We start from the raw sequence: 55,910 nt of genomic DNA on the forward strand, positions 1-55,910 counted from the left end.
ATGTTAGATTTACTCTTGTTAATACACCTTGAAGCCACAGGTTTCATTGTCTGATTTGTAGTACGAAAATTTATTATTAACTTTATAAATCAGATCTCCTTGACAGACATAAATATTTTAACTGACAGAAAATCACACATCATGTGTAGTACAAACACTACATAAGGTGACTCCAACTCCCCAAAGGGAATGCAGTGGACCTAGTATGGAAGTAAGGAACCATAGCTGCCCATGAATAGCTAATATTTGTGAAGTCTCTCTCTAAAACACTTCGAACTGCCTATAACTAATGTGTGGCTGTTTTGTGTCTTCACAACAAATTGCACCTTCATAAAGTTTGACTTGACTTTGGGGTACAGCCAATCAGCCCCAAGGAAAAGGAATGCCACTCCACAATGGCTGCCACTGGGTAGCTTTGGAAATGCCAGCCAATAGCATATCAAGTACCAATGCACCTAGGTATTTCAGCTTTCCAGACTGCATTTTCTTTCAAATGTTTGAGATATACTGCAAGGAAAATAACCAGAGTCCACCATGAGTTGGAGTTTTCTTTTAGTTCTTGCCCAGCTCCATTCTGTGTTTACAAGGCTATTGGGGGAGGGGAGCAAAAAATGTGCAAACTGAATTAAGTTTATTTACATAACATCGATTCACAGCAAACATATCTCGACATGTGTAGCGGAGCTCTGCTATGACTTGGACAAAAATCATTGGCCAATGCCATAGTTCACTTCAGATGGTTGTTATTGTGCTCATGTTCCGGTGATAAAAAGTTGATCAGAAGCTGTGCAGTATATTTAGAATGGACATCCAAGCAAGTTTAAAAAAAAAAAAAACAAACATCACTAGTACCTTCATAGCTGCTTAAAAGTCTATCGCCTTCATTCAGTGAAACTTGTTTAGGTCCTAAACTCAGTGACTGAGTTAAGGAGTCCTCTTTTATAACCATATGCTCCGCCCACAACAAGACCCCCCCCCCCCAAAAAAAAAAAATAAATAAAAATAAATAAATAAATAAATAAATAAATAAACTAATTAGTTACTTCTAACTCAAGTACACCCATATCAAAAAATACAACGTGAACACAATTATTATAACACAGAAGAAGAAAAAATTATAACCAAAATATAATACAGTATTCAATTCAATAGAAAACAATCAATCAGTGCAACGCCGTGATGACATCACTATTACGTGATCACATGACTCCTTCCTGGCGCGCTTTAATCCGGAAATAGCTTTGTTTGACTATCTTAACCGGGAAAATGTTTGACACTGAACATTTCAAGCTAGGATGGATTTGACAATTGAGGCAGAAACACCGCGTGTTTACCCACGACGAACCGGACCAGTTTGTGCTGAAACCAAAAAGTAAGATTTGTATGTCTGTGTGCTTTGGGCACAAACTTCCCTATAGGGCAGGGGTGGACAATCCTGGTCCTCCAGTGCTCTTACATCCAACACACTTCAATGAAATAGCTTAATCACCTTCTAAGTGCAGTCAAGTTCTCCAGAATCCTGCTAATGACGTCATTATTTGACTCAGGTGTGTTGAAGTAGAGACACATCTAAAAGTTGAAGGAGCTCCTGATGTTGCCCACCCCTGCTGTGGGACGACGTCCTAGCATATTGTCCTTGTATCCCAAACGGAAGAGAAGAATGTACAGTAAAACAAACAGAAAACAAAAAAAACAACAACAATTATCTTATTTAACTTTATGTTGCTGGATTTCTACGCACTTAGAAACAAGTTTACGTTTTTGTAAAGAAGTTGAGATTGCTTCAGGAATCAATGGAACAATCTGTTACAATCAACATTGTTGAGAACTTTTATTTTGAAATAGACCAAACTAACAGTATTAAGAGATGTTAAGTGTCAACTTTATAATAGCTATGTCACTTTTATTGCACTGTTTAAGGTAGTCAAAAAAAATTGTTTGTGAACTACATTTTGTTTGAACATCTCTTCATGAATGCATGAAAGTCTGTCTCCCAAGCAAAAGTACATTTCCTACCGTTGATTTTCCTGCAAATAATTTTCCAATCTTCTCTTTTAATTTGAAAGAGGAATTTGAAAATCCCCCTTATCTTACCGTGGCTCTTTTCGGACAGCTTAACTTCAGCCCGCTCAGTTGAGACTTGCAGCGGGCTGATGGGTGTTTCCCGCCTCATTCACCATCCACCCCTCCAGCTACTCATTCCTTTTCCTCTGCTTAATGCAAGGTGCGGCTGCAGAAAAATGCGTTTGAGTGGCAGGCGGGTTGAGCGGCTGCAGGTATAATATGTATTTCTGTGACCCTCCTGACTTTGCATGCTGTAAGACTCTTCAGGGGCTCCAGTTGATACACCTTTCTCTTCGTGGGCAGGTGCTTGTTGTAAATCATACTTCCTCTATAGGATGGAGACTTTTTGACAATTGATTGTTTTTTATGTTTGCCTCAAGCTTATGAGGAATACAGAAGGGTCATGACAGAAAGAGTATTAAAATTACTAAATCAAAATGAAATGTTAAACTTTATGATCCTTTTCCCATATTGCAATAAGCAGAATTAGGACACAATGGGTAACAAAATCAATCAATAAATGAATAATAATAAAAACATCTCACGTTGTCAATTAACCCAATTCTTAGTTTGTCTATTGTTTAAATTCTAGTCAAATTTTGCAAAGTAAATTTTAACAGAATGTCTCCCCTGCAGAAAAAGTTTTTAGTTCTTTTAAAGGTACAGATCCCATTTTATGACTAATTTCTGTCAGTTCAGTCAAAAACATTAACTTTTATCTGACTTGGTTATTATTTCAGGTCACCTGACATAATGGCATGATTCATTGGATCCATCAAGCTTTATGGATGAAAATAGCTAAATGTTAACAACATTCAATAAATTTGAATACTAATAAAAAATAATTTATTTCTGTAACTCAATTTACTAAGTGATACATATAAAAGAGATTAATAGCAAAATCTCAAATAATATAGCACATATTTAACACAGATTAATGAAAAGTATGTTTTTAAAGGTCCTTTTAATCTAAAGACCAAGACCCACGTATACCAGAGTTGAGTCTATATCATCATTGCACTCAATTCCAGTGTGACTTCCTTCCTAGATCTAAGTTATGAATTTAAAGACAAATTTAACTCGGCAGAAATGTGCTCTTCATGTAACTGATGTTGGAAGAAGTCTAGATTACATGCCAAGCTTGGGACAGGTGTTTTAGCAAACTAAATTATTACCACAACTTTTGCCTTGTGATTTGGCATCTGTTGTTTTCTCCCTGTATTATCATTATTATTTTATTAGCAGCTGCTTAATGATAGTGTTTTGAGTTCAATTTTTTGACATAAAGAAGTACATCATCATCTTCAAAGACAGATGATTCCATCTGTATTACATGAGCTAATTTCCTTTAGATATTTTACTGCAACAGAGCAGAGACCACACAGAGCTTCAGCTCTGGATGTGCAGGTGTTCTTATCTCTAAGATACTGCAGAGCCTTGAAAGCATAAAGGGCCTCTGTCTGCTTAGGGTGAGGGTTAAGCCTATCTTTGACTCGGTTATTATGGGTTTGTTTGCTGTGCATGTAGTCTTTAACAAGAGAAATCAAGGTCTCCAAAGTCTACTGCATTATCATATTCATAAATATTTAACAGGAAAATTCAGTGTTCCCTTCAAACACTGAGTTGCACAACTCCCAAAATGCATCTTAGATGCACACCATGTTTCCCTTTGTTTTCTTCAGCCATACCTAATGTCCAAACTGGGTACATTTAGTGTGTAATGCTGACTAAAGTTGATTCAGTATCTAAAGCTATACTGTATGAACGTTAACTGTCAAATACCTCAGTTACAGAAGCAATAAAAAAACTTTCAATTTCTACTTTTGAGTTTAGTTTGTTGGATGAAGAATGCAACAATTAGAATTATAATGATATGGTTACTGTAAAAAAAAAACCCAAGAAGGTAAATTACAAAAGAACTAGAGTAAGCATTAAGAATGTTGCAACTAGCATGGAATCAATTGATAAGCTAATAGGGGTAAAGATATAACTCATCTCAGATTTTTAGCATCTTAATGTGGTTCATCTTCAAAAGGAGAAAATAAGTTTAGAAAAATATTGATCAAATTATCATATTAACATTTCATCCTGATCCATTGATGTTTGTTCGTTTTCAGTCTTTGGGCATTCATGAAATTACGTCTTAAATTATTTTTCATTTTTTTATTCCTCTCAGTGAAAGCATGTACTAATTTGTTTCTTAGTGTTTGTCAACTTTAGATTTTAATCAACATATTTAAACAATTTTCAAATTTCAGGCAGTATTATCCATGCTGTTGGAGTTGCTAAAGTATCTTTTATCCTTTCTTCTCCTCCAGCAGAGCTTCACACACTTGGAAGAGTCGATGCCAAGTTGCATTAAGTTGTTCTTGTCCTATTCGGTGTCCAGTCATGCTGATTCTATATTTGAATTATCCAGGGATTATTTGAATGTCTGTCTTAGAGCATGTTTTATTCAGCAGGGGGCAGTACAGAACTGTCCTGTAGGTAACATCTGTCAAAGGAGTCTTCCTTCCTTTTTTTGGGGCCTGCCATGCAAAGCAATGGCAGGAACCTATTGCTATTCTCCCAAGAAAAGTTTCTTTATTATTATTATTGGGGCCTGCCATGCAAAGCAATGGCAGGAACCTATTACTATTGTCGGAGAGAAGCGTCTCTTTAATATTATTATTATAGAACTTTATTTTTCTTCCGTAACCGTTAATGCGGCTCATACCGCTGGGTGCACACCTACAAATGAGGTATCAAGACGTGCAGAAAATTCACGCCATTGGAGCTATTATTTTTGGTGGGATTTGGGGTTAACGTGGCGACATAATTCGCAAAAAACTACGAAAAAAACCCCATTATAACTCAATGGGAAAAATCCTAGAAATACCCTATTTTTGAGGATTTGCTGTGTCGTCACAAATTCACCTAGAAATGCCATTCAAATTTCATTTTGTAGATACGTCTGTGATCTCTTCGAAAGTGAAGACGGCTCGTCGATACCAGTTACGGTTTGTCCACAATTTGCCTCTAAGCGACCCAAACTTTCTCATTTTTGCTCATATTAGAGTGACAGCCGACCTCGGTTCATATCTGGGCACAACATTTCTTTCTCTCATCACTGTAAATGCTCTGAGTGAGGTACAGATATGAATCTCGGGACTATCGCAGAAGACACATTGAACTGTCATACGCTCGAAACGCTTTTCGAATATGTATTACGGTTCCCGAACAAGAAGGATTTGTTTCCAATGCTTTTTTTCAGTAAAGTGTGTTTGCTCAAACACACTTGTGTGTTTGAGAGCTCACAGCTCAGAGCTCACACCTGCTGAGACCATTATTTGCCATAGCAACGGAACTCAAGAGGCTATTGGCTGCTGATTTGGACTACGAATACGCATCGCTGTAGTTCTATCTATCCTCAGTTGAAACAGATCAGGACTGAGAACTGGCCTTTAGAACTACTGCTGCTATGGGCTGTATATAACTGATTTAACTCAGTAACTGTTACACATGGGATTAGTTTGGAACTTTAAAATGGAGCATAATAATAATTTCAAAATAAAAGCCTTGAATATTTTTACATCAGGTAATTGCTGTTTTTGGCTTTATTTGACTTTTTCATCCAAAGCACTGTTACACATGGGATTACTTTGGCCCTTTAAAATGAAGCTTAACAAAAATTTCAAAATAAAAGCCTTGAATATTTTTACATCAGCTACATGTGTTTTGAGCATTATATAACTATTTTAACCGAAGGACTATTACGCTTGGGATTAGTTTGGCCCTTTGAAATGAAGCATCCTGCAAATTTCAAAATAAAAGCCTTGAATATTTTTACATGACGTAATTGCTCTTTTTGGCTTTATTTGACTTTTTCATCCAAAGCACTGTTACACATGGTATTAGTTTGGCCCTTTGAAATGAATATTAACAAAAATTTCTAAATAAAAGCCTTGAATATTTTTACATCATGTAATTGCTCTTTTTGGCTTTATTTGACTTTTTCATCCAAAGCACTGTTACACGTGGTATTAGTTTGGCCCTTTGAAATGAAGCTTAACAAAAGTTTCAAAATAAAAGCCTTGAATATTTTTACATCATGTAATTGCGGTTTTTGGCTTTATGTGACTTTTTTATCCAAAGCACTGTTACACAATGGAATAGTTTGGCCCTCTGAAATGAAGCATACTGAAAATTTCAAAATAAAAGCCTTGAATATTTTTACATCATGTAATTGCTCTTTTTGGCCGTATATGACTTTTTCATCCAAAGCACTGTTACACATGGGATTAGTTCGGAACTTTGAAATGGAGCATAATAATAATTTCAAAATAAAAGCCTTGAATATTTTTACATCAGGTAATTGCTCTTTTTGGCTTTATTTGACTTTTTCATCCAAAGCACTGTTACACGTGGTATTAGTTTGGCCCTTTTGAAATGAAGCATACTGAAAATTCCAAAATAAAAGCCTTGAATATTTTTACATCAGCTACTTGTGTTTTGAGCCTTATATAACTATTTTAACCCAAGGACTATTACGCATGGGATTAGTTTGGCCCTTTGAAATGAAGCATACTGAAACTTCCAAAATAAAAGCCTCGACAACATTTTAAATTGTACCGAACGGTGCACGTCCGCCTCGCTTAACGTTCTTGCGGTTCTCCGCGTGCCACTGATTACGTCGCGGCGTTCTTTGGCGTCGACGCCGATTTGTGGCGTGACGACGCCGGGCCCGAACCCCACGGCCGCGCCTTGGCAGGCCCCGGCTAAATTTCTTCCGAAATTTTCTAGTTATTCTTTATTTTTCATCCGTAACCGTTAATGCGGCTCATACCGCTGCGTGCACACCTACAAAAGAGGTATCAAAACGTGCAGAAAATTCACGCCATTCCAGCTATTACTTTTGGTGGGATTCGGGATTAACATGGCGACATAATTCGCAAAAAACTACGAAAAAAACCCCATTATAACTCAATGGGAAAAATCCTAGAAATACCCTATTTTTGAGGATTTGCTGTGTCGTCACAAATTCACCTAGAAATGCCATTCAAATTTCATTTTGTAGATACGTCTGTGATCTCTTCGAAAGTGAAGACGGCTCGTCGATACCAGTTATGGTTTGTCCACAATTTGCCTCTAAGCGACCCAAAGTTTCTCATTTTTGCTCATATTAGAGTGACAGCCGACCTCGGTTCATATCTGGGCACAACATTTCTTTCTCTCATCACTGTAAATGCTCTGAGTGAGGTACAGATATGAATCTCGGGACTATCGCAGAAGACACATTGAACTGTCATACGCTTAAAACGCTTTTCGAATATGTATTACGGTTCCCGAACAAGAAGGATTTGTTTCCAATGCTTTTTTTCAGTAAAGTGTGTTTGCTCAAACACACTTGTGTGTTTGAGAGCTCACAGCTCAGAGCTCACACCTGCTGAGACCATTATTTGCCATAGCAACGGAACTCAAGAGGCTATTGGCTGCTGGTTAGGACTACGAATACGCATCGTTGTAGTTCTATCTATCCTCAGTTGAAACAGATCAGGACTGAGAACTGGCCTTTACAACTACTTGCTGCTTTGGGCTGTATATAACTGATTTAACTCAGTAACTGTTACACATGGGATTAGTTTTACACTTTAAAATTAAGCATATTGAAAATTTCACAATAAAAGCCCTGAATATTTTTACATGACGTAATTGCTCTTTTTTGGCTTTATTTGACTTTTTCATCCAAAGCACTGTTACACATGGTATTAGTTTGGCCCTTTAAAATGAAGCTTAACAAAAATTTCAAAATAAAAGCCTTGAATATTTTTACATCAGCTACTTGTGTTTTGAGCATTATATAACTATTTTAACCGAAGGACTATTATGCATGGGATTAGTTTGGCCCTTTGAAATGAAGCATCCTGCAAATTTCAAAATAAAAGCCTTGAATATTTTTACATGACGTAATTGCTCTTTTTGGCTTTATTTGACTTTTTCATCCAAAGCACTGTTACACATGGTATTAGTTTGGCCCTTTGAAATGAATATTAACAAAAATTTCAAAATTAAAGCCTTGAATATTTTTACATCATGTAATTGCTCTTTTTGGCTTTATTTGACTTTTTCATCCAAAGCACTGTTACACGTGGTATTAGTTTGGCCCTTTGAAATGAAGCTTAACAAAAGTTTCAAAATAAAAGCCTTGAATATTTTTACATGACGTAATTGCTCTTTTTGGCTTTATTTGACTTTTTCATCCAAAGCACTCTTACACGTGGTATTAGTTCAGAACTTTAAAATGAAGCATACTGAAAATTTCAAAATAAAAGCCTTGAATATTTTACATGAAGTAATTGCTCTTTTTGGCCGTATATGACTTTTTCATCCAAAGCAATGTTACACATGGGATTAGTTCGGAACTTTAAAATGGAGCATAATAATAATTTCAAAATAAAAGCCTTGAATATTTTTACATCAGGTAATTGCTGTTTTTGGCTTTATTTGACGTTTTCATCCAAAGCACTGTTACACATGGGATTACTTTGGAACTTTGAAATGAAGCATACTGAAAATTTCAAAATAAAAGCCTTGAATATTTTTACATCAGGTAATTGCTGTTTTTGGCTTTATATGACTTTTTCATCCAAAGCACTGTTACACATGGGATTAGTTTGGAACTTTAAAATGGAGCATAATAATAATTTCAAAATAAAAGCCTTGAATATTTTTACATCAGGTAATTGCTCTTTTTGGCTTTATTTGACTTTTTCATCCAAAGCACTGTTACACGTGGTATTAGTTTGGCCCTTTGAAATGAAGCATTCTGAAAATTTCAAAATAAAAGCCTTGAATAATTTTACATGACGTAATTGCTCTTTTTGGCTTTATTTGACTTTTTCATCCAAAGCACTGTTACACGTGGTATTAGTTTGGCCCTTTGAAATGAAGCATACTGAAAATTTCAAAATAAAAGCCTTGAATATTTTTACATCAGCTACTTGTGTTTTGAGCATTATATAACTATTTTAACCCAAGGACTATTACGCATGGGATTAGTTTGGCCCTTTGAAATGAAGGTTAACAAAACTTCCAAAATAAAAGCCTTGACAACATTTTAAATCGTACCGAACGGTGCACGTCCGCCTCGCTTAACGTTCTTGCGGTTCTCCGCGTGCCACTGATCACGTCGCGGCGTCCTTTGGCGTCGACGCCGATTTGTGGCGCGACGACGCCGGGCCCATGCCCGACGGGCGCGCCTTGGCAGGCCCCGGCTAAATTTCTTCCGAAATTTTCTAGTTTAATTTATTTATTTATTTTTTTACGAAAAGTGTGAACAACACACACATACACATAAGTAGTATCTTAGACAATGGCCTACTTTGTGTTTTTGTGTGAAATGTCATATTTGATGGGGTTTTCTAAGAAAAAGAATCTGAAATGGTACTGGTGCACCAGTCCCAGTGCATGCCCAGTTCAAGTCCGCATCACGTCACATCACATCACACTCACCCTCTCATGAATAATGCTGGGCGCTTCTCTCCTTGATCTCTCCTTGATTGATTTTAAATGAGCTTTTTTAGAGTCACTGAAGGATTTGAGGACCTCTTGTAGCAAACAATGAACAAGGTGAGAATGTTAAGACCTTCATCTGCTTTTATAGTTTCATCGAAGCTCAACAAGACATTTTACTATTTATTCCTACCAAGATTAAAGTGAGCTGCAATGCGACTTTAAAGTTTCAATGGAAAAATGAGAACATAATTTTATATGCATACATTAATTGTTCGATTATTTTAAATGGTAAAACATGAAGATAACAGAAAATTGAACATGAAGATCTAACATAAAACCAGAGTCAAAGTATATGTCATAGAAGGTAGGAGGATCAAGAGTTTTAATTAACAGAAGTGCAGTTTATCTGGAGCAGAATTTTAGTTTTTCTTCTTCTAAGCTAGAGAAATGTAATAGCCATCATCTATTTAGATTATCCATAAAAAATGCGATTTACACACATTATGAAATTTAAAAGATATATGTACCTTATTATAGCTTGTAGAACAGTGGTTGGCAATGTCTCAAAATGAGCTACAGAGGGAGAATGTAAACTAGTAGACACAATGACCTTAAATCAGAACCCTGAGGCTTACCATAATTTTAAGCTGACATAGAACAGTATAATTTGATATATATGAAGAAAAGCAATTTAAAGCAAATCCTGATACATTGATCTGATACCTCCCTATCCAGAAAGAGGTGATGATCAACAGAATCAAAAGATGAGGTCAGATTCTGCATAGTGTGTCAGCAAATCAAATCAAAGTCTGCATATGGTCACAACATAGCAGAGATCTAATATTTTAGTAAGTCTACCATACAATGAATTGCAATATATAAATGTTAGAACTCAACAAAATTAGTTCTCTCTTTTTTTGGAATTCATATGCTTCAAAATATCAATAAAATCATGTGGGATTATTGCCCCCACTGGTAGAAACAGTGAAGACTGAAGACTGCATTTTTCATAAACAAGCTTTCTTACGTCGTCAGCCAAACTGGAAGTTTTCCCCTCTGCACTTTTTCGTGTTTGGGATTTCTTCCTCTAATGCATCACTTTTTCTAATGATGTCTTTTAAATGCTGCAGCTGCAGCAGGGACTTGTTTACATTTCATTTATCCAGCTGTCCACAGTAATCACTGCATCTCAAGGTGATGTTGGTGTTGATGCTTCAGTGACCAAAATCACTCTTGAGACATTTTTATGAAGCTGGAGCCACAGTGCTAGGTGTGATTTTGTCTCTGTTGTGATGACCTGTCAACACTTCTGTCAGGACAGAGTACTGAGCCTTGAAAAATTGTTTTCTGTCATTTTTAATCTTTTCATTTTTAGTGACATTTACTCTTTGTTTAGCAATTTTCATAATGCCATATTGGGTACTTATATTAAGAATCTATGCAAATGCAGTGGTAGTATTCTTAGTAGAATTCATTACAGTTTTTGCAGATACTCCCCTAATTTGCATGATGATGTCTCAGCTGTGTCAAGTCTTGAAAAGAATCTACCATTGACCTTCCTCTGTCCTTTCATTTGCATTTCCTTTTCATTACAAAAGTGAATTTATTAAGTGAAAATCAATAATAGATCAAAGCTCTACCTTTCTAGAAAGAAGCTGGGGAAAATGATTTACATTAAATTAAAAACCCTTGTAAATAATGTATGCGGATAACATATTGTGCTAATCATTAATTTATGACATATTGTGCTAATCATAAATACGTTTATGATATATCTTCAATATCCATTGTTCACAATTTGCTTCTGTGTTACTATTACGGTTATGTGTATAATCTGCAAATGATTTTTAATTGTTTTCATTCACATCAGCAATTTTTTTAATAACCCTGGTTTGAGCTGTTTATTTTTATTGTTTTCTGTAAGTTATTGCAGAGATATTTACTAAATATGCCTCATCTTTTTAACTCTTCTGCTCTGTTTCTTATTTAGTTCCAAATAATCCAAATATACACAAAATTATGCTCATAGGTTTCCATGAAGAGTATTTATTCCAGGAATATTAAAATATTTTTTTAATGATTACATTTTTGTCTTAAAGAGTTATTTCAGTTAGGATTGATTATTTCAATTTGCTAAATGCCAGAAGAACAAGAGAGAAGGTATTTATTTTAAACATCTATTAAATCAAATAGTTTACATGCATTTCCTCAGTATTTAGTGAAAATGTCTTATAAAATAAGTAATGGCTTGATCTTCTATGGTACTTTATTATATCCAGGGCCCCAAAGCGCTTCACATTGCATTTGGTTATTCACTGTATTTTAATAAAGACTGGCAATGCTACCCCTTTCTTTTCAGGGGAAGCTTTGTCATGCTGACTATTTATCATATTAAAGCAACTTTCAGAAAAAAATAACATTTGCAGCATATTGTAGCTTGACCAGAACACGAAGAACTTTATACATTGATTGTTTGCCTCACTGATTGTTAACCTACTATTTTTTATTACCTGTTGTGACTAGCTATTTTGCATGTAAACAGAAGCATTCCATAAAACTTGAGTTTGGAAGAAGTTGGAAATTTGAATGAGTGTATGGGGGGAAGAGCAGATGGGGGATAAATATAAGCAGCAACTTTGGTAGCAAGGAAAACATTTCTGTGAGGGTGGATTTGAAAATCAGATAGGGACTATACTGGCACAAATAAAAGGACATCTGAAGCCCTGAAAACACTCCACCTCAAGAATAAACCACCATTTCTAAACAAGCTAGCAAGGTTCAGAGGGAAGAATTGGATTAAAAATCAACACACTGTGATGACAGAAAAGAATGCACAAGAAGATGACATGGAAAGATCTGCAACAAACTGCAAGAGGGAAAATAAATGTAATGAAATGACATTACTTACTGATTTGACAACATGAGGTCGGGGTGGTATAATTATTTAATTACTTTCAAGGGAGATTGGATATGGTTTAATGTATAGGTTTCTGTATTATTGTCTTGTTACACATGGACTGACCATACAATCATTATTTTCTTTTCTGGCAGAATGTTGGCCTGAAATCTGCTGCAAATCCTTAGGCTAACATTTGGCCACCTTCCTCCTGTTATGGAATGTATGAGTTAGAAGTCAGAGCCACTCACCTGGGATCACCAAAAAAAACAAACTCCTCACCTTCCATGCTTATCACAAAGACATGATGTGATTCTGACACAGCAGAAAGTGTGGAATTGTGATTTTGACACAAAAGAAAGTGTATCTTCAGGGCAGATGTGTTATTACAGTGAAAAAGAGTCCAAAGGTATTTCAGAATTTTTATTGATTAAACATTTGTGTTTTTATTCTTTTGACCCACTAAAAAAGTATGGTCTTCATTTTTCAACAATTTACATTCTCTTTATTCATGAAAGTTTTTTACCTCTTTTTCATCAGTTGGTAGATACTCATCAATCACTGAGAGGTTACCCTGCAGACAGGAGAGAATGTAAGTAATGACAGTAATTTTACTCTTTTTCTGTCATTCTTCCAAGCACCAAAAGCTTCTGGACAGAGTTCAACAGTTCAGGAACAAAGCTAACATTTACACTAACTTCCCTAAATGCTACTGGTGTCACACCCTGAGTTAAAAAATGGGGCATCCAGAAACGTCAGAGATAAAGCTTTTGGTGCTCCTTGTTACCTTTTGTTGACCTTTTTGTTTTAAGGAAATCAGTTGTCACGCTTTTCACAGGACACAAAAGGTTATAATGAATGCATACATTTAGTTTTTTAAAAGAACTGCCAGGCATGAAATAAATCAATAAAAAACAAACAAAAAAACTGTACAATATCAATATTATAAACATGACTCAATAACAGTTACCTACAAGGTCTTTATTAATGGAAACTGTAAGATCAATAAAAAAACCTAAAACATTTCCCTCTGAGGGATGATTTCAGAATGTAATTTGGTTGAAAAATGTAATTGAATTGGATTACATTAAATCAAATATAGAAACGTGTGTTGGAATTTGGTTGCTAGCAGGGTTTACTCCCTGTTTCTTTGTATTAGTATTATTATTATGGTTTATGCTACTGTTTACAAGCTTACCTGAGGGACATTTGTTAGCCAAAGACAAGAATGATGGGACTCGTCATGCACAATTTAGTCCATACTGCCACCTTCTGGTAGTACAGCATAGCCAATTTTATTTGTTACAAATTAAATACTAAAAGGTTATTTAATTGAACAAGATTACATGAATGTATGTTAATCTTTAGCATTTAAGTATATTGTCATCATGTTTGAGGACAATGTCTGTGACAATGAAGAGCATTTCATTGTTTTTCACATTTTCAACACAACATGTGAAAGAAAAAGAATTTAAAGACACAATGTTTTTAAATAAAAACTAATAATTTAAACAATTGGGTTTAAAAGGGATTTCTATTTACTTTAAAATGTGCAAATACGTTTAGGGAAAAAAGAAAAGATATTCATGTAGAATAACAATATTGATGAAGAAAATGTATTATCTTACACTTTTCAAAACTAATTCTTTGCATTGTCTCTATGATAAAAGACAAAAGTGGAATAAAGACATTCACTGAGTCTGTGGAATCAAATCCTTGTAAAGCATCCATATTAATGCAGAAAAAGTGTCACAAAACAAAAAACTACATAATAAAAACAGATATAAAGGTATACAATGTAAATGGAATAGTAGACTGTACAAAAATACTTTAAAACTAATCGTGAATCACAATCTTTATTTTTGTTAAGTTGTTTATGTGCCTCACACTTCAACTACACACTTCCTATTTCCTTTCTGGGAATCAGAATGTTGTGGATGGAAAGACAAACACAATCAGGGGAGGCCGTAGAGGGGTGTTTTTTTTGTGGCCAGACATGTTTTTGTGTGAGCAGATCAGTGGAAATGTTCCTTCTGTTGATACTGGGTTTGTGAACAGACAGGCAGTAAAGTGGCAGAGTTTAAAGTCCAAGTAACCTCAGAAAAGGAAAGAGAACAGCACGATTAATTCCAGAATATGTTTTCAATATATCCTCCCATGGACACTGAGGTTAGCATTTAATAGGTAGAAATTATGATGAACCAAATTAAATCAGGTTTAAAAACTATTTAGGTCAAATGACACATCAGATAGATCCTGACTTAAACTCGAAGATACTCAAATGATAACTGCAACCATAAATGCTGTGCTGTGTGTTGGCTCAGATGGGTTGTCTAACAGTTGCAAGGAGGTGAAATAGGCTCATAAGGCACATATGCTGGTATGTTGAAAAGGGAAACACAAGATAGGTGGAATTATTTCTGAATTTTTCCTAACAACCCAATGTGACTTTGTAGGACACGTTTTAAGGCACTTTACAAGCTTTTAAATAACCAATTTTCAATTGGAGCAGTTCTAGTTTTAAAACAATACATTTTTGCTGAGGCATGCATACTGTTTTCACCTATTGCTCACATTTTTGTCAGACACAGATGTCTTTTTTGTCAAAATTGAGGTGCTTATTATGTTTTTATGTTTTCATGATATAAAGCACTTTGATCTGCCTCGTAGCTGAAATGTGTTATACAAATAAACTTGATTGATTTTTTAAAAAACATTTTCAACCCATTTAAAGACATATGAGCTATTTATTGTTTCAGATATTCCAATAACCTTTTAGCTGCCAGTGAAATACAATGCATTTCATTCTTCTGCAGAACCCGTTCCAACAATTTTAAGGCTTGAATTTAAACATTGTACCAATTCTTAATGCCATAAATGACAATAATTGAACTCTTGGACTAAATCATCAGGTTGTTGGTGAATTGGCCGATGTGTTCATCTAAGACTGAATTTTCTAATTTTCATAACACAAGATCCCATGCGTCTTTGTTAAAATACTGCGCTACAAAGTTGATTCAAACCTGTAATCTAAAAAGAACCTATCCTGCCTCTCAACACATGGTAACTATTCTCTAGTTTGATTCTTGAGTAAATTGCATTTCTTCTTCTCCCCAGTGGTCTCTTTCCTCCATCACCTCCATCACTACAGTTCTGGGTCCAGTGAGGATCAGGTGGCTGACTGTCCTGTAGTCCAGATCGAGAACATTGAGACCATTCACAGAGACCACAAACTGTCGTACCTGTAAATATGGAAGGTATTCAAACTTTATTTAGCTGCAAAAAAGAAGAAACTGGTTGATTTATGGTTTATTTAAGATAAAATTTCTTTTGAATAATTGTTTTTGTCTACCTTCATCCCAGCAGCAGCAGCTGGACCAAATGGCTCCACAGCCTGAATGTAGCATGGCTGCTTTCCTCTAACCACAAACCCCCATCCCACTGCATCACCCACAATCTGTAGAGAACCACAGAAATCGCAATTTATAGAACTGAAATCTGTGCATATGTAAAGGTGAAAAATGTACATCAGCCTGCAACACTCTTTTCACTTATTAAAAAACACACTTTGGTCAATGGTGTCAAATTTTATAAAAAAAAAAGAAGAAAAATATATTTCTTGTAATAGCCAAAGAAAGGTTAAAAATAATATATCTTCTCTATTCATGTTAATGGAAAAGGCTTTTAATTTAGGCAAATGTAAAACATACTGTGAATGTTTTCTTAATGTAGGGGCCGCCTGGTGTTTGCAGTTCCTCTGTGCTCACTGGTCTTCTCAGGACTAAATACGAGGGAGAGATAGAAATAGAGGAAAAAGAGGGAGAAAAGGACAAAAAAAAGAAAAACTGTTGTTTTTTAGTTTTCAACAAGATAATTCTAAAGGAGAAAAAAAATGATGAGGCTATTTTGGATGTTGTGGACTTACTCTACTTTAAACCTAGATAATCTGAATTCAATGATAGATCATCAATGTCACATTACCCTGTTGCTTCATTTGTTGTCATTTGTTTTTGCAAATGACAACAAAGGAATGTTGTTAGGCTAGTGGCATGTACATTAGCCCTAACAAAATATGGCAGTTGCCTTAAAGATACTTCAAATAATACCTGATTTAGGGTTGGAGAGTGTGAGGGAAGAGAAAGAACTGCGGTCACCAACTGTTCTTCTGGTGTAAATGCTTCCATCGCTGCTGCTTCTTAGCCTGGGTCTTGCTGGACCAACACAGCTCCCACTCTTAGTGGCTTTTTCATTCTTAGAAGTACTGTCTAAAAGGAGACAGATATGCACATCATGGAGAACTTGCTGATACACATAAACGTATAGATTTTTTTTTTCGATCATTGACTCAGTCATTTGTTGGCCTAAATGTGGTTTTTCTCCTGACTCAATTCAAGTAGTTTTGATTTCAAGACTTTGTTGATTTGGTTAGTTTTTCAGTTAGTTTTACTTTAAACCAAAATGATGTAGTAACAAAATCTTACTAAGATGTAATGGTATTTGGACTTCCTGGAGCTTGCTGGAATTTGGCTTTGCCATAATGGACCAAGTATTCATGCTTGAAATTTTGAGATCTCTTTCCAGAACTTACCAGTTACTTTTGGAAATTTACAATTATCTTTCTTGAAAATTTGAAGGAATTTGCAGGTTACTTTTCCCGATCATATGAGGTACTTAGAACTCCTTTTCTGAACCTGGTAGATACTCTCAGGAACTAAGAGATACATTTCTCCAACTTTCATGGAGCTTACTGGTGAATTTTACAGTACTTTCCATGTACTTCCCAAGAACCTTGGAGGTTACTTTTCTAGAATGACCAAGTACTTTACCTGAACTTGCAAGTAATTTTCCCAGAACTATGCTTGTTTTTACAACTACCCAGTTACTTTCTTGTAACCTTCATTGCACTTATTAGTCATAAGTCACAAATGCTTTCACTTTCACTTTAGCACATATAAATTTTGTGGATCAGCAATAAGTTTGACTCCTATACAGAAAGGGAAGGTTCTAGAAAGTACACATTAAGTTTTAGAAAGTGATCTATAATTCTAGTAAAAGCACCAAGTAAGTTTATTTTAGTGAGTTTCTGAAAACAACCAATAATTTCCACAAAGGTTCTAGGTAAAGTACACAGTGTCTTCTGGGAAGCACCTAGAAAGTATCAGAAAGTAACAACTTCCCAAAGGTTCAACCTAGTTGTAAACCAAGGTGCAATCAGTTGGATTAAAGTGTGTTTGCGTTGACCCAGTTCTGTGTAAATCTACTTATTCTAGCGTCTATAATTCTGTTTCATTCCACCTTGACAAGGAGGGAGTTCTTTTGAATCATAGAGATATGAAAGACAAATATTGGCCATGATGTTGACGTCTGCAGGGATGAAGAAACATGTTCAATTATTCTGTTGGTTGCTTTGATACGAGGGACAGGTTGTGCTCTTATAGTTTCCAAAAGATAGCATATTCCCGTTTTCCTCCTTAATTTGCTGCTATAGATTCATAAGCCTTGGCTTTAAACACGAAACTAACATTAATAACTCAGTGCTAAAAACCATTTGTGCCACAACTTTTAGTTTGGCTAATACGTCCTATGACTTTCTTTTTTGACATACTATATTTAATGCACTCGATATACGTTGGTGTTTCATCAAAGTAACATTTACATATTTGAAATTTGTAGAATGAGCTTTTGTGCCTGGTTAATGTAAAAGTATATTTTTATATGCATGTGTATAATTTTACTGTATTCGCTGGTTTGCAACACATTAATTAGAATCAGAAATTTTTTGTACAAAAATGACATCAAGCACATCAATGATTAACCGAGTGATGGTGATAAAAGCATATTCACCTTCTTCCCTCTCTCTTCCTTCCTTTATTGAAAAGTGACACCATGATGTGTCAGGCAGATATATGACTATATAATAATGTAGTTTGTTTAATGCTTGCTAAATAACTAGGTGGTGTCAAGCCTATTACTCCAGCCACATTTTCTGTGAGTGATACAGTAATATGCAGGTTGCTGTCTCATAAGCATGTTTGAGTTGCAGGGGGAATGTTTGCTTTCTTTTTGTATGCGAGTTCTCACATAGCTGTTTTAGTTTGTTTTTTGCTATTTATTGATTTATTTATTTCTGGCTTTTTTTTAACACGAACAGAAGTAAGTCTTAAAATTTGTAGAATTACTTTACATTACAATGCTTTTGTCATTTGGTTTGTCTGTTGATATCCTCATTATGTTTTAGTTGTCAATATTTTAATAAAGTCAGCTTATTTTACTTAAATAATATGATTTCAACATTAATATTTCTCCATGTTTTTCTAACTGTTTTATTCTATTACACATATTTTGAAATAATTCACACATGTTGAACTATTTTTGCTTTTAGCATCTAGGAGAAATAGAAGTTTGCATTTGCAAATTATAAACGGTTCTTACCTGCTGTACGAGGACCCATTTCTTTTCAGATGTTCATCAAACTGATAAATAAAAGGGTAACTATTGATACATGTGGAGAACCAGGCACTCTAACAATTCTTCTACACATACAAAAACTCTAATGGAACAATTAATTGTTTTTATAATGAAATCCTCTTCAAGCGCTCACCAACAACGTATCCCTAACCAAGCCTGTACTTTAAATGCTCTTTGTGTTTTCAGTTCTAAAAACACAGCTGGTGAAGCGGTAGGAAAATGCTTCAGAGTGAGCTAAATATTAAACCCCAGAGCAAACAAGTCAGCCGTCAGCAGGGGGTGCGAGGTGGGAGGAGACACCGCCAATGTAGGGTTTTTACTAATTACACGGACATTTACAATCTTGAAATTTTACCACATCATTTTTTCATTTGAAGCTTAGAATGCTGTAGCTAATGTTCAGTTTTTTATGACATTACAGATGATTTAAATAAACGATTCAAGAACATTGTGCAATACTGTAATTACTTAAGTAACAGAAAATGATGGTTGATAATATAATCACCACGAAAACATTATTACAAAATTATTTACTCTACCAAATTAAAACATTGTAAATCAGTTTAAAGGAAAATAGAAACATATTTCTTGACCAAAATGGGGTTTTTCAGGAGTTGTTGATTTTCATTATTATATTAATTATATGGGCAAAACCGGTTAAAAGGCACAAAAATATCATCTGTTTATCCAAATTTAAGTGTTTTTCTTCAGTAATTAGCTCCTTTTCTGAAAGATGACAGGGTGAAGGGGACCCATTTAACTTTTGCTCCACAGATTCCTGCAAGCTGGTTGGGAATTTATTTGATACACTGGTTAGTTTTAGCATATAACTAAAAAAGAGCAACACTGCATGTATTCCTGAAGCAATGTACCAGACAGGCTGCAGCTTGGTTGCCATGCAGAGCGTAGGAGGGTGCAGGTAGAGAGGGAATAAAGTAAAATTATTCAAGCTCCAATGGATCAGACAGATACAGGACAATACCAAGCTTAGGAAACCACACCAGCTGAAAAGCACAAGATTGGCTGCATCATGGGGAAAAAACATATGTTGAAATACTGATGACTCCAAGCGTACCATGGGATTAGTGGCTCATAGGAAACAAGGTCAGTTTGGCCATCTTACAGACCTGATGTCAAACCCAGAGAAATGTTGTGGGTAGAGCAGAAAAAGTGCATGGGGAAAAAGGTGGCCTTCAAAACTAAATTAGTTGCATAAATGCTGTAGGAAGGAATGGGCCAAAATTTGTATCAAAAAAATAATGAAATCCAAATGTTTGACCCAAGTTGCATCATTTAAGGAAATCCTACCAAATGCTAAAGAAATTTATGCCAACTTCAAATTGAAAAGAAACTCATAAAAGTTTGTTTGATCTTTACAAGCCTTTGATGTTGGAATGAAAAGTGACAAGCAACTAATAAATAACTTCCATTGCTGTTATCCCTTTCAACCTTCAGCTGAGTCAATTCGACAACGTGGCCGAGAATGACATCAATGAGGAAACATGCTGCTGCGATCACCACCTTCAACAACAACATGCTGCAGACAGAATAAACATGCTTCTGATAACTCTGCATTCTATTCTGTCTACATGAGGAACATACTTTACTCTTTAGGTCAATCAGTGTTGCTATTTCATTAACTGATCATGAGTTAAACAGCATGACTCAAGATAACACAGATATAGCAATTCACAACAAAATGGGAGAGAATCTTTCCAAACTCGAGACATCATGAAGGTGAAAGGATTATGTAACACCAAGACCAAGATTATGTGAGTTAGTAATTAAGGTTTGCTCAAGTGCAAATATAAAATTCTATATATTCTCAGGAACAACAAAAATGCATTAAATCTTATTGAGTAGACCGAGTATGTGCAACAGTCTAATTATATTCTCAGATGAACTGAGGAAAGTCTAAAAAAGACTGGATATGTCTGTGTTGTGCAGAATTGCATATCTTTTGCTTGATTAAGCAATTCCTCAACTTCAAGTTATTGTCTTCTTTGCTTTCAGTGACTCGGCTTTTTGTTTTCAGAAGAAGAAATCAATAATTATTGCTGTTCCAAAGACTATCTGAAGTATTGAAATTTCTTGAAGTTCTAAATTATTTTTGAGGATTGTGAACTTTTTTAACCTCAGATTTCTAATTTTTTCATCCTGCCATCCTTCCATCCTACCTAATCCTTGCAGGGTCATCAGGCAACAGGTGCCTAACTTCAGCGTTCACTGGGCAAGAGGCTGGATACACCCCGGATAGTTTGTGTCCATGATAGGGTGACACAAAGACAAGACAAAAAACCATGAACAGACAAATATAAGGTCATTCTAACGTGACCAATTAACTTAAAAGTCATGTTGTTGAACTGAAGATGTCAGAGCCCCCAGAAGGAACCCACTCATGCAAAAAGCGATTATGCAAACATAAGATCCTAAGCTGGGATTCAATCCCAGGAACTTGCAAGACAACAGTGCTAATGTCTGTACCACCATGAAGTCCATGCTTTTATCTGCTGTAAGACAGTTCATTCATGACCATTAAGCAAATGCAAGCAGATCATTTACTATGATTTTTTTGCCCTTCATGATATGCCAGTATTGTGAAAAGCCTCATAATCTAACCTGCAATGTCTAAATAAGTTCTTAAAGATCTGGAACACAGTGACCTCAGACCTGGAACTGGATGAAAAATTTAACACAGCTTAGCTTTATTTGCTTTGTCAGAAACTCCAGAAGACACAGGTGCAATCACCTGGATCAATGACTATCTGACAAAGATTTTGTCAATTTGTGAGACTGAAGGTTTTTGTGGCTAATCAAGCTGTTCTGGAGCACAAGAGCACCACAATGGGATGTACTTTCACCATTGTTTTTTCCCCACTTTGTACACCTCAGACTTTCAAAGCAAGAAAGCACCACCATCTGATGGGAACACAGAATCAGAACCAGGGACATAAAGACCAAACAACCTGATAAAAAAGGCTGGTTCTGTTATAGGGACTACTTTTATTTAGGGAGAACAGTGCAAAGAAGGATGCTTCAGAAAATAAAGAACATTACAAACAATCCCGAGCATCCTCTTCATTAGACAGTCAGTGGTTTTAGCCAGACGTCTTTTCAGGTCTTTAAGACACAACTCTACGGGACATCCTTCCTCCCGTACAGCCATCAGCCTCTACATCAACTCTTTGAAGAGTGGATACTATGGATAATATGATGTTCAGCAATATTTAATTTCCCCTTAGGATTAATAAAGTATTTTTGCGTTAGACTGAATAGAACAAATGCAAAGAATAAAATGCTTTCGGCAAACTAGAACAAATCCAAGAACTGTGCCCACTGCACAGGTAGACTGTTGTAGAATTGAAAGTACACAGAAGAGACAAATCTGAACTTTCTGGTACAAAAGATATGTAATGTATAGCTAAAGTTTTCTGTTGGAGCTGGGTTTAAAATGCTGAATATCTTATCTTTTACAAACCAGTCTGAAAAGAATGGAATAGTTCCCCTTTTCTAATTGGTTACAAAAATTTCAATTTAATAGCAAGTGTTGTGAAACAAATGCCTAATGTAATTGTTTGTCCTCAAAAATCTATTCTGGGGACATTCTGTGACACCTCCCACCAGGACTGCACTCATAAAGTTAAAAGCTTGGTGATCTCTAGCTGCTGTGCTCCATTGATTTCATAGATCAATAAGCTCATTGAGTTCAGGGTACACCACAATTGATGTACAGAGTGTTAGACAGACTTAACGTGTTGTTTCATCATTGATTGATTGTGTTGATTTAAATGTAAATTGCACTTTTCTCTGTAGAAATTTCTGACTCTTAGAAAGGTCATGCATAAACAAAGACGCCTTATCATTTTTCTGGTGTTTGCACATGCAGATGGAAAGCTGCAGGTGTTTTTTTTCTTTCCCACAGAGATTTTGCAAATATTGCAAACTTTTTGGTAGGATTATACTAATAATGTTTAGTCTGTGCAGAGACAACTGGTTTATATCGGAAGATATACGAATGGTACAATTTTGAGGTATTCCGTGGAAACTTTAATATCTCTTGATAATGCCTGAAATAAAGACCTCTGCTAATCAGGGAAAACAAGACAAAAGTAAATATCACATTTTCAAGAAAATTATTTTTTCCAGTTTAAATAGATAAAACTGCTATTAAGTGGAGAATATGAATATATATTAATGCATAAGTGGGCATCGCACTGAACCAGCGTTGATGATCTCTTATCTGCCATTTGCCTTAAGCTTGCATTAATCTGATTTTATACTGCCATCTGCTGGATGAAATCTCTCAGTTATGGTAAGACTTGTACATTTAAATTTGATTAGTTGTCTGTTTCGTGAAAGCTTATAAATCTTTTTAGGAATTAAAGTGAAAAATGTATTCACTTACCAATTTAATGTATCTTTTTTTTTCAATTTGAAGGCTGTCATTAAAAGCCGCACTGCAGATAAATTGGAAATACAAAGCATTTCAAACAACGGAAATAAAAATCAAAATGCTTTTAAGGAATTTTGTAAGCTGATTAAACAGCTTGTGTATTAAATAATTTGCTATAATAGTTTTAAACATGATACATTTTTGGGAATGCATGGCTTGGCACAAAAAAATTATAATTGCATTTCTTTAATAAAGAGAAAGAAAATAGGCTAAAACATCAGAAACAAAACATGATGAAACAAAGAGAACTGAAGACTTCAATGAAAGTGGCATGCAAGTAAAACTTTCTGGAGTGCAAAAAGCTTTATTCAGTAATTTGGTTTTCCAATAAGGGGTACAAGTGGGTTAGCAATGGAACAGTTGCATTTACTTTTCCTGTAAAATTACAGCAGTGCGTCATTTTTCTGCAATCTAACAGAAAGTCAGTCAGATTGGTTGAAGAGTTTCTGTTTTAAAATTTTGCTAAGAATTTTCAATTGGATTTGTGTTATGACCATTTTGTCACATGAACCTGTATGTTAAGGGCTTTTATCCTGCAGGAAGGCGGACCTCCTCCTCAGTATCAAGCCAGTTCCAGCCTCTAACAGATGTTCTTCCAGGTCTGGCCTCACTCTGCTCTCTTGCATTCTGTGTAATTGCTCTCACCTGATTATGGTGTAAGTATCAATCTCTTCAGTTAAATACTCGTCAGTCCCTTGCAAGATCCTCCCAGTTTCAAACTTGGTTTGTTTCTGTTTCCAGCTCAGCATGATTCTCTGCTGACTGTTTCATGTTTCTCAGCAGTTCTTACTGCTTTGTGTTTCACCCCCATGTTTTCATGTTGTTTTGTTAACATATACAACCTTGACATGATCCTACTGCCCTCCTTCCTGTGTCAGAGTCTTTCTACATGCAGTTCTCGCTTTATTTTTTTAAAGAACAATTAGAGAAAATGTGCTAACATTCTACATTTTTGTTAATGTGATCTAAATTTCAGCCCTATTTCATTTGAACATGTGAACATTTAAATGCATATTTCTAGGTTTGTGAGAGTATTTGTTTGTGTTCAAATATAGTAAAACAGATAATAAAGTACAAAGTACTTTGTTCCTGAACTACAACACACAAATCTCAGTTGAATGTTTTCATGGATCATCCAGTAATAAACTTTTTGGTAAGCTTACAATTTAATTTTTCAGCAAATTCAGACATTTGCATTTTTATTTATTTGTTTATTTTTGAAACAATAATTTTTTAATGAGTTGCAGAATTTTTTTGTTGATCTTTCAACATGCAGGCAGCTCAATGTCTATGTAGACATGCACATAAAAATAAACAGTCATGTACCAGAACACAAATCGATACATGGCAGCTTCATGAACTACTGTGCCACTGTGTTGTAATTTAACAGTATGAAGTCCAAAGTTACAATTAGCTGAATATATCGATGTTTCCTGTAAGAAGAGCTAATAGCTCAGCATCTCTTTCTGCTGAGTCGCTTCTGATTCGCTCCAAATACTATTTGACAAAGCTGAAAAAAGCAAAGCAACACTTTTATTTATCATTCCAGGAAATTTTGTTTGAAAAACTCCCTGATTTTAAAGGTGCTTCAAATGACTCAACTTGGTTTAGTTAGATGATTCACATTTACTCCCATGTGTGGGAGCTGTTTCTGTGTTTGCTTTATTCAATCACAAATCTCTGGAAAAAGTAGTTACTAAGTTTAATCTTATTTATTTTGTTTTAGTTCTCATATAAATGTGTTTAAATTAACTATAATTAAACATACCTTCCATAAAAAATCTGCACAAAGCAGTAATAAACGTTTGTGTCCTTTGTAGGAGAAAAAATAATATAATAACATAATATGTAACCATGTTACATGCAACATAGGAAATGTTAAAATGCTTAATGCTTGTTTCTTTTGCATAATTTTTGTCTTAGATAGCCATCAAACTGTAGTGGTGTGTAGAATATTCCAAATGGTGGCAGAGAGTGCATTTGACATATTTATGTTTTTATTTTGGATTTCTGAATGGGTATATTACTGTATTTGTCACATAGAGCTATTTCACATAGAAAAATATGTGAAATAGTATATTAAGTGTATATCTATAATATACAATGTACTGCGTGTAGTGAATTTTTGTACCATAACAGAATTCTTTGACTTGCATAACAAAATCTTAATGTTGTTTACTCTGAATCACACTCTGAATCATATACAGTGTCTGCTTAAAAAGCTAAGCTGCACAGTGATTCATTTTTATACATGGCCACAGTAAACAAAGTATAAGCAGTACACAAAGTTTTTTTGTGACACAAGTCAGGTTTTGTTAAAACTCCAAATGTATTAAGATGATGTAATAAATAAATATAAAAAAGATTAACCCAAAGAGTGTGATTATTTTCACCAGTCTGTTGATGTACCTGTTCAAGACTCACTGACAATGTCTTCAACATGGTCACAGTCCAGGTGCATTGAAACTTGAGCTGCAGACTTCCTTCCTCCTGGGATTACTTACTAAACATGCCCTCAGGTCATACGAGCATGCTGGCCAATAAGCTTGTTGATTGTAATCTGTGCTGGGGGGATGCTGGTGTGTAGATTATTGTGCTTTGGCATCAATTTTCAAATCAAAGCCACAGCCTCAGAGGCAGCCTTTTTGAGTTAATGTATAAAAATCTTTGTGTGTTTGAGAATTCCTTTGGCTTGCCTCTGTACGTGTTCATGCCCATGCATATGTGACTGTTTAGGCATGTGTGTGGTCTTCGTAATATGAGGATTTTCTTCCCCCTGTGGTGATGGATGTACAGATCACTTTCAAAGAGCAGAGATTTGCTCCCCCCAGCTCTCTGCTGGGAACGATTGCAGAAGAGCTGCTGCTTTCACTGATGCTTTTCCATCAGTGAAATCAGAGCTTTTCAAACACATCAAAAGCCCTCATGTGTTTTTAAAGCCGTGCTGAGAATCGAAGTGTAATGCAAAGACTCTCTATATGCTTTATTCCCAGAAATCAAAAAGCAGGTAAATTTCCAATGTATGATGATTATCTTTGAAAAAGACATCTTTGCAGCCAACTATTGGTAAAAGAAACCTTGTAAAACAAAATATTCCAATAAAAGCAGTTGACGCATTACTTGAAGGCAAAAATAAAAAGATGTTTACTTCTCTGTCAAAGTGCATGCTATTAAATCCCTGTAGCCTATATATATCTGTCTCTGAAGTCAATTAAATTGTTTTTGCCCTGATTTGACTTATTCATATTTTCCTTTTCTAATAAAGGATGTTGACGTCAATGAAAAAACCACTGATGTTGAAATCAGCGCACATGAGGCTTCTGTTAGTCTCCTGTGTCCTTGCAGTTAGGAAATTTTGTTCTCTGTTTGTTCCCTAAATGTTACTATTTCTGTAAGAAAATCTGCTATTTGTTGTATAAAATACAGGGTCTTGTGAAGAAAATATAAAATACATTTTTATTACAGAAATATCATGTTATTAGACCTAAAATAAAACATAAAACCTGACTATATAAAATGCACAGCCTAACTTAGGTTTCACACTGTCCACATTCAGCTTGCTAAAATGTGGGTTAAATGAACCAACGTTGCATCCATGGTTAATAACTGTGGATTTGGTATCTAATGTTTATTTTAGGGTTCAGTTTGGAGTACTATTAAAAACTGAGAACTGTGTATCTCAACTGGGGTAACGACTGATCTCTGGAAAGATTTGCAACTGACACTAATATTTTGCTAAGAAAAAAAAAAGTTCTGGTTGCTTGACTTTGATTTTGTTACACAGTTCCTCATATCCGTGTTGCCATTGTACATACAAGCTCAGATATGCACTGGTATTTTGTTAAATGTTGCCTTGCAGGTTGTTTGTTGATCACATGAGTGATTGTATCCACAATCAAACTTTTGTTTTTGTTACAAAGGGTTTAGACTGAAATAAGGAAAGTGATTAGTCTGACCATCTCCTCTGCTTGACATACTTTTTATATCTGTATGACTGTGGCAACAGAGGTAGGAGTTTGTCCTGTAACTGGTATGTTGCTGAGTTGGATCCCTGCTCTGTCTGTCACGTGCCTTGCCTTTTGGTGGCGGTCACCTTAAGTGAGGCATGGCAGCGTCACTTAAGGTGTCCCGAAGCGGCTGTAGCTTCAATGTAGTTTATACCATTAGCATGTGAATGTGTGAATGACTGAATGTAGTGTGAAGCACATTGGAGTCCACTGGCCTAGATAAAGTGCTGTACACAGGTCATTTATTATTACCTCAACAAAAGTCTAAACATTTGGGAATATTAGTTGAATGCATTGCATGGCATCAGATATGTTGGTGTAAATATAAACTCAATTTGTGGTTTTGTTCAATTTTCTTTGGAACTTTACAATGCACTACAGTTTTATGATTTTGTCATAAAACTCTTTCTCCATCAAATGGCCTGTACTTGTTGATCTTATTGTTTTGCTCTAATGATGTTACTAAAATTGTGCAAAAGGTCAAAAATTCGTTCTTTTTCCATTATTTCAGCCTGAAAGCAATCGAAGGGAGATTACACAAACCGTCCCTTTCCCTGTGAGCGCCTCTCTTTCCCCCTCTCCCTGTGTGATCAGCTCAGTGCTGCCGACTGTGTTGGACTCCGGAGCGTCTGTCCGACCTGACGCACTCTTGTACCAAAGCGCTGCTGTCACCATTACTTCATGCTTATTGGCCCAATACCGAGAGAAGCAGAGGCTGGGCAAAGGCAAACAACGAGGGGAGAGAGAAAGAGCCGGACCCCTGAGCTCTGCTCCATCGATCTGCAGAGGTGCACCGAGGATCCTCTATCGGACGCTGGGGACGGATTTCTGAGGTTTTGGATTTTCTGGAATGCCAAAGGTGGATCCGCTGTTTGGAACATGATGCTACCGGGAAATTTGGTACGGTAAGACTGTCACAGTTTTGTGTTTGATTCCCATGTCTCTGTGTTTTAGTTCTCATGTGCATGTCCGAAGGTTTCCCAGCTCCCCCCTACAAAACCCTCCAAAACAGAGATAGCTCTGTTGGAGAATTGACATATCGACCTGCCTGCTCTTTACTGCCTCACATCAGCGCAAGCAGAAACATTTTCAGGCTTTGCTTCAGCAGAAGGGGCAAATTACATAAGCCCTCCTTGGATGAATATGAATTATGGAGCAGGGATGACTAGCTGCTGTTGTTCTGACTCGAGCTGACCAAGATGTGTGACGGTGATGGATTGTTTCAGTGTTGCTTAATGTCAGCAACTACACAGATGTGTTTACCTGGGGGAGTTAAAGGTAAACACAAGCTGTAGGTTAATGGTTAGACTGTGGATGACCTCCTTTCCGTGTGCCACAGCGTGGGTTTGATCTGGATGAAACATTTAATTCATATTATTTATGCAGTAATTGTAATAATTAACAAGCAACATAACGAGATGTGTTTTTATGGCCTTTTAACCCTCCTGTTATGTTCCGGGTCAAATTGACCCGTTTTAAAGTTTAATTTATTTTTTTAAATAGTTGGAAGTATTTTTTTTGCATGAAACTTTTTCTATTCGTCTTAATAGGTGCACTCTACATATAAATTGAAAATGTATTCATTTTACACATTTGTACCAACCCGTGGGTCTACGTTTTACATAGATACTGTTCGGGTCAATTGACCCGGCAGTCAGGTTAAAGTGCAAAAAAAGATTAGAAAATGTCCAATTCTATATGTTTCCTTGGAGCTATGAACCATATTTCACCACACACACAAACACACCCCTACATGCACACCCTGACACACACAAGCCCACTTTCTCACTACTCTCTTTACTTCACTAGGAAACTGCGAGAAAGCAGGTGTTCATACAACTTTTGACGGAAATCTTTTCTGTTCCTGTTGACAAACTCCACCCACACTGAGTGACACTCAGCAGAAGTGGAGGAAAACATAAATATTTTCTGCATGACTCATTTATCTTGATTTTAATCAGCTGGTCAATTTGACCCTGAACAGTATGTGTGTCTCAAATTCGATTATAAAGATCACCCATTGAAAAAAATAATAAAATGTAATATATATATATATATTTTTTTTTACCAAAGATCAATTTCAAGGAAATTATAATTTTTTTGTGTTTATGTTTTTTTCAGTGGACATAAAAAATGTAAATTCCATTTTTTTTATGTCCAAATGAGTAAATGAGTAGGTTGTTGTCATTGATCCTTAATCTCTGAGAAATAATAAAACATCATTGCACAAATATTGATTGAACTGGATAGTATTGGAGTTAATAATCAGATACAAAAATGTCTTGGAGGATTTTTTTGGTTACTGACACTATTGCATGATTAAACACTCCCGGGTCAAATTGATCCATGAACATTTTTGCTGTGCCCTAGAAACAAACATAACAGAAGGGTTTAAATTAAACAGGTATAGAAGTTCACTTTTTAATTGCCGTGTGGTTGTTTTTTTTATTTATGTATTTAATAGAATGTAGCCTATATTAATTGTACCATCTATATCTTAAATGTCATTTCATCAGTCAGCCTACAAGATTCACAAACATTTTATGCAGTGTTTGCTAAAATTGGGGTCACAACGTCAACTAGGTCTTGAGATGCTTTTCAGTGATTAAAATAAATAATGGCGACGCATGTTAAAGCTATAAAGCAATAAAGCAATAACCATAATTCAATTCAAATCAACTTGATTCAAACTTCATTGAGCACACAGTATCCTGGTCAATAGTAGATATAAAAAATAGAAAAGGGCAAAGAAGAGAGCGAAAAAGATACAAGTTACATATGGCTGTTATATGGTCTATACTTGTGTAGCGCTTTATCAAGCCCAGAGGACCCCAAAACCTTTCACACTACATTCAGTCATTCACCCCTTCATGCACACAGTCACACAGATGGTGATAAGCTACTACATTATAGCCACAGCGGCCCTGGGGCAGCCTGACAGATGCGTGAATTTGTCTCTTTAGTTGAATTGCTGTTTGTGAGTCAGAAGTTATGAAATGTTGAAGCCACTGATTAAAAACAACGATTTCTCAAAGGTTTTACAAGTGTCACCTCTATAACTACCTAGTACATCTGTTGCTCAAGGCATTCTAAGTTGTGCAACAGAACTAGGATTTTTCAGCAATTCTGACCTAAAGTCCAACGTAGTTGTCTTCTATATAAAAACATCTGTCGATATCTATATCAAAACCTGTTCACAAATACCACACTACAATGTCCTCCAGTAATCACATTGTTAGAGTTTTTGAATTCATAAAAGGCAATTAAAATTTACTGTTTTAATCTGCTTTATTTATCATAGTTAGTCTGGTCACCGATCAGAAAAATACTTACAAATCCCACAGGTTTTTCAACTTGAACCGGGAACACAGATAAGCACATGTCCTGGTTATTCTGTTGTCCACTTCAGTATTTGCTGAGAGTTTTGAATGTTTTTCTACTCCACTTTTCTTTTGGGTATTTTCCGATGAAGGAAAGACCAGTGTTCTTTAACGGATTTTTTGGCTGCATCACATTTTATTCTTTTTTAATTACATAGCAGTACAAGTGGTACTTGTACTTGTACTATTGCTTGAGAACAATGGATTTATAGAAAGTCAGAGTTCTGTAATGGAAAAATTCTATGGTTCTTAATAAAATAAATGTTCTTGCCCAATAGGATTTTAGTTGTTAGCCTCCTGGAGATGCATCTGTAACACATTTCCCAAGAAAATGTGTTCAAGCTGTGATTCCGCATCAATGAATCTGTAACTGTATCAGTGTGTCTTAGTTCCTGAACTGAGAGTGTTCATTGTGTCCAGCATGTTGCTGGACCACTGGACTGATTCATCCTGAGGGAAGTGTTTTAAAACAGAAAATGAGAGTACCAAGTTGTAGCTCCTATAAATCTGAATTGGCTCAGTTACGATGTCAGCGTCACTGACTGCAAAGGAGAAGCGGAGGTGTTTAAGATCTCTGAAAACTGATCCAAACACAGTTTACAAATAGGCCTTTTTACAAGTTTGCGAAGATTGCTTCCAATCAAAATCTCATTTAGTAAAACCTTGCAATACATAAACAAACAAACAAACAAATAAATAAACAAACAAACAAATAAGAACAAAATCTGTTTTGCAAGTATTAGTTAGATAAGAACCTGTACACTTCACACAAAGCAAATTATGGCCAAATTACAGGCCAGGGGTTTAGTGGCAAGTTCAAGTTGAGTTGTTGAGAACATTTGCAAAAGTTACAACTTTAGAGCAATAGTAAGAAAAGCAAAACAAATCTCAGCTTGCATGAGGAAGTTCCTTTCAAAAACTTAGTCTAAGCAACACAAACACAAATATCTGATAATTTTAGTAAAAATTGATAATAAACTATAATCATGCTAATTTTGGTGCAAAAAACCTGCTAAACTAAGATTTTTACTGTTTGATGTTACCGCCAATGCTTTGGTCTGTAATGTAAGTCAGACCAAATTTGGATCATATTTTGCTTTGCCTATAAAATCTAATGCCTTCAAAGGAGTGCAGAACTTCATAATCCTCACAATTCATTGAAATAATTCCCATTTAAGAAAAACTTCCACAAATCATTATGCAACTAGGCCACTACTCACACAATAACAGGCATAACGATGAAGAAATAATGTCTTCAACCTGTATAAAATAACGTAGACAGAAAAAATATAATAATTTGTGTTTCCTGCAGATTGTGTTAGTGTTCTGTCTTTGGGGAACGGATGTCAGTAGAGCTCACATATTTGAAGCCACACGACCTGGCGATGCAGACAACACGTCACCTGTCACTAAACGTAAGAACCAATGTTTTCCTCTTACTCCCCCTATCTTCAAGATTATACATTCATTAACCAAATTTCTGATTTGATATTTTTAATTTTATCACAGTACAAATAATTTCAGTTCTCTTTCCAATCAACAAAAAGCATGTTGCACTTGGTTTTTGAGCAGATGGTATTAATTTATTTTAAGCAGCCTATCTGGCTGTTCTGCTCATTACCCAGGAAAAGGAACAAAGTAAAAACATCACTCATGAATATTTGAAAATAATTTGAGTAAATAGTTCAGATGAGCTAACACAATTTTTTGATGATCAGGATGGCAGCTGTTGTTTCTCATTATGGGTTTCTATCCCTTATAGTTGTATCAGAGTGGGTCAGCACAGCAGGATCCTGTCAAGGGAGGTGCTTTGAGTTGGAGGTGGCAGATCCTCCAGGATGCAGATGTGACAATCTGTGTAAAACTTACCTCAGCTGCTGCTCAGACTTCGATGCTCACTGCCTGAAGACAGGTCAGTATTACACAGAATTACACATCTACCCCTCCTTGTCATTTTTCCCTAATCCAGACATACACTAACCAACCACTTTATTAGGCACAGCTATGTGTAGAGATAGTACAGAAAACAATACATTTTGAATTAAGGTCAGTTAAGAACATGAAACTATGGCCACTATTCATGCTGACAAATGTAACATTAACAAAAAGGATAAATATTTTCTAGTCTAAAAATCTGAAATTCAGCTCCAACACCTTTGGAAATATCAGAATTTGTCATAACAAGCATAAACGTATAGATCCATCCTGACTTGAACAAGTAGTTTTGGCTTGTGGCGGTGCTGTAATATTGACATAAATCTTTAATCTAATGCAACCAGTAGCTGGGGTCTCTTTTTTTCCCTTTAACAAAAAACATTGGTTCATTGGGTCAAATTTTCCACCATGTAATCTATTTGCACTCTATTTTTGAATCATTCCAGCCAATAAGGCAGAGGGAGGTTTTTATAAAAAGATGGCTGATTGATGATTAATTTGGCTTCTTCTCTTAGCGGGGGGGTTTGAGTGTACGCCTGATCGCTGTGGGGAGGAGAGGAATGAAGACCATGCCTGCCACTGTTCTGATGATTGCTTAGAAAAAGGAGACTGCTGTTCTAACTACAAATCCACATGCAAAGGTACATATACTTAAAATTTTTGCTAGTAAAACAGGATTTAATTTATTACTGATTCAGAGCAATTGAAAACGTTTGCTTGTCATTTCTTTCAGATGAGACTTCATGGTTGGAGGACAGCTGTGAAGAGATCAAGAGTCCTGAATGTCCTGCAGGGTAAAATTCATATGCTGAATATATTACATTGAACAGGTCAGGAGATTTTGACCTAGTCAGAAAGTGTTCTTCTATAAGTTGACACTGAGACAACAATGTTATTAAAATACAAGCAAAATATTTGTAGCTTATAAAGTTTATGAAAAAATATTGTATTGACTTAATTGCAATGGGTGTGGTATAATGGTGTTGGGGTTTGAAGATTTCTTTTGGTGTATTTCACTGTTGTTTGATAATGATGCCAGCAGTCCTTAAATATCTGAAATGAAACCTGGAATATTTTCTTCTTTTACTTCTTCTCAGGTAGGCAGCCCTTCCGTCTGACTCATTGTGTAATAACAATGTTCAGCTTAAATTTTTAGTTAAGGCTTCACGATGTTCATTGAAGCTACAGAGTCTAAAGGAAAAGTCTTCAAGTTAAGACTTTTTCTGACCTGAGGATAAAATCAAGTCAAGAGCATGTCAATGTTTGTCGTTTGGGCCAGGCAGAATTGGATAAAGTCCATACGGTTTAAAAATGCCTTTGTCATCTGGGCAACACGCATGAACATTAAAATAAAGACGTGCTCATATTTAGGCAGTGTATGCTAAGAAATCTGAAAAGTAATTTAAAAAACATCCTTCTTTTATTTGGGCGACTGATAGGCTACAACATGCAGCATTGATGGAGAGATACTCAGTTCAAATATACTCAGTTCTAAGCTGGTTAAAGAGGAGGACAAAAATAATTGCTTGCATTCAAAGCAACTCTTAAAAATTAAACCTATTCCTGCTCTTTGGCCAGACTTCCACAGGAAGCTAAAATAAGAAATAGATAAGAAGAAAGACACCGTCCATAAGATGGTTTTGAGGCAAAGACCACTGATGAGCAAAGTAGCACAAAGAGCCAACTCACACAAATCATCTTGATGACATTTGCAAATGGCAATCTAGCTTATTATATTTAAGTAAAGGCTTCTTCCTTTCTGAGTGGCCTTTCAGCTCATGTTGATACAGGGACCTGAGTCACAGTACATAATGACACTTACTAGCTTCAGCCAGCACCTTAACAAGGTTGTTGGCTTTTTTTTTTCTCTTTCTATTGTGTCAAACAAGAAAGCAGTGTGTTCAAGGTGAGTCCTTAAAGAAAAACTGCCATTTTTCATTATATTTACTTTTGTACTTTACAGTTTCGTCCGTCCTCCTCTCATCATGCTGTCTGTTGATGGGTTCAGATCCTCCTACATGAAGAAGAGCAAATATATCATCCCTAACTTACATAAACTCAGTATGCTTCTATTTTACTGTTTCTGGAAAAGAAAATGCATCTTTGTTTTAATTTTCCATATTGGGAACAACTTTTTTGTAGAATTGTTTTTTCTGTCTTATTCCCAAAGCAAATCATTTGTTTTGTTTTAGGGTCATGTGGTGTGTCGCCTCCATACATGCGACCCGTCTATCCATCAAAGACATTTCCAAATTTATACACCCTAGCCACAGTAAGTGATGTCCCATAATGCTACGTAAATTGTTTGAATTTCTACTTTGTAAAACTCTTATGGAATGGATTCTAAAGCCAGGCAGTTAATGAATACCTTCATGTTTGAATGCTAAGTACAAACATACTGTATGTTTGTTTCTGTTCAGTTTACTTTTATGGTCTGTTGATGTTGTGACATTGGTACAGGCCTGATTTTTACCAGCACTGACATAACACTGTTTGGTTTATCTGCAGGGTCTGTACCCAGAGTCCCATGGAATTGTGGGAAACACCATGCATGACCCAGTGTTCAATGCTACCTTCAGCCTACGCACAAGAGAAAAATTAAACCATCGCTGGTGGGGCGGACAGCCAGTGAGTGCAGTTCACATACTAGTTAGTTTGCTTCAGGCAAAGTGCTGCCCAAATATCTCCACGTCAACAATAATGATATGTTGATTTATTACACCACAGACAATTAAGATGAAAGCACGTTGTCATCATCCCCATCCAGAAGATGGATGGGGTCACCTTGAACATTGAACATTCACCTTGAAGAATATTCAACTTCTTGAACATTCTTGAACATTGAAGAATGTTGTTTGATCTAGACTCCAAATGCAGAGAAAAAAATATTAGCGCATCATTGCAAGATGGGTCAGCCACTTTGGGGATGGTGTATCATGACCTTGATCTCCATTATTGTCATCAGTATTGTAAAAAGAGTCCAGGGGCAAACTGTTTTAAACTGGACGACTGACTGATCTTATGTTTGTAGATGACAGTGCAGTTTTTGCAATTATGAAGATGAAGACTACTGATGTTTTACACGATGTTTCAGCAGATGCCTCTTTGGGCAGAAGAGTCTGCCTGATCAGTGCAAGCCTGACAAAAGTGCAAACAATGTTGGGTTCACCAGTTGGGTGAATTACCAGTCACCAGATTCTCCAAATAGTGACTGCATACATTTTTGCCATGTATGTGCCCATGTTACAATTTCCTTGTATGAGTAGAATATTGTGTTTTTGCCATCTTCTGTTTTGCAGATCTGGATTACAGCAGAGAAACAAGGAGTGAAAGCAGGGACTTTCTTCTGGCCATGGTACATTAGTACAAAATGTTTTTGAATTGTTTCAAAAATCACTGTTTTTTTATATTATTTCCTGTAAATAGTTTAACTTCTTCAATCTGTTGTTTTTTTCCAGGGTGATTCCTCTTGAAAGAAGAATTTTGACCATTCTCCGTTGGCTGACGCTTTCAGATGAAGAGAGGTATTTTCAACTCTTCTTTAGAAGTTTGTGTAATTGAGTATCCTGTTATAATATTTTTTTCACTTTCAAATTATAGTTAATAAAGACTCATATTTATGGTAATTGACTTTTACTGAATTTTACTTGTTTGCCACTTCCTTAAACTTTAAGCATTACAATTTCAACCAGAAAAGTAAAAAATATAAGTAGTTTCTAGAAGCAGAAGGATGTACCCCTTTTAAACCTCTTCAAAAGTCAAGGTTGTTTCTTTGACATCAAACATTCCTTCAGTTAAGTATGTGGAAAAGCTGAATGACTTTGGAGTGTTTTTGGTTTTGGGTGACACAACAAAAGCTACTTCTAGTCCAACATTTTTTTGTAATTTAGCATTGAGAATCCTCTTAAAAATCTAAAAGGCATTATAAATTACATGAAATCAGTTGGGAGAGATGAAAGGAACTTAGGCTTTAAAACAAGTTTAGCAAAGGACTTCTCTTGTCTAATTGAACACAAAATGGCCTCATATCAAATATAATTTCCTATTAAACAAAATGAGTAATTGTGTTATTCTTTAGGCCCTATGTTTATGCAGTCCACTCAGAGCAGCCGGATACCTTTGGCCATCGCCTTGGACCACTCAGCAGTGAGGTACGAAAGGAAGATTCAGAAAGTGTCTCTGAAATAAGTTGTATAATTTATTTTACCCAAATGGTTTAATCATGCTTTTGGTCCTCAGCTGGACAACCCTTTGAGGGAAATTGACAACATCATTGGTCAGCTAATGAATGGACTGAAGCAGATGAATCTGCACCGATGTGTCAATGTCATCATTGTAGGCGATCACGGTACTCCCTGACTTCCTTCTGGTTTTGTTGTTATTGTTTATAAGTGGACATAACACAAATTAAATTTGATTGTGCATTTCAAAAAATTTACAAGTGACTTTAATTAGATTTTTTAAATCCAAGAAGTAAAGCAATTTCTCAGTTTATTATTTTACTTGTAATTAACTTGGGATGATTTATTAGTAACACCAAATACATACATGTGACATAATGTTTCTGACAGGTATGGAAGAGGCCCACTGTGACAGGACAGAGTTTCTCAGCAACTACCCTCTAAATCTCGACGATATCATGCTCATCCCTGGCTCCATTGGTAGAATTCGCCCTCGTGATCCTAAATCCACCACATGTAAGATGAGAATGATTGGAAATAAGTATAGGTGTGAATTAAAAATAAATAAAGTCAATCTTCATCATCCCTTATTTTTCTTTTTTCAGATGACCCGAAGGTTGTGGTTGGAAACCTTACTGTAAGTATGACAACATAAGAGAATGAAGCATCTGTGACTGGCCACGATAAAACCAGGAGCAAGTGTACTGCGGGGCATTAACAGATTCTGGAAATCTGTCAATTTTAAGCTTTCTAATGATGTTAACCACATATAAATAAAAACAAAAGAGGATATGGCCATTTGAATGTTGGCACACTACTAAAAGGATGAGGGAATAAGCAGCCATCTGAGTTTTCAAAAAACCCCAAACTTGATGAGCTTGTTTCTGGTTTTGCATCACATGTTGAACTAAAGGATGATGCATTTACTGAGCAAAAGTAGGTTCAAGATGTTCAACAGAAGGCTTTCTGTTTCAGTGTAAAATGCCTACTCAGCACTTTAGACCGTACCTGAAGCACCATTTACCCAAGAGGCTTCACTACGCCAACAACCGCAGGATCGAGGATGTCCAGCTTTTGATGGAGAGGAAATGGCACATTGCTAAGTAACCTGACACATAGTTATACTGCAATGTAGGAAGATATTAATGCTCCAAAAACTGGAGACTTTGTGCCAGATTTAGCATTTGAATCAAAGATCTTGTAACATCTTGAATATTAAATACAAAATTTCATTCTGTGTTCTCTGTAAATCTTTATAAATCAGTTTTGCTTTATGGCACTGATTTTCAGTACGGAAAAAAAAATGTTTTTCAGGAAACTGCCAGAAAAACCAAGATCTCGGTGTGGTTTCTTTGGTGACCATGGATTTGACAACAAGATAACAAGCATGAGGGTAATGAAGTATTATACTTTTTCTCCACTTTACACAATGGTCATAAAGATGTCAGGTAGAAGTTTTGACCATTGGAAGAAATTAAGTCACAGGTCACTGTGAGATGGATAGCAGAATTGGAGAGAAATTGACCTAGAAATTCAATGTGTGCCTGTGTAGCTCAGATTAAAACTGTAGATCTAAATAAAACCAAATAAATCATATTTCACATTTTTGAGGAGTGTACTTTTGTGATTTATACTTTCTCTCCTTGTATGCAGACAATCTTTATTGGCCATGGACCAAGTTTCAAATTTCAGAAACGTGTGCCAGAGTTTGACAATATCGAGCTATACAATGTCATGTGTGGTAAGAATAAAATTTCCCCTTAATAAAGAGGATTGAACTAGAACTTAGATAGTGAAAAGTGTTAAAGGTTTTGTTTCACTGTTAAGTTCAGTGATAGAAACCCTTTGTTAGAGTCACAACAACTGAGCTGTTATTTTGATCTTTTCGTTAGTACTTTGTTAGGTACAGCAGTATACTCATTTCTGACTGGTTGACGTGTAGCACTTCAGAAAATATGACAACATGCATCATAAATAATTTTGCATGATAATTATTTGATTCTTATCTTAGATTTAACAAGACACTTATAAGAGAAACGTGCATTCCTAAATATTAGCGTCAGGTGAATACTTTCATCCACTTACCAAATCTTCTAGTCCTTGGATTTGTCTCTGATGACAGACTTGTTGGGGTTGAAGCCAGCTCCTAACAATGGAACACATGGTAGTCTAAATGACATGCTGAAGGATCCGCCCTTCCTGCCCATCATGCCAGAGGAAGTCACACCTCCATCTCCGGCGTCTGACTCCAACCATGCAATGACTCACGATCTGGGGTGCAGCTGTGAGGATGAGGTTAGGAAAGGATTTTGAAAAGAAAAGATAAAATAATAAATGAATAACTAAGTAAAAAGCAGTCACAATTCAGGTAATCAGTACTGTTAAAACGAGTTTCCATTTGCCTGTTCTTTCCTTCTCCCTCCAGAACAAGGTGGAGGAGATAATTGAAACCTTTACCCCTACACCAGATGGCGCCCACGGTTTCAGTGAGTTTCCAATCCCATGCCAGTCTAAAGTATGACAGTTATTAAAACATTCCTTGTGGAACAGCTGAGTGTGTGTATATTCTGACAAACACTCATGTTATTTATTGTCACAAAGAAAAGCAAAAAAAAAAAAAAAAAAAAAAAATACTGGGATATTTAAATTTAACCATGAATATCTAACAATATTTCCAGCAAAATTCCAGCTATATTTATTAGTGATAAGAAAAAAAAATTCATCACTGTACCTCATACCTGCTGCTCTTTTTAACATATTTTTACTGTATTGAAATGATCTATCATTGCACTTTTTTGTGTGTAACACTAGCATATGTTCCATTACGAAAATGACAATATTCCACCACATGATAGGGAATAGAAAACATTCATGCCGTCGATTTCTTGCACAATGTTTGGGGATTTGTTGCACAACCTTTCATCAGCACATCTATGAAATCCTTCCCTGACTTGCTTTGATCTAGCAAAGTTTCAGGATGTCTTCGGATTGTTCAGTGGCTGTCAAGTCAAGGTGACTGAGACATGTTACACAAGAAATTGTCTCCAGCATTTCCTGAAAATACTGAAATAAATATTTAGTTAGTAGAAGATAGAATGCATGAAATTTTGCTGGTGGATGGACTTTGTGCCCTGCCTCATGCAGTCAGTCAGTGAGTTACCCAGTTAGCCTCCAGGTTGCCCCCAGGGCACAGACCTTAGAGGTAGTAGATACTTGACTGTAGTTTTTTTTTTTTTTTATCCCTACCCCTCCACACCCCAAGACCACCTAAGGTATCAGGAATTGATTATTTCGATAATTAAGTGAACTAATTATGATTTATAAGTTAACCAAACATCTGTGATGTAATTTTATGTTTATATATTTGCAGACACCACCCATCTTCCATTTGGTCGCCCAGCAGTGATGTTCAATACTCAATACAGTCTACTTCATCATGTGGAATTTATCAGTGGATACAGCAAAGAGCTGGCCATGCCACTCTGGACAGCATACACACTACCCCGACAGGTACACGCACAAACATGCACCCACACACACCCACGCCCACACACACACACCCACACGCAGACTCCATAGCACTCTGTGGCTCATAAAAGTTCTTTACAACCTTGGTAAATATCCCATGTTGTGTGCAGATTGAAGCTATCAACAGAAGTTACTGATTTGAGTTTTGTGGCATATTTTTGATCTATAAAGCTTTAACATGACAATTTAAACTGACTATGATTAAGCTGACAGCATTAAAAACATCTTTTACTAGTCTTCCTATCCTCATCAGTCATTCGTGTAAGGGATCTGCTACCTGCAGCTCTTAAGAACCGCCATAGTGGGTTTTTTTCTAACTACAAACCAAGAAATGTTTTTAGAAAAATGACTTGTGTTGGGCATTTTTGTGTGTTTTTGACAGTTTCTGCAAAGTTTTTATACAACAGGACTTAACAAGTGGTACATTTAAATCTTTTATTAGGGGACAAGTTGACCTTCATCAGATTAAATATTTTTTGTAAATGCCTACGAAGCAGAAATTAAGCAGACTTTTTATTAAACCCACATTTCTGTTAAACCACGTTTTTCATTGGCTTGATGTAATATTCCAGTCTAAAATGTCATAATTTCATTACCTTTAAGTTGAAAATCCTTATAACTAATAGAGCTAAAGGTTTGAAAACACTAGTCACCAGTATAATTATTCCATATGTTTCAGTTTCACGCAAAAAGCAAAAAAAATCTGTAATATTCTAGTTGATTAAATATGACTGTAGAATTAAAGAGATGCATTCTGTAGTTGACAGCCTTCATTTAATATGACAAATATGCCATTGTTCAGCCTATGAAAATCAAATCTAAATAGTCTTTTGCAGTTAATTCCATGTCCTTTGCAATTTTTTGGAACACAATTGCTATTGTGATAATTGCACATTACCTGGACAATTTAATATTTAAGAAATTCAACTATAACTTTGTCTTAATTCTGTTTGGAGGCCATTTAGCTTTGATGGCTATTGTGAACAGAATGTTTAGATGCTTTCTATCAGTTTACTTTTTTCAAATTTGACACATTGTCCCACATTAGGAGGCAAAATCTGTGTTGTTAGTATTGACAACACAGTCAATACTAACAACACAGTATTGACTGTGTTGTCAATACTGTCAATACTGATATTGACAGTATTGGTGTCAAGATTGGCCAGAGGAGGAACAACCAAATTAAAATTCTCTATTATTGTTACTGGGTTTATTATCTTAAAACTAAAATATTGTAAGAATGATTGTCCCTTTTGGCACATTGAGTCATGGCAGAACATGGAGGTAGCATAAATGTAATCATGAACTCCTACCACAGTGAACAGACACAGTGAACACGTGTTTCCCTCATGTTTATGCAAACGTGTTGCAGGTTTACAAGAAACATCTGCTCACTTCTCCTTGGGCATGCTGAAATACACACATTCAAACAAAAACGCCCCTAAAAAGACTGAGGCATGAATCCAAAAGTGACTGGTTGCTTTGTCACTGCCCTTGTCTGCTTTTAGTATTCTTTATGCTTCCCATCAATATAGAATTGACTCCGTCTGTATTTCTCTCTCATACTTAGTGTCTTTTTATAACAGGAGGATTTGACTCCCATACCGGACGTTTCTCCTTCTGCTAACTGTATCCGAGTTGACCCAAGAGTTTCTTCAGTTCACAGTCAGAGCTGCACAACCTACAAACAGAACAACCACCTCACTTATGGCTTCCTCTTTCCTCCAGGTAAAACTCCATGTTATGTGGTGCATACTCAATAGATTCTTCAACTCCTTCTTTGCAATTAAGGGGGGTTATTTAAAATACAAGCATTCAATGAGCAACAATATGTTAAAATATTCTAAAAATGTTTTATGTCAACAGAACTAGCAACATCTCCAGAGTCAAGATATGATTCCTCGCTCATCACCAACACTGTTCCCATGTACCCTGCTTTCAAGAGTGAGTTAGAGTCTTAAAATGCAACAGTGAAAAATAAGATTAAATGTAGCACTTTTGATTGCAGCAAGAAACAAAATGTGTTTGTTACCTGTGATATGCTTAGAATCTTACATCATTTCTAGTTTTAACAGCCTATATAACTATAAAAGGTCAGTTAAAAAAGAAAAAACAAGAAAAAAGTTTAGGAGAGAAAACTGGGATTTTTCATGTTGTTTGTCATGTGTCTTGTAATGACTCTTCAAACTGGGAATGATAGGAGAACAGTTCATCCATGTAGCAGGAATGGGTGTGAGCCTCATAAATTAGGAAAAAACAACTAGGAAACATTCATTTTCCAAAATCTTCCCATATCTACCAGCAGTAAAATCATTAAAAATGTAAAACTGGAACTGGGATTAACAAGGCTGGATGAGAGCTCACGTTTAATTTTCCATCATGGTGGAATGGCAAAACGCCATTGGGATTTTAACTGTGTTTTAAGTGTGTGCCTTTGGTCAGATGATACTGAGATTGACATAAAATAAAGGCAGGGACTTTTAGGGAAGCACCCCATATTGATTGCTAGGTGCAGAGGACATCAATCTGTTATGATTAAAGAAATAAATATGTGGACATTTTTGCAATAATGATAATAATAAATAGGAAAAATTAAGAGATGTAGGCCTCTACCTAATTGTGTAACAGAGGAAATGCATGTATCAAATTCAGTGCAATTTGAATTGCTGTGTTTGACAAAAGAAATGCTGTCTTTCCTTTTTAAGGCATGGTGGGTTTGAGTCTCCTCCTTTCCTTTGCATCAGTGACATTCATTGGTGTCACATGAGGCAGAGGACAGAAAGGCGCTGACATCAGGTCTGAGTCAGGACATACTGATACCCATTGTTTATGAAGAGAGAGAGGACTTATCAGGACACAACACAGCCTCTGTCTTTGAACCACTGTCCAGTTCAGCTACAAACAATTTATTATAGACATCAGATCTGTTTTGTGGAGGGGTGTGTTGATTTCACATCAGGGCAGTAAAATGTTTTTCCTTTTTTACTTGTCATTTAGGTGAGATTTGGTGGTGTCGCATAAAACAGAAAGAAAATTGGTGACATGAGGTCTGAATGAGGACAGGCTGATGCCCGTTGTTTATGTGGGGAGAAAGCAGTTATCAGACTAAACACTGACTCTTTTGGAAATCCTGCCTTATGCACAGACAGATCATTTGTTACTGTCATCAGATTGGGGTGTGTGAGTGTGTGTTAGGTCAGTGGGGTGTAATGGTTTTAGAGTTACACTGCAAAACTGTTCCGAAATTTTAAATTTCAGTGCTCCCACCATGTGAAGTTGTAAATACACAGCCCCTCTTTTGCAGTCTTTCCATGTTGTGTCTTTTTGTACAGTTAAGAAATTGCAGATTTGATGTTGCAATGTTTAGCCATTAATCCTTGGGTAAGATTTTATACGGCTGTGGTTTTGAAACACTAAAATGGTCGATGCTGCAAGATGTTTGATCAATACAAGTGAGGAACAAGTGGCTCCATGCATCATTCTGAAAACAAAAGACAAGTTTCATTGGTTAACCGTGAAAGAACTGCATTTCCCTTTTACCAGATGTGGGTTGTTGCTTTTACTTGAAGATGATTATATTGAGTAAAGTGATGCTAGTCGTTATCACTACTCTACCCACTTCACTTTGCGATATTTAGAAAAAGCTAATTTTAATAAAACTCTTCTGTTAAACACGAAGGTTGATTTCTGAACACATGGTAAGTTGTTTTTGCTTTCATTTTTTTGTGTGCGTACAGGAATATGGAGCTACCTCCAAGGGACGCTGCTGAGACGTTACAGTGAAGAAAACAATGGTATTAATGTTCTCTCTGGGCCTATCTTCGACTATAACTACGACGGCCTTCGAGACACCACAGCGCAGATTAAAGAGTATGTTTTTCACAGCAGCTCCTAAATGTAACAAATGGAGTGGTGACAAACATCCTGTTTGAAAGGGATGAAATTGGGAAAATTTGCCAATTTGGGAGGAAAAATTTAATAATTACAAAATACAAAAGCATATAAAGAATGAGAAGATTTCTAATTCAAAAAGTCAGTTATAACTTACAGATCAGCGGATCAAGACTTAGAAATAAAATGAGAATACCTAAAACGCCAACAAAAAAGGAAGACATCATGCAGATTTTTACTGAAACACAAGGATCTGGGATGATCCTTAATGAATCATCCCAGATTTTGTAGCTTCTGTTGGCCGATTACAGTTAGCCTTTATATTCCTAATACTCCTGAATCCTGAAATACTTTCAGTTTCAAGCAAATTGCATGAATATACAGTATATTTAATAACCTGTAAAGTAAGATACTCTTTGGTTTGAGAACAAAGGTTCAACATAGATAAATAAAAAAGTCCAAATTTTACAACCAGTGATCTGACTTTGTGTTTGGGTATTTTTCTTAAGATCTTCAGCGAATTCACCCCTCATTCCTACCCACTTCTACACAATTGTGTCGAGCTGCCAGGAGATGAACCAGACGGTAGATGAGTGTGATGGGGCTCTCAAGGTGTTTTCCTTCGTCCTTCCTCACAGGCCAGACAACAGTGAAACCTGCAATGTAAGTTCAAAATAACACCAGCAGGTGGAAGCAAAACCGTGTACTACATAAGTTTGCTTTGCTTGTTGACATGTTAAAATGAACAAAATCAATATGAATATTGCACAAGTTTACCAAAATGTATTATTTCGATACTCTATGGAATCAAGCCTTACTTTAAAATATGCTGAACTGTTGTTCAAACTGTGGGAAATTTCATGGGTTTGTGCAGCTTTAGCAGAGTTCAATGAGTTTACTCAGGTTCATATTAAATTAGCAGAAACTATGATTTATATGTTGATTCACTCGATGTTTCATCCCAACAATTGCTATCCCTTTAATTCTCCCATCTAGCTCTTTGTGCAAAGCTAGCAGGGTTGTGCAATTATGTCACATTTTGTTTTTTGGAATCCAGGATAAAAATAGTCTCTGCTTGTTTTTGTTTATGCAGACACTTCATTTTTATGCATGCTGTATGGCCTTTTATGCTGCCTTACATGTAGCACTGACACATTCAGTCAAACTCAAAAACTCTTCTTAGCTCCACACAAGCTGAATTTTTACAAAATATTTGCATTGTTATCTACAGGGTAAATGTGTGAGTATTACCTTATTGTTTATGACAAATGTTGCTGAGTCTATGCCATGTGACTTAATAGTTGTTGCTGATATTGGGATTTCAGATTTTGTCACTTTGAAAGATGCATTATCTGCGCTTTACTGCTAGTGAGTTAATATATCATGTGCTCTTGACAACTTGATTATCATGTGAAAGAAACCACACAGATAAGCTACATCTGGTGCTGTTACGCCCCCCAAGGTCTAGGGGTTCAGGGACGGTAACATAAAGATGTGTCCAGAGAAAAGAGTGGAATGAAAAATTTCTTATTTCTTTTAAAGTTGCTTTGTCAACAAAAATAAATTATGGTCCACACGGGCTTTCTTTTATGTTAGTTTTTATGGTGCTGTTACTTAAGTGTGGTTAAAATCTACAGTATATCAACGCATTGCAAGGTCTGAATTGAATTGTCAGATTATTCCATTCTAATCCAGAAACTCCTGCAGTTACTTATGTGTTTTGAACCATGTAGCAAGTTTTCTTACGCAATTGTCTGCTTTAATCCCACACCATCTTCCCACTACTTAACCGACTTCACAGCCATTGGTGAGGAAAAGCCTCCATACAACGTGATGCTGCCACCATCATGTTTCTCAGTGGGGATTGTGTGTTAAGGGTGATTTGCAGGAAGTTTTCTGCTACATGCAGCATTTCCAAAAGTTCCGTTTTGTTCTTTGGAGACCAGAGGTCCTTCTTCCAACATATATTAGAACCATATTCAATTTTTGTTGCACCTCACAGTAATGCACTGCTTTGTGTTGGTGGCAATGTCATGAAATTTCAAGTACACACATGGAAGTTAGTAGTGGTGATGTGACAAAACGTGGAACCGGTCTAAGCAGGGTATTGTAAAAAGAGAGGAAATCACTGTCTTGTTCTTCCCCTTATCCTGATGACTTCACTTAGAAACAATTTCTTCAGTTAGATGCTCAGATAAAATTTCTTAAACAAAAGTCATTAATAGTGTAACGACAAAAAGTGTGACTCATAGTAACGACGTTGTATTAGAGTTCAGATAAGGTGGGTAATCTTTTATTTTCAAAGGTCTTTCCTGGTTTCTGTGGTGCTTAACATTTCTGTAGGTGGTGCACTTTCCTTTTAAATGCACTGCTCCCTATTCAGATGTTGCAAAAAAGACCTAGAATCAAATCCTTTGCAGACCATGAGAACTTTGTAACCGCATATAAACACTTCAAATTTCTTTTGGATGTAAAAAGAACAAAACTTTCAAAAAAGAAAAACTCAAGCAAGCAAAAAAGCTTGAAAACAGAAAAAAAACACTACAAAGGCAGTCATAATATTGTACTTTCTCCATTATACTCTGTGACATTCATAGAGAAATACAAAATTTTGAAAGAAAGAGGAATCCCCTTGAGTCCCCTGGTGAGGTGAGGTAGACTAACATCTTAGTCATTGTTATCTGGTTTCATCTTTACCTTTAATCATATATAGACTTTGATTTTAACTTCCTGTTTCATTTTGACATTACCACCTGTTAATGCTACCAGCAGGAGGTGACATGGAGGCCAAAAGAAAAAAAAGAAGAATCTAAAACAAATATCTACATTTTTCAACATAGCAAATATAAAAAAAACTATGTACATTCTAAATATATTTAAAATATTATCTGAGTTGTGAGGTAGTACTGCTACTTGTTAACTTGTTTTGTCAGATGTTAGAACGTCAGTGTTATTGTGAAAAGAGCGACTAGATATTTGAACATTTGCTAACAATGCAGACTGATAGTTGAAACCAGATGCTTACATACACTGTAAGAAAGACAACTTTCAATTAATCAGACTAAAAACTAAATGACATCAATGTATCAGGAAGGGAACTGTGGTTTTTCACAACTATGGTTTGTCCGTGGTCACATTTTCAAGCTATCTAATGGGACAATTATCAAGTGATCAATACAGTTTTGTGATATGATGACTGGACACCCTGGGAATGTCTAGACATTATATCATCCATCCAGAGATGAATATGTTTTGGTGTGAAATATGCAATCGAACCCCTGAAAGGTAAAACACCTTTATCCCCAGCGAAGTATGTCTTGCACCAACGTAGGCTGAAAGGGCTCTCTGAACAGAAGAAGACATTTCAAAAACTAGCTAGTGAATAGTGAACAGTTTGTTTAGTCCAATTTATTGTCACACAGCGAGGCAAAAAATGGTTATGTGTAGTTTTATACAGTGTATGTAAAAATTTGGTTTGAACTTTAAACATGTAGGTTTTTTTTTAATGATCATTTTTAGGATGTAACAGAATAATAAAATCATAACTATTAAATTTCATCACTGGTGAGCTTTGAATCTGACAAAACATCAAGAAATTGAGTCTGAGTCAGATTCTAAATTGATTTTATTAGAAAATACCCTTTGAGCCTTTTTCTATCAAGACAAGAAAATAGCACAAGGGTGTTTTTTTTAGCCTTTCACACACTTTGTTACTAAAGAATAATGTTATTTCAACAACATTCTGAGGAATTCAGCCCGCCTTGTGCAGATTGTTTTCTCTGTCAGAAGATATTTGTTTTGAGGCCCCTGATATGCCTTCTAGTGAAGCCAAATAGTTTATTTTACTTGCAACATCCATTTACCTCCCTTTGGCAAAAATACCAAAGAAAAGGATTCATATAGTTACGTGTTTTACTGTCAGACCATGTGTGTCACGTCACCCACCACCACCTGAACTAGTATAGCTGTGGATGAGATTTTTTTATGATTCTCTGAATGTTTGACAACCCCTGTATGTACACTTACACCTACACATTTATAGCCTCAACAGCAACCGTTAGAACAAGGAAGTGGATTGTCAACTGTAGTTTACACTAAATTTACGTTATAAGGAAGTGAAAGTGAGCTGTCTAAAGAGTAAAGGGCAAATGTAGAAGTTATGCTGACTTTGCTGCTCGCCCATTGACCACTGGAGATGAGCACCAGCATTCCACATGACCACACTACGGATAAGCGTATAAGATGGATGGATGGATGGATGGATGGACAGACATTGGAAAAATCAGTGAAAATGCACAATAAAGGTATTTTTGAAGTTGAATGTTTGAAGTTTCTAAGTAACATTAAAACCTTGGCCTATCTTGTTCTTGTGAACTCATGTCATGTCTCGTCTTGCCTTGTGAAACATGGCAAAAGGTATGGTACCACTCCTAGTGATTTTTAGTCTTTGGTTATAGGAGGGAAAATCTTTTTAACCACCAAAAAGGCTAGGGTAAGACAAACAAGGCAGAGACATTTGCATTTGTTTGTTCTTGATGCAGTATTTTTAGAATGTGGATTCTGATTGTTCTAGCTGCTTAACCACAAAGTTTCATTAAAGTTGCAGAAAGTAAAACAATTTAATCCAATGTTGAACACACCTGCACGTAACCGAAGATGAGTTTTGATGTAATTGTAGAGTAATTTCACAGCTTCTAGAGATTAGTCTTTATTTTCTTTGCTTATTTAGAAACCCCTTCCATACTTTCCAAGTAATAAACTAAAAAAAGCTCCTCTCTTGACAATTTGTAAATTGTTACTGTTACAACATAGAATAAATATTTTGTCATCTATTTTTCTTTACTTTAGCGTACTTTACTTTAACATAAAAAGTAAAATATGTTAAATGTAATTTATTTTACTAATACCACTTTCAGTTACAAGCATTTCTGGGCAATATTTACCTAAAGAATAGTTGATAAATATTTTTCTGAATATATTAAGGCAATAAATATAGAATATTGGTACTTTGTGAATCATTTGACAGTATTTTTTCTTCTATGAGTCTAATTATAGCTCAGAATCCTAGACGAAGATTTCCTGTAAGCCAGCCACAAAGAGATAGACATAGATCTGGTACTTATTATCATTCCCGCAACACAGATCTATGCCGTCTATTTATATGTATATGTGTGTGGTGGTGTCTAATATGCCCTGTGTTTTTCTTTAGAAGATGGCTTCTGTTAATATAGTTCAGTGGAAACATTGCACTATACTAATTGTTTATCCAGCATTGGTGTGTTGTTGTGGGCAAACGATTTATGTTTCTCAGATAAAGTCTCATATTACCAACAGAAAACAATGTATCTTTAGAAATAATACACTAGAACTCATCTTCTCTGTTGGCATCGACAAGAGCAACTCTAAATTGAAGTTGTGTCACGAATGTTGACATCACACAGCAACAATGAGTAGCCAAGTAATAAATAATAAATTACATGGAAAGATTTCAAATAACTTATGTCTCCAGGGCATCAATTATTTAATAGAGGTAGTCATATAAACTTATCTGGAATGCTATTTCAAATAACATAGCATTATTTCATCCAATGTTCATTATTTTTAGACGAGCAAGAAAAACTGTCTTCTAATTAATTATCTAACAGGTCAAGTAAGAATGAAGGGTCGGTGCAACCAAACCAACCTTAAGTGTAATGCCAATGGTGACTGTTATTCAACAAGAAAAGGCTAAATATGTTTGATACTTGTGTAAAGTGTTTTCCTGAATAATTATGGTATTATTTCAGGTTTTTTTCCCGTTTGATCAAAATGGTGAGCAGTGTGCATTAATATGTATGAAGTGACACACGTAAAGTCAAGAGTGGAGCATTGACATGAAAACTGTGATTCATATTGAAGTAATGGAGCAAAGTAGAGAGTATAAACACAGGCTGGCAACTGAATGTGGAGTCTGAGCCAATTCTTAAATGTCACGTTTCCTAAGCAGATCGAGTTTGGGCTTATTAAAGTGAATACAAAAACTCTGTTAAGAGCTAAGGCAGAGCTCCAAGCTCTGCCAAGCTGTGCCTCGCCACAGAAGTCTGGGATTATCCAGGCTTTTGTGGAAATTGCCAAATATACAAGAAAGGTGCTAAGTTGGGAAAACAGTGCTTTCAATCATCTTAACTACGATAATGATTGAACATCTTGCGGTCCTTTGGTCCCTATTATGTTTCTGGTCATTCCAGCTGTCTAATAGTTCCAGGTAATTTTCTGTGTTCCCAGAGCTGGTTTGTGACGAACGTTGCATGTATTTGGGTCAAGGAAAGTTTTGTAATCCTGGAAAATTGTTTTGTGCAAATTAGTCAGGACTATTAGACATGTTCTGAAAAATGTCTTTCCATTGAAATGGAAGTTTGTCATTAGGGTATGTTGGTATCAACAGTTAATAACCCTTGCTTGTGTTTGCAGAGTGCTGAGGATGATTCCCAGTGGGTTGAAGACCTGTTGAAGCATCATACGGCCCGAGTTCGAGATGTGGAGATCTTGACGGGCCTCGACCTGTACAGATCCACTAACCTCACCTACATCAGCACCTTGAGCCTCAAAACCTACTTGAACACCTTCGAGAGTGATGACTAGACAGACAGATAAAGATGCAGATGCGCAGGATGTCATAAAAGCCATGTATTATGTCTGAATGCTTGCTGGAAATTTTATACATACATTTTGCTCCAAAGGACCCATCTAGGAAGAGTTTTCACAGGGAAATACATTTCTGAAAATTAAAACAATGTAAAAGAACTTTAGTAGAATTGTTGAATGCCATTAAAAAAAATCAGGGAAGCAGCTCGATCAGAGATGCAGATTTGATTAATATAGCTATATTCTCTTGCATACATAAAGCACTATAACAGTGTAGCTCTGTAAGTATAAATAATCTTTACCTAATATTCCCAATGGACGCCAATTGCATGCAGTCAAATATTAGAAAAATATTTAATAGTTTTTGTTTTAAAAATCTGTAGATCCTACAAGTTTAATGCAAGAATTAACCTGAAATAACAAACTGTAATGTGGAATAAAAAATCTGTATATAAAATTCTGAAGCAGAGTACTAGTGTTTGCAGATCCAAGCTAAACTAAATATGCAAAATTAGCAGTGTTAAAACAATCCTTTATAAATATGATGAATTTCTTTTTGGAGTACATAGCTGAAAGTTGTGTATCATATCACTTTTGAATATTATTCACTGTTCTCTAACATCATGAAATCTGAAGCTGAAGGTAACAAGGTATGAGCAAAGATAAGCAAAGCTAAGCAGCAAAATAGATGTTATCAAATATGCATTTTGGATGGTAAATATGGAATTGCAGACAAAAATGTGTTGGAGGAGTTGGTGTTTGATAATACATGTTAATTATTGAAAACAGTAAGACATGTCTAACCCTGTGATCTGTGTATGATTTAAAATGTCCAATTATCAGCAGTGAGGATATACAGTATCTTAGTTCAAAAGACTTCCCAAGTCTTTGTGTTAACCAAAGCTAGTGACCTCTTGTAAAAATACTATTCAATTAACATTTGCAAATACATAAAAAACAATGGCCACCTCATTTATAACGTTTAAGGAATGCTAGAAGTTCATACAAATAATTCAAAAAGTAGCTAATCTCATAATGTTGCCTGGTGACTAACTGTTTGTAGGTTTCAGTATCAGCTCATATCTTTTTCTTTGTGTTTAACTTGAATAAATAGTTACATTTTTGTCTCCATCATCACATATATACAAAATAATCCAAAATATTACCAAAATACCCCCTACTGTACATACTTAACATGTCGAGCTTTGGGCTGAGAAAAACCTCTGATCACAGAAAAGATGTTGCATTTGTGGATCTTTGTTCTTGTTTGGGATACAAAATGATTTATTTTTGCTTAATTGAATATAATAATATGCACTAACAAGACCAACACTAATTGTGACCAAATGTTTTTGTTGTTTTTTTTTTTTTACAGTGCATTGTTAAAAGAAAAACACCATTCTGTTAATTTCATAGTCACCCTAGTGTTCTTATCCGGTTCTGTTGTATTTGATCTTTTTTTTCCTAAAATAGTTTATCTTAGTGTTTTTTGCACTATGACAATAATAGCCAGCGGGTGAAATATAACTAATTCAGTGGAACAACGCAACTCCATTTAGCATTAGAATTGATTGAAATGAAATCTTTCTTTTCTTCCAAAACTACATTACTGCTTATGTTATGGAAGGAGATGCTGGGATTTTAAAAATAAATCCTTTGGATTAGACTCCACACAACAGAATCAATTAAATTTGTTACTCTACAAATTGTCTTAAACATAATCCACATCAGTTTAAAGCATGTACATTTTTTTTCTTGGTCAAGTTGAAGAATCCATAAATTCTAAATCACAAATAACTCAAACTTAGATGTTAGGTTGTGAAGCATCAGGCAACTTTAAATTTTTTTTGAGTCTAACCAATGTTTGGCTTTTATTTAAACAGAGGTTCAGCGGTGTGTTGCAGAGTTTACATTCTTACTGTCTGAGAATAAGGACGGCTTAGTCTTTGACCCAATCAGTAAAAGATTTTAAGCATCAAAGCACTTGTCTGATGTTGCATTTGTTGCCAGTTTTTTTTGTCTTTTAAACTGCCAGCATTCATACTCTTAACTCTGTACAGATAGAGTCCCAAATTGATCTTTTGCATTTATTTCATTTATTTTCATAGTATTGTATTCATGAGTTAATGTATCCTAACATATCCTAACATACATAATCAGTAGAAGAGAAATACATTACTTTGACCTTTGAGAGCTTGTCAAGATGTAGACAGACCAATTTTTATTCCTCTAGTCCTTTAAATAAAAGCCATGTAGGTTATAAAAAATATTATAGTGAGTGGAACTTTGTTTGTTTTAAACTATGGTCAATTTATAACTCAAAATGACACTTTACAATGAAGAGCTCCTTAATCTTTATGTGCAGTGATGGTGGTCATGTAAAAAACACTCTACCAAGTCGTGTTACCAAAGGGCATTTTAGTTCTGTATCTTTTACCAGGTAAGTGCAATGTATCTACGGTACATAGCGATTATGTTGATAAAACAATCCCTTTACGTTCTTTGTGCACTTTGTCATTGTAGGCACCTTTGTCAGTTTACAGAGGTTAGCTCCGATAGTTTGTAGCTATCAGTAAAAATGAAAAAAATAAGATTGCCTTGCTCTAAATAGGTGGATTACCAGTAACATTAGAAATCTATTCCCCTAAAGTCTTTGTTTATTTTCGATTTCTCTGAAGAACATTCCTTAAAGTTTCTGTTTGTGTACTGTAACCAAAGCCCTGCGTCATTCACTGGTCTGGTTTCCAAACACCTTTTTAGACCAACCCAAGATAAAGAAAGCTTTTGACTAAACATTTTCCTGGTTTTTGATGAAACAGTTCTGTGTGGAGTTGTTTAGGACCCAGCTGTGGGCAGGATATAGAAAACATAATTTTTAAAGTATAATAAGAGACTGAATATTTTATTCCAGAACACTTTTATTAATTTCTGCAAACTCAGACAATAACATACATTGAGATTGCTATGCATTTGAGCAATTTGAGAAAGACCGGTTGAGGATGTCATTACTTTGTACACAGCATTTAAATTACCTTGAGGCACATTTGTAGATTTATTCTATAGCAACACATCAAACACAGTGCCTCTTTGTGTGCCGTCATGGAAATTGAGATCACACAAAGAAGTCTAGTTTATCTTTTGTAATAATTTCCAGATGCCTGAAAGTGTGATATGATTATTCACAGACAATTATATGTACATATAAACAACATGGGAATTTCCAGCCATTGTATTCTTATACTATTTGTCTCATAGATTATAATCTGGTGAATAATGTGAGTTTCAACCAAGAACAAAGGCAAAAGACTTTGTGAAGATGACTAACACTGGTAAGAGAATTTTATTATCCAATGGGAGTCCAGCACCAACACGGATTGAAAGGCCATTTGGAGATGAAGAAACCATATACTATTTCAAATGAAAGATAAAGCTAACCATATTGGTAAATTAGTTACAAAGTGGGCCAAAGGCAACAATTTCAACCTTGTGGAGAGTACATCACAAAGTCTTGATCTTAGTTCTGTTTTTTAAAAACTTTACTTTTCAGATTTGTTTACTAGATATGTTTCCCGTTGAGGAAAAGAAAAACGTATCTAATCAAAGGCTAGATCCACAGCTAGGGGGACTTGCAAAATGTAAATAGGCCTGACATATTAGTTTGGAAGCATTAAATTAATAAAACTAGACAAAAAAGAACCCTTTATTTGTCAGTCACAGCGACATCATGAACATATAAAAACAGAAAGTGTTTTGGCTGGCCCCTCCTAAGTATCCATCCAACATGGTGTGTCGGTATAAACAGCAATGGTGAGTACCCAACTAAATATTACAAATCTTAGAATTTCTCAAACTTTTCATCTGGCATTCCACCTTAAAGGTTGTGGCACATAATTAAAAACAAATGAAAAAAAAAAACAAAACATCTACTCTGCATAAAACATGCTGCAATAAAGCTGCTGCATCAGGGCTGTTTAATTTTCTTTTTACTGTGGCAGCTTTGTTGAACAGCAGCTCTAGATCTATGAAGTACTTTTGACTAAAATCAAGCTGAAAGTAAATTTCAGCTCACATACCGGAGCTTCCTAGTAGTGAAGTTACTCTGTGAAACTACTCCCTTTCTCTGAAATGAAAGAAAATTACTTAGAATCTTCATCTGTCACAGAATTAACCTTCTGAAAAGAAGCTACAGAAAAGGGAGAACCATGAAGCACAGAGTCTAAATAACAAGGAAGCTGCATGTGAGCCCCATCGGGATTGTGTTTAGACTAGGTGAGCACAAAGTGGACTTACACTGAAAGTCAACTATTTGTTTGGAACACACTTGTTTATAAGAAGAAGTTACATCAGCAAGCAAATTAGAGACTCTATATAGGTCTGAGTTAGTATAAAGACAATATTTTTAATTTGTGCAACATATCTAGAACCCATAAAGATTTCACATTTTGTAGCCCTGAGTATTGTGTACCAAACACTAATCTTTGTCTCTTCCTCAAACACATAATTAAAATTTAAGATGACGCCAATAAAAATTATTATTTTGGACACACTTTGCATAAGACACCATTAAAGTTAACCTGATGTGGACAGTGTTGTCCACATCATTTTCCTCTTAGATTATCTAGACATTCTCCCCTGTACTTTTCATTCTGAAAATTGTGGTTTTAAACCACATTTGTAATATGTTTTGTAAATGCATTTATTTTTGCTTTTTGCTTTTATATTACATATATACTACATCACATTTATTTTATGACTGTTTCACAAAATGTATTCCAGAAATAAAATTGATTTCCTTGACTTGCCAACAGTTTCCTCTAAGTTTGGTCACCACCTTCATAATCCACATTTTGCCATTGCTGGTCAGGAATGGAAAAAACTGGCCTGATCCTTCAAACCTTTTAAATAAAACTTGATTGTATATTATAATAGTGCAAGGACAATTGGGATTGATTTTTTTTTTTTAAATGGAAGATTTAATATTAATGGAAA

At 35.6% G+C, this 55,910-nt stretch overlaps 2 protein-coding genes across 2 annotated transcripts; one reads left to right on the plus strand and one right to left on the minus strand.

Moving 5' to 3' along the window:
• Positions 1-14,371: 14,371 nt before the first annotated feature.
• Positions 14,372-19,139, minus strand: LOC102231854 (DEP domain-containing mTOR-interacting protein-like). The gene is made up of 5 exons (XM_005804743.2): positions 18,887-19,139; positions 16,561-16,719; positions 16,165-16,235; positions 15,807-15,911; positions 14,372-15,696 (listed from the first exon to the last, which is right to left on the minus strand). Exons 1-5 carry the CDS (start codon positions 18,903-18,905, stop codon positions 15,529-15,531), a joined length of 522 nt encoding a protein of 173 aa, XP_005804800.1. The 5' UTR covers positions 18,906-19,139; the 3' UTR covers positions 14,372-15,528.
• An 8,828-nt stretch (positions 19,140-27,967) lies between these two features.
• On the plus strand, positions 27,968-53,190 carry LOC102231592 (ectonucleotide pyrophosphatase/phosphodiesterase family member 2-like). Its single transcript, XM_023345293.1, has 25 exons — positions 27,968-28,282; positions 32,075-32,177; positions 32,525-32,674; positions 33,213-33,338; positions 33,431-33,491; positions 34,661-34,758; positions 34,890-34,969; positions 35,206-35,325; positions 35,997-36,052; positions 36,156-36,221; positions 36,776-36,848; positions 36,937-37,045; positions 37,269-37,394; positions 37,484-37,515; positions 37,854-37,981; positions 38,193-38,271; positions 38,532-38,619; positions 39,001-39,173; positions 39,304-39,364; positions 40,249-40,388; positions 41,993-42,134; positions 42,273-42,350; positions 44,144-44,276; positions 44,807-44,960; positions 50,748-53,190. The coding sequence occupies exons 1-25, from the start codon at positions 28,064-28,066 to the stop codon at positions 50,916-50,918; spliced, it is 2,766 nt and encodes a 921-aa protein (XP_023201061.1). The 5' UTR covers positions 27,968-28,063; the 3' UTR covers positions 50,919-53,190.
• The last annotated feature ends 2,720 nt before the right edge of the window (positions 53,191-55,910 follow it).

The sequence above is a fragment of the Xiphophorus maculatus genome, chromosome 13 (genome assembly GCF_002775205.1).
Source record: "Xiphophorus maculatus strain JP 163 A chromosome 13, X_maculatus-5.0-male, whole genome shotgun sequence".
NCBI lineage: Eukaryota > Metazoa > Chordata > Actinopteri > Cyprinodontiformes > Poeciliidae > Xiphophorus > Xiphophorus maculatus.

What these genes read in the sequence shown, in the direction of transcription:
- LOC102231592 (XM_023345293.1), top strand. Translation starts at nt 28,064, where the DNA reads ATGCTTATTGGCCCAATACCGAGAGAAGCAGAGGCTGGGCAAAGGCAA. An exon ending in ATTTATACACCCTAGCCACA is followed by an intron (nt 34,970 to 35,205) that starts GTAAGTGATGTC and finishes GTTTATCTGCAG; the next exon opens with GGTCTGTACCCAGAGTCCCA. An exon ending in GGGACTTTCTTCTGGCCATG is followed by an intron (nt 36,053 to 36,155) that starts GTACATTAGTAC and finishes GTTTTTTTCCAG; the next exon opens with GGTGATTCCTCTTGAAAGAA.
- LOC102231854 (XM_005804743.2), bottom strand. An exon ending in ACTCTCCAACCCTAAATCAG is followed by an intron (nt 16,236 to 16,560) that starts GTATTATTTGAA and finishes CCTCGTATTTAG; the next exon opens with TCCTGAGAAGACCAGTGAGC. An exon ending in CTGCTGCTGCTGGGATGAAG is followed by an intron (nt 15,697 to 15,806) that starts GTAGACAAAAAC and finishes CCATATTTACAG; the next exon opens with GTACGACAGTTTGTGGTCTC.